This window comes from Ascaphus truei, chromosome 3 (assembly GCF_040206685.1).
Source record: "Ascaphus truei isolate aAscTru1 chromosome 3, aAscTru1.hap1, whole genome shotgun sequence".
In the NCBI taxonomy this organism is placed as follows: Eukaryota; Metazoa; Chordata; class Amphibia; order Anura; family Ascaphidae; genus Ascaphus; species Ascaphus truei.
The window spans coordinates 344,648,082-344,720,170 of record NC_134485.1 but is presented as its reverse complement, the minus strand read 5'-3'; the positions used below and the strand labels follow the sequence as shown (position 1 = coordinate 344,720,170).

General features: G+C 44.5%; 2 protein-coding genes across 9 annotated transcripts; both read right to left on the bottom strand.

Annotated features, from left to right (window-relative positions):
* Window positions 1-36,927: 36,927 nt before the first annotated feature.
* Window positions 36,928-47,679, bottom strand: GPR84 (G protein-coupled receptor 84). Of its 5 annotated transcripts, none has more exons than XM_075591745.1 (2): window positions 47,615-47,679; window positions 36,928-39,044 (listed from the first exon to the last, which is right to left on the bottom strand). In XM_075591745.1, exon 2 carries the CDS (start codon window positions 39,009-39,011, stop codon window positions 37,896-37,898), a length of 1,116 nt encoding a protein of 371 aa, XP_075447860.1. In that variant the 5' UTR covers window positions 39,012-39,044; window positions 47,615-47,679; the 3' UTR covers window positions 36,928-37,895. The 5 variants fall into 5 exon arrangements, with proteins under 5 accessions (XP_075447860.1, XP_075447858.1, XP_075447862.1 ...); XM_075591743.1 differs by lacking the exon at window positions 47,615-47,679 and adding an exon at window positions 46,869-47,028; XM_075591747.1 differs by lacking the exon at window positions 47,615-47,679 and adding an exon at window positions 45,037-45,229.
* Window positions 47,680-51,390: 3,711 nt separating this feature from the next.
* On the bottom strand, window positions 51,391-62,894 carry LOC142489999 (G-protein coupled receptor 84-like). 4 transcript variants are annotated; one of them, XM_075591742.1, is made up of 4 exons: window positions 62,831-62,893; window positions 61,627-61,780; window positions 54,634-54,703; window positions 51,391-52,657 (listed from the first exon to the last, which is right to left on the bottom strand). In XM_075591742.1, the coding sequence occupies exon 4, from the start codon at window positions 52,634-52,636 to the stop codon at window positions 51,509-51,511; it is 1,128 nt and encodes a 375-aa protein (XP_075447857.1). In that variant the 5' UTR covers window positions 52,637-52,657; window positions 54,634-54,703; window positions 61,627-61,780; window positions 62,831-62,893; the 3' UTR covers window positions 51,391-51,508. The 4 variants fall into 4 exon arrangements, with proteins under 4 accessions (XP_075447857.1, XP_075447854.1, XP_075447856.1 ...); XM_075591739.1 differs by lacking the exon at window positions 54,634-54,703; XM_075591741.1 differs by lacking the exon at window positions 61,627-61,780 and having other exon boundaries at window positions 62,831-62,883.
* Window positions 62,895-72,089: the final 9,195 nt, after the last annotated feature.

The window sequence follows — 72,089 nt, the reverse complement described above, 5'->3', positions numbered from 1 at the left end:
AAGAGACTATCTCCATGGTGGGACACTCCAGTGGGAGTCCACCACACGTAGAGGTGAATGCTGACGGTGACGGCGTAGGACCAGGCGGACCCCATTCTTCAGTTGGCGATACCAGGTGCTGGAGCGCCCAGCAGGTACCACAGACAACAAGTGCACCAACGGTTAACACTCTTACTGTGGGTAGCGCTGTCACACACACCTGAGGTTGGTTGTTGCTCCTGTGGACACCGGGTGTTTAGGTGCCCAGGGCACCTCAGTACATTGGGGGAAATCTCACCAGGGTGTAGACTAGGTGGTTGGACAGTGGGATACTGTGTAGGGGTAAGGCTGGGCAAGGCCTACTTGTTATGCATACTGTGTGGGTATTAGATCTGAATTCAGTAAACCTGTTATATTATACCCGTATGTGTGCTCATTGTATTGGGTCCTCTGAAGGGGCTACCTGGCCCTGCCAGGATATTTCACGGGTGGAGGCGCTGTCACCGGAATGAACCAGATACACCCCAGGCTCCCAGCAGCGGAGGTTCAGGATTCCTGTGGGCCAACAAGTAAAACGCACCCCATTACACTCAGTAACAGTCTCATCTCCCAGAGGGTGGGGGAAACACCATTACATACAGAACATACCAATCAAACCATGGGGAATTAAAGTGATCAAAATTGTCTTTATTCAGAATTCGGAAGAAGTATTTCCTCAATTGATTCACCAATTCCTTAACTCTTTTCTCAAGTAATTCTTTTTCAGATTTTTTTTAAAAATGGAATCCATTCACCATTTGTACCAGTGCCTCTTCTGCCTCTGAACTCATTCTGATGCTGAGATTTACTTCCTTCAACTCTCACCTACTATTCCTATTACAATTTCTGCGATCATTCCATATTCTACACCTTTTCTAATGTATCTCAGACACAGGTTTAATCATTTGTTCTTTATCACACCCCAACTCTAAAAGTCGTAGCCATCTCTCATATTCCTCATTCGATCCTGCCATTAAACCCATATATTACTGTGGGAAGTACTATCATTCCCCCAGTAGCCCAAGCACGCTGCCTAGGGGTCACACTCAACTCTTCTCTCACATTCAAAATGTATCTAAAAGCTGTTGCTTTTTCCTCCATAATATAACAAAGATACGCCCTTTCCTCTGTTGCTCGACTGCTAAAACCCTGACAGGCCCTCATTCTCTCCCGTCTCGATTACTGTAACCTCCTGCTGTCCGGCCTTCCTGTCTCTCCCCTACAATCTTTCCTAAATGCTGCTTCCAGAATCACTGTACTCTTTCCGAAATCTGTTTCAGCGTCTCCCTTGCTGAAATCCCTCTCCTGGCTTCCTATCAATTCCTGCATCTCACACTCAATTCTCCTTCTCACTTTTAAAGTTTTACACTCCTCTGCTCCTCCTTACATCTCAGCCCTAATTTCTCGCTATGCACCATCCTGACTCTTGCATTCTGCTCAAGGATGTCTTCTTTCTACCCTCTTTGTATCTAAAGTCTTCTCCCACCTTAAACCTTTCTCACTGACTATGGAAAAACATATAAACCGGCGCCTTAGAAACAAAGTCCAAATAGATGTCCAAATAGGCTGATAAATGAACAGCGTGAAATCCTTGTAGGGAGATAAGATCTTGTAGATATAGACCAGCTTGGAAATTCCGTGGACGGCGTCATGTGACGTGAAATCAAACACAAAAAACAACACAAAAATAATTCATAGTGTATACTGCTAATAATATATTACATAGACATATACAACAGACCACAAACGTACACACTTAAAACTGGAACAACACTTAACATACACCACACAAACAAACACAGGCTAATGGAAACAATTAAACTTATTTAATAAAATATAATATCAATAAAAATCAATAGATCAAAGGAGAAAACTTATTGTAGGCGGTCCGTTGTTAAAACCAGAATCCTACTTACAGCACAGCAGTAATAATAAGCGTGGTAGTCCAACAGTGGCAAAACAGCTCCTTCCGCCGGGGCGGGGAAGTTCTGCAGCACGTCCCACTGAGTGGTACACTCTTTGGGGAGGAACGGTTGTTTGCTTATTAGTTGGAGATATCCTCACGCATAGAACGCTGCGCATATGTTTCTCCAAAGTCGCCACGATCTCTGACCCTTTCTCACTGACTGCCCCACACCTCTGGAATGCCCTTTCCCTCAATACCCGACTAGCACCCTTCAATCCACCTTTAAGATCCACCTTAAAACACACCTGCTTAAGGAAGCATATGAGTAGCATTGTGGCTAATACTATACACATGATACATAAGGCTTGGCCCCCTGCAGACACACTTACCAGAGTGCCCTCCTACTGTATCTGTATGTTCTTCCTACCTACCAATTTGGCTGCGCTTATAGTGCCGGCGACGCGACGGTGACGTCAGGCTGCGGTCGCTGGAAAAATCAAATAGAGATGACTTCCAGCGATCGCGACCAAGCCGTCGCTCTGTCGCGTCGCGCTTACTATAAGCACACGCGACGGCGGCAATGCATTTGTTTTGACGTGATGTCGCCGTCGACGGCACTATAAGCGCAACCTTAGATTGTAAGCTCTTCGGAGCAGGAACTCCTCTTCCGAAATGTTACTTTTATGCCTGAAGCACTTATTCCCATGATCTGTTATTTGTATTATTTGTTAGTTATATTATTGTCACGTGTATTACTGCTGTGAAGGCGCTGTGTACATTAATGGCTCTATATAAATAAAGACATACATACATACATATTCAGCCATTCGCGCTGGAAGTAACGACAGAATTAGACCCCTGACACGCTTTCTGCTTTCCATAGTGCATCTCATGTTCTCTCTTAGCAGCATCCATCTTTATCTGATGCAGCAAGAAAAGTAATGATTTTCCTAGCACAGCTGGCAATGTTTTCATTCGCCATTAAAGTCATAAATACAGTAGCCCTTTGTGCCTGCACAGAGCTTTGTACTTTCAATATTTTGCCTCTGCACCTTTGTAGAACAATTAAGAAGATCGACGTGAATCCTTCAATATCAGTTCTTTTGACTCCCAAATCTTTTACAATGATATTCAGCAGTTCTTGTTCACTAACGTTACTAACCTTTCCCCACTGTAAAATGCAGTCAATCCCTCCCATGTATTCAAATGTGATATACAATATGTTCAAGTCCCACATCTGACAACACCATATTGGTGTCAGTTACTCTTAGTGATGATGTTGGGACTATGGGGGCTATGCACTAAGCTCCGTGCTTTCGCACCGACCTGAAAAAAATTATTACGTCCGATAAAAAATGAAGCCGGCGGCGCGATTCACTAAGGCCCTCAGCCCATTTTATATCGGATGTGCCCAAAACGGGCTTATCGTGCGTGCAATGTTTTTTCCCCTCTGCTAGCGCACTGAACCTTCCCGTACGCTAGCTGATAGAAAAAATAAGCCGCCTGTGACATTTGCATGGAGATTCTGCATCTCCATGCAAGGCTTTTACAGGCGATCGTACACTAAAAAAATATATTTTAATAATAGTGTACATGAGCAGGGGGTCTCCGGAGTTGAACAGCATTGGTTTCAGGTCCGAGGACCCCCTACTTCAGGTGATACAGGCCCCGTTATGGGGTGCCGGTATCCCCTGCAGAATTTCAATGTCCCGGTCACGTGAACGCGGACGCTTGAAAGTGCAATACAGAAAGAAAAAAGAAGATTTGGGTACCTGATCCGGATCTTCATGGCGGATGGCATCGGATGCTGTTGGAGGCCTTCAAGGTACGTGAGCTTACTGTTACCCCGGGAGTCGGAGGGCCACCGCTTCTAATGGTAAGTAATATATTGGATGTTTGTAAATGTCTCTTTTTACAGGTTTCTTCATTGGATGTGTTATTTGATTTTTTGGGGAGGCACATTGACTGATAATATATTAATCTGTACCACTTTAGGGTACAGATGAATACATTATTATGACAATATTTAGGGGGCATTTGTGGCTTGGTATTGCTGTTGGTTTTTTTAATTTCAATTTCTTATGTGGATGTGATTGTTTGTTTTTTTCCTGTTTAATGGTAATAAAATGTTTGCGATTGGTGTTCGTTTGTAGTTAATGTTGTATTATGTTAGCTAATGCGTTTTATGGTTATTTCAGATATTGTTTGAATTTATTTCTTTATCTTTTAATGTTTACATTCATTAATGTTGTAGTAATTCATTGGTTTGATTGGTTAGTGTTACTATTCATTTTGAGTTGGTTTAGGAATTAATTGGTTTCATTGGTGTAGTCCTGTGTAATTTTGGCCTTACATGCCTCTCTTCTTCTGTGCAGTAATCCCTGTTAAGAGGGCAGATTTGCCAGAAGTTATCACGAGGATTGGCCTCATCTCCCTGTGAGGTGTAATATGTAGCAAAGGAAGTGACAGCATGCTCTGTGTCCACTAACAGTGACACAGGGGTGGGTCTTCTGGAAGCTATATATTACGCATCACTTCCTAAAGTTAGCAGTTCAAGTGTCTGCTGCAGTACAAGTGCAGTGTGCAGTGAGTCAAGATTAAGTCTGTCAAGTAGTGGCAGAGTGACAATCAGACCCCCTGGCACAGATTGTGGCCCTCCCTTAGGGGAGAGGTGGCAGAGATATCCCTGTCTCTATTACAGAGTCAGGAGGGATTTTCCTTGAGGTGGGCAACTATGTTGATGTGCGGCTAAGTACTGGCCGCTATGATGGGCAGTCTGCCTATGAGGATGTTAATAAAGTTGCCCTTGATTCAAAGAACCTTCTTGCCTGAGACTGGAGTTAATCAGGGAGAAGCTGCATCCAGGGGTTCTCTTCCAGAGACTCCTCCCTGCTGTCGTGGGGATCTGGAAGGGATGGAGGCGCTGTACCAACTGTGAGTACGATCTCAGCACTATCTCACGAGCCAGTCCTGGTGAAATCCCCAATACCATCAAGCGGGAGACTCAGGAGTCCTGTAAGCCAGCAGGTGCACCACACAACATGACATGTAACTGGGGGCAGATTCCTCACATTGGGTAGGGGTCTGACTGTTACATTTTTGGAGGCGCTGCTGACATCATCAGGACAGGCTTTAGCTAGGCGAGCTAGGAAACAGGGAATGTATGCTGCCAGGAAGTGCTGTGGGATGGAAGGGAGCCTAGGGGTAGTCAGGAGTGTCGTGATTACTCGTAAAGCACACCCTAGGGCCCTGAATAGAGTTAAGTAGATCTGGAGACAGGGCTATTGCTGTTCTAGTCACCTTGATGCAGCTAGTCGTAGGATGCCTTAGGGTGTAGCCTGGTTAACGCGGGTCAGGAACTCCTGGGAGTGTCTGCGCTAGGTGTAGCCAACAGTAGGTGACGCCCTAAGTACTGCATGGAGAAGCCAGAGTACACTAGCCAGTAATCAGACTACTAACCACAGAGCACATACTGGAAGATTGTGTATAGCATACAGCAAGAGAGTTAGCCTAGCCTGAGGTAGTGCATACATCTGAGAGATACACACATGACATACATGTAGAGGTGCACTGGCATACTTTATTGCATCGGAATGGCGACTGCCCAGCAGAAGAGTACCATGTGCGATTGCAACAGAAGTGTAAAGATGGTGACCAGCAATGATATCCCGCGCGGTGCGGAGAGTCCAAGATGGCAGCTCGCGCCTGATGGAGAAAGCGCACGTGGTGTGAGTACCACGGAGGTACAAACTACAGAAGTGACTTTTGCTAGTTTGCTATGGAGTGGCGCGAAAGCTGTGGCCGCCCTTGAGGATAGCTGTGAGGACATTGTGATTACGTGCGAAACTAATGAAAGAGTATCTGATTGCCAGGCGATGATCACTACCCAAGTTACCACTGCTGCTAATGTGGATTGCAGCGTGATCCAAAATGGTGGCTCCCGCTTCCCTGGGAGACCGCGTGGGCTGTATGCAGAAGAGACTTTTGCAAACACTTGGCCAGGAGAGGCGCGAAAGAGAGAACCCCACCCTGATGGGGGAAGTGGCGCGAAAGCCGTGGCCGTGTCCTCTTGGACTGTGACGGGCTCAGAGCCAATTCTGGGTCATGAGGTGCAGCTGTGGGACCCTCCTTTAATATCCACCAGAGGGAGGAATCCTTGCATCTGCCAATGAAAAACGGAGCTGATTGAGGGAGGAGCTGGATGTGCGCTTCCTGTCCCTCAGTTGCGAGGAGCTGGTGAACAAGAGAGACTGCTGTGCTGTGTGTCTCCCTTGCCAAGCACCATTACCAATTGTGTCATGGACATTGCTATACACCCTTATCAACTGCCAGGAGGCTTCCTGGTGGTGAAGACGGGTGGGAGAGAAACACTGCGGTGCCTGTGTATGCAGTGCAGGCTACCGGGTGGAGAAGCCAGCACCAAGGCGCGATGCCCGCAATGTGGTATCCATTACTTGTGGGCTGTGGAGCCGTTTGTGCCTGAGCACGCCGCGGAGGCGGGAGGAGATACAGCCACGCTGACGGCTGGAGCCTTGTCCAGAGAAAAGCAAGAGGAGGTCGATCCCGGAGAATGGGGATCGCTACTAATGACGGTACCTGAAAAGAATGGAACTGGGGCCTGCAACCGCAGCGAGAACCTGGAACCTCGTTGTCGGTCCCCTGTGGAGATACCCTTACCGTCCTCGGCGTCCACCTCATCGGACGATGAGCAGGGAAGCCCGACATCGGTGGTGATGCGCCTACCGGCGGGCCACTACAGTGGTGCTGAAAGCCAAGACAAGATACTCACCGGTGGTCTTGAAGAACTGAGCATCGAGATTCCCCGACAGCATGCGCTGGTGCGGCCGGAGCAGCGGAAGAGTCCCACGGCCGTGGCGACTCCCAGCGCGTCGGGAGAAGAGGACCTTATCGCAAGCCAGCAGAGTGGTGAGATACCCTCTTTCCTCCCACAGGCTCTGATGGAGGCGGCCGAGGAGAAAGGCCCAACCAAGGCCCAAGCGGAGCTGAGGAGTGTATCCGGCGTTGAACGTCGAAATGGAGGAGGAAGTTCAGGTGGGGAACCCCACCCAAGATGGCGCCTCATCCCGCGAGAACGATGACGTCACTTCCGGTGGACACAGCGGAGCCGACCATCACCGCCGCTGTTCAGCACCAGTCTGTCCAAGGAAGATATGGACAGATACCGGCAAGCCGTGAAGAGTCGGGGGAGCAAGAAGACGGGTGAGCCTGATCTGCCCAACATTGCCACGGGCCGTGGCATCGCCAAATTACGGATCATGATCCCGCAGCGTAAGGACACTTCCCCCTTCCCTTTGCCCAAGGCCACTGCCCAAACCCCTGTCACGTCTTCCTCAGGGTCCCAATCGAGCCAAGGGTGGTCTGGGGAGTCACGGGACACGTCGGAAGAGAGGCCTGGGTCGGCCATGACTGGGGTGAATGTTTTACATCTGATGAGGGGTCGGAGAGGGAAATGATTCCTGCTAGGACATCCCCGAAAATTAACCCCGTTATCTATAATCCTATTGTGCGAGGAAGGCCTAAGCGATATGGGTCGGCCTCTAGGCCAACTAATACTTCAGGTGTCTCTTCTGGGGGAGAGACTGAGGAGAGTGAGACTGCATTGTCAGTGAAGGAGCAGTCCGTGGAGCAGAGCACCAAATGGTGGGCTCCCATGTATGAGGGATATTCGGCATGGTTAGACCGCACCCAATTTGTACTAATGAGGGGAGATGTGGTTGACCACTGGTGGGATGTGGGCGAGTACTCAGCTGAGGAACGCCGGAAGAACTAGTTAGACGGTGGCATGATATACAGCAGGGAATAGTCATTCCCAGGGGATCCTCTATCCAGTATGATGTAATTGCCCCTGAAGAGCCCCTGTCTTGGGTCCTGCCAGGCAAAGCAGGAAATAAGAAATTGATAAGGATCAGCAGGACTGAGAGGGCCATAGTAGCGCGCTTTAAGCAGTCGCATGGGCTAGAATACCCCTATGTTCCTGAACCTCTGATGCAAGAGGTAGAGGACAATAGAGATTCATGGTTGAGGGAGGCAGTGGAGGACTACCTCAAGGGCAAGTCTAGCCATTCTGAGCATAGAACCGAGTCTAGGATATGCTACTTAATGAGAATTTGGAGTGTTGGGAGAAACATCTATATGAATAAAATGGAATACAGACCAGAGAATGGGCCACCTAGATCCTACAGTATCACTGTACTTGATGCTAATGGGAGGGAGGTAAAGAAGCCTGACCCCAGACATTAGTACTGATGTTTAGATTCTCCTAGGGAGTAATCTATAAAGTATAAGTTCTGGGTACAGTGATTATGTATAGTGTGTGTAATGTATTCCTGTAATGACAATGTTATTTTTGTGTATTTTGCCCGTTTGAAGGAAGGTTCCGCAAATTTAGGCCCAAGCGGGGATGTTGGATTCCACCAGAGGGAGATTGTAGCCCTGTGTAATTTTGGGCTTACATGCCTCTCTCTTTCTGTGCAGTAATGCCTGTTAAGGGGGCAGGTTTGCCAGAAGTTATCATGAGGATTGGCCTCAACCCCCTGTGAGGTGTAATATGTAGCAAAGGAAGAGACAGCATGCTCTGTGTCCACTAACAGTGACACAGGGGTGGGCCTTCTGGAAGCTATATATTACGCATCACTTCCTAAAGTTAGCAGTTCAAGTGTCTGCTGCAGTACAAGTGCAGTGTGCAGTGAGTCAAGATTAAGTCTGTCAAGTAGTGGCAGAATGACAAGCAGACCCCACACTGTGCCAGAGCTCTGGCACAGATTGTGGCCCTCCCTTAGGGGAGAGGTGGCAGAGATATCCCTGTCTCTATTACAGAGTCAGGAGGGAACTTCCTTGAGGTGGGCAACTATGCTGATGTGCGGCTAAGTACTGGCCGCTACGATGGGCAGTCTGCCTATGAAGATGCTAATAAAGATGCCCTTGATTGAAAGAACCTTCTTGCCTGAGACTGGAGTTAATCAGGGAGAAGCTGCATCCAGGGGTTCTCTTCCAGAGACTCCTCCCTGCTGTCGTGGGGATCTGGAAGGGATGGAGGCGCTGTACCAACTGTGAGTACGATCTCAGCACAATCTCACGAGCCAGTCCTGGTGAAATCCCCAATACCATCAAGCGGGAGACTCAGGTGTCCTGTAAGCCAGCAGGTGCACCACACAACATGACATGTAACTGGGGGCAGATTCCTCACTTAGGGGCCCATATGAGATTGGGTAGGGGTCTGACTGTTACATTGGTTAATGGTTTTATTAATTCATTGTTGATGTTGTTACTGCTTGTATTCATTGGATTAGCTGGCTACTGTTTTTATTTACTTTATTTAGGTATGCTAATGCAGTGTTTAATAATGGGCAAATAATCTATTATCCATATCTGGATAATAGTTATTTTGCACATTATTGTACTGTATGTGTTAGGGGGGTGTATTTAGTTAGAAATATTGTTTAGTATTTTTGTTGGCACAACATTGGTACCGCATGCCCGCGGGTACCCCAGGACTCCCGTGGGGACCCCAGGACAGCCGCGGGGTCAGCCAGGGACACCCACACGACCCCCAGCCTCCCTCGGGGACCCCTGTGGGGTCAGCCGGGGACACCCGCCGGCTTGTTGTATTGGGTTTTGCGCCTGCAAAAAGGTAAACAAAGAATTTTTTCTAATAACCTGCTTTTTTTATTACCTGCCTTTAGCTGGTGTGCTTTATTAAGCGCAACTTTCACGTATGATAAGTTTGCGTTGCTTAGTGAATCCCGCAGAAGGGCAGGATTCAGCGCAAACAGCTCATCGTACGAGCAAAGTTGACTTTGAAAAAATTCCTGGAAAAAGTTTCAGAGCGCAAAGTGCCTGTTTGTACGGCTTAGTGAATAGCGCTCGGCGGAACTTCAAACAACTTATCACTGCTTAGTGCATAGCCCCCTATGTCTTAATTGCCACAGGTTCTGTTATTTTTATTTTACTGGCACCTCCACCAGTTGAGAAGGAAGGAGCACTCACGCTGAAATTATTGGTAGTGCAATGGGTGCTTGCAGGACCGTGGTTAAAGGTGGTGAGAAAGGTTCACATTTTAGGGCGCCAAGGTCGTTGATTAAATTATCCCTTGTATGGAAACCATGACAGTGCTGCATTTTTCTTCTCCTCAGCCTCCTCCAGTGGGGAATTATTTTTTAACCTCTTTGTACCCCTGCTGACAATCACCTTTTTCTTTCAGGGCTTAAGCACACTCCTTTTTCACATCTTACCCATCTGTCTACCCCATCTATGAATTCCACATCGTGGGCTATTCCACCTGTTTTAACAGCTCTTGCTGGGGGTTCTTGCTGTCGGCACAGGGTAGTTACAGTACAATCATTAATCAACTTGTTTGTAAACTGCACAGCTGTGTTGATATAATTCAAAGGGGGAGGGGGGAAAGGTGCCATGGGCACAGTAACACCTGGACAGAAAGCTATACAACGTGATGTATTATTATCTCTTTGCAGAGCGGCATCTGCCAACAATTTATGCCACTCATCATCACTGTCTACAGTACATCATCCAGAAATGTAAATCTGAGGCAGAGTGGCAATCTGTACCCATATACTTCGCAATTTGTTACCAGCTATAAAACTGCATCAGCTCATTTAGAACCTCCCAATTTTATACAAGGGATTTTATTCCTAGTCACTTGGTGAAGTTTCTCCACTGCCTTTTCTAACCTGTGAATCTTTAATTCACTCTCATCAAGTTTGTCTTGTAAAGAAGAAGCTATGTGGGTGGCATTTTCATCATCATCAAGACTTCTCTCCTTTTTAGCTAAATCGTCTGTAAAGTCTGCGGTTGTCGCTGTCATTTCCTCAAAACTCCAGCATGAAATAAAAGCTGAATTACTCTTCCTTTCTTAAGTTTCTTATATTTCCTTAAGGGGTTTCCATTCAACATAGCAGATTTCAGATGCTCAATTGTATTCTCATCAATATCTTTCCATGCAAATGGACCCCTATAACCCATGTATTATATCTGCTAAATCATTATGTAACCATCCCTGCCTGGCTCCTAGGGAGTTTTCATCAATATCTCTAGCTTGACTTCCTCAGATGTGGTTACCTTATTAGGGTGCTGGATTTGTGCAGCGATGCGATGATATAGCAGTGAAGGGCTCCAGGAACTTTATTCATTCAACAGCAGCTTTATTAGTTACATTCATATACACTGGGAAACTTGATGAAGACACAACGGCATTCTTCCTGATGCTGTCTGACCCTACTTCCCCTATCTTGGCCCGCTAGGGAGGTGCTGAAGCTTGATTCCCTTGGCTATCTACCGAAGCCCTATTCAGGGTGACTTCAGTAGAACTCAATTCCATATGGGCCCCTGTCAGGCCCGGTGCCAATCTCCCTGGGGGAAGAGGTCCCTCTCTCAGGCACTGCGTACCACAGCTCGGTGTATGGCCAGTTATGAATCCTCTGAATGGGGCTGGTCTGACTGTGCATCTGAACTACTGTCTCTTGAGTCCCATCTGGGCATAGGCCGCCTCTCCATGAACCTCCAATGGTGAAAGGAGTCTTCTCTATGGGATGCTACTTAACCAAGGCACTGCACCTCTCTTCAAAACAATAATAGGGGTCTTAACCCTATACAGGCAAACCCCGCATTAACGTACGCAATGGGACCGGAGCATGTATGTAAAGCGAAAATTTACTTAAAGTGAAGCACTAACTTTTTCCCACTTATCGATGCATGTACTGTACTGCAATCGTCATATACGTGCATAACTGATGTAAATAATGCATTTGTAACAGGCTCTATAGTCTCCCCGCTTGCGCACAGCTTCGGTACAGGTAGGGAGCTGGTATTGCTGTTCAGGACGTGCTGACAGGTGCATGCGTGAGCTGCTGTTTGCCTATTGGGCGATATGTCCTTACTTGCGAGTGTACTTAAAGTGAGTGTCCTTAAACAGTACAGTATGTCTGTACTATCATTTGCATGTATTTACACTATTCACAGTGAGATCCCTCCCTTCACCTCCTCATGGGATCTGGCTTCCAGAATCTTCCCCCTGTCTATCTATATCGAGAGAGAAAGTCTCCAGACAGAGGGAGGGGAGGGAAGGGCTTAACATCTGACTAGTCACACCAGCACCATGTGATGGGAGAGGGGCCTTGTTCTGTGTAAGCCCACACAATTAACCCCTTACGACCATCATAATACCAAAGGGGGTCACAAATATGACACCCTCCATCTCTTCTATCTTGATTAACAGGATCTCTAATTTGCGATCCTTGGTTAGTTGAACTTAGAAGATATTTTAAAAACATTCACATTTACTAATTCCTTGTGATCCAGAGATTCATACAGAAATACAGTATGTTGTTTTCAAGAGATTCTTCACTACTTACATCAGTTACCATGCCGAAGGCACCTTATAGTAGCCACACAGCAACTGGACTTCTCTTCAAAGCTGTATTCACAATGTAATGATGAATCCACAGTAGACTGGAATCTGGCAGCTGTGTTGAATCTCTTCTCCTAATCCAACACTCTGAATTTAAAACAAATTGCAGATCCAGAAACAGCCAACAGCACAAGCCCCCAATAATGTTGGAGATGAATGCTTACCTATTAGCAATAGTCAATCAATTTCTAATCTCGATGCTGGCACATCTAGTCCACTAGGGGTTTAGTATAAGAAATTGAATGCTAAAGGCTCAACAATAAAAAATCAAAGTCTTTTTTCCCCAGTTTACAGTAATTAAAAATACCACTTGTGGTGCATTTGCATGTCTCAGACAGGTCTACAACCCCGTCTTTCCCCATTATTGCTTAGCATACAGTGCTTCCACTGCAGCAAGGGATTCTGGGTAATGACATGCAAATGGTCACAGTGTGTCACTCTTTATTTCCATCCATTTTAACATAGCCTCTATGAGCTTATGCCTGCCACATTACATGGCTTTTCAGCATAGCCAGTAAACCTACTCACAGACTGCTGTTTCAAACTTTCAGGTCTCATCACCGTGAGGTTGGTTACTGGCTATGCAACATGAAGCTGGTACATGGGTTAAATCATACATTTAAAAAAGTTATGGTGGGTAAAATTAAAGTGTCAAAACCCTCCACTGTACAGTGTAATCAAACCCCAGAAACGGGAGGGGGGAGGGGGGAACAACCATTTTGTATCAAAATTCTTTACAAGCATCAACAATCACATTACATATTATACAAAATCTTAAAAACAGTACATTCCGCATAGAACACTCCCAAGGCTGACCCAATAACAGCACGATGCAAAGTCTGTTACAAAGAAATGTATGAAAACAATCAAACATGTAATTTGCTACTATGCAATCTAATTCATATTAGTCATGCATATAGGTCACACGCACTAATTAATATTTCCAGTTGTTTATTCAAGTTAATTCCTGGTACCTTCTATCAAACTTTTTTTTGCGGTTCCAAAATAATTGCTCTGTTATTGTACCATGTCTCTCTATCAGGCAAGCCAAAATGTATTTCGCAATAAATATTTATTTTTTCATAGTTTGTCTACTTAGTGCATAATATTTCAGAAGGCTTTTGTACTGCAACTCTTGTGCATTACTCTTTGTTGATATCCTATATCGGGTTCTGTTTGGTGCACCTCTGATTATAGTTTTGGTCAGATTAGTGTGCAACCAGTAGCAGTTAGTACTGCTCTGTTTTTTCTAACCATCCAAAATATATGACCTTGGGGTGGGGCTGCCAGGCGGGTATGTCCATGGCCCGATGGCTGTGGAGGGACTGGCGGGCCTCTCCCCATACTCTACTCTGCTGTGATGGGCCCGGGTCCCCTTGCGCCCTGCGCACACCAGATGTCGGGACCATCTTCTGCATCTGCCCGCCGCACATGGGATTGGCATGGCACCGGAGAGCTCCCCACAACAGGGAAGGTAAGGATGTGTATTGGGGAATGGGGTTATTCTTGTGTATTGGGTGAAAGGAGATTATTTTATGTATTGGGAAAAGCAGTTATTGTACATATTGGGAGAAGGGGTATGTAATTGGGGTAGGGGGTGTTATTGTATGTAATGGAAGAAAATGGAAGAAAAGAGAGTTGTATGTATTGGGGGATGGGGTTATTGTATGTAATTGGGGGAAGGAGGGGGGTTATTGTATTTAATTGGTCGAATGAAGGGTTATCGTATGTATTGGGGAGGTGGATTATTATATGTATTGGTGGAAGGGGAGTTCTTATATGTATTGGGGACGGGGGGTTATTGTGTGTATTGGGGAAGGGTGTTGTTATTGTGCATGTGGGGGTGACCGTTATTTTGGGTGTGAGGGGTTATTGAGTGTGGGGAGCGGGGTTATTGAGTGTTGGAGGTGGGGCTGTAAAGAGAGTGAAAGGTGGGGGTGTGAGGAGCAGAGAGAGAGAGGTGGGGTGGAAAGGGGAAAGAGAGGTGAAGATGTGAGAGAGGGAAGAGGTAGGAGTGGGAGAAAGGGAGGTAGGAGTGTTGGGTATGTGTGTGTGTCTAAGAGAGAGGAGTGTCTCTTACCTTCTCCAGAGTGACCATACCTCCTCTTGCAGCAATGCAGCAATGCGTTATCATGGCGACCCAAAGTCAAATGATGCCGCAACGTAATACGGCTACAAGTTGCCATAACAATGCGACATCACATGACGCCGCAAAGTCATGATGCCGCGACACTGCAGGAAGCGGGCCACCTCGAGGAAAGGCTCCCAAAGTCTTGATGGCTGTAGGTCCCAGAGTGTCTTAATCTGCCACTGCTAGCTTACAATATCTAATCAATCCTTATCTCTTTTGCTTTTGCATTCCAATTTTCTACTGAAATGTATTGACACAAACCAAGTAAAGGGCCCACTAGAATAAAAATGTTAAATGAATAGTTAGTGTGAGCTCGTTTGCAACTAGAAAAACAGATAACGATCTACTAAGTAATCATTACAATAATCAAGACAAATATATGGAGATATATATATACAATATGCTGCGTTTCCTTATTTACCTCTCCTATCCATATTTTAGAGGATATTTGATCTGTCGGGTGATATTGCTTAATGAATGACCAAACAACCCAAGGACCAATACAAATTATGTATGTTGATTCAGTAGAACTTCATTAGCTTGGTACCTTAATCATATCATAATGAATGTCCTGCTCAATGACTTGTAAGTCATTTTGATATTCCTATCATATAATGAAGCTTGATAGATTTGCATTATCTAGTCAATTACTTTCCTTTTGTTTCAAATCTAAATAGGTTATATTCTCTTAAAATGTGCACAAGGGAGAGCATGGGAAATACAATCATTTAGAATGAGCTTACAGGGTTTTCCATCACCCAGAAACAATATAATTCTGAACGTATTTGTCAGTGGTAGTGCTAATGGATAAATTCTCTGTCTAAAGCCGTCAAAGGGCTAATGGAGCAATGCTCTGCATTTACTGTATCTGTGGCAGGAAAACACTTAATTGAGCAACGCTCCACAAGTATCAAAGGCAGTGACTGTATTACACAACGTACCAACAATGTAATAAGCAGGAGGCAGTTTTCCTTGTCTAAAAACAATAACCGCATCTTGTCTATCTGTGCTCAATAGGATTTCCTAATTAACTTTGATTTAATAATAATAATTTGTTCTTGTATAGCGCTGCTAGTTTTACAGAGACATTTTGCAGGCACAAGTCCCTGCCCCGTGGAGAATCCATGTTTTTGGTGCCTGAGGCAGAGGGAGATAAAGTGAATTGCCCAAGGTCGCAAGGAGCCAACACTGGGAATCGAACCATGTTCCCCTGCTTCAAACTCAGGGCCAGTCAGTGTCTTTACTCAGTGAACCACTCCTTCTGTATTGTATTGTATTGTATGTCTTTATTTATATAGCGCCATTAATGTACATAGCGCTTCACAGTAGTAATACATGTGGTAATCAAATAAATAACAGATAATATAAATAACAGATCATGGGAATAAATGCTTTAGACATAAAAGTAACATTAAGGAAGAGGAGTCCCTGCCCCGAGGAGCTTACAGTCTAATTGGTAGGTAGGGAGAACGTACAGAGACAGTAGGAGGGAGTTCTGGTAAGTGCGTCTGCAGGGGGCCAAGCTTTATGTATCATGTGTTCAGAATATCTACAGTGCTATTCATATGCTTCTTTAAGCAAGTGTGTCTTAAGGTGGGTCTTAAAGGTGGATAGATAGGGTGCTAGTCGGGTACTGAGGGGAAGGGCATTCCAGAGGTGTTGGGGCAGTCAGTGAAAAAGGTTTAAGGCGGGAGAGGGCTTTAGATACAAAGGGGGTAGAAAGAAGACATCATTGAGCAGAACGCAAGAGTCGGGATGGTGCATAGCGAGAAATTAGGGCTGAGATGTAAGGAGGGACAGAAGAGTGTAAAGCTTTAAAAGTGAGGAGAAGAATGGAGTGTGAGATGCAGGATTTGATCGGAAGCCAGGAGAGGGATTTCATGAGGGGAGATGCTGAAACAGATCTAGGAAAGAGTAGAGTGATTCTGGCAGCAGCATTTAGGATAGATTGTAGGGGAGACAGATGAGAGGTAGGAAGGCCGGACAGCAGGAGGTTACAGTAATCAAGACGGGAGAGAATGAGGGCCCTCTCCTCTAGTTAGTTTGACTCTGCCTCACCCATATACCTGAATATCTCTTACCTTCACAAAAAGCAGAGGGCAGCTGAAGTGTGAGAGTATCGTAAGAAGACATATTGTATTTGTATATTTCTTATATATTTAAATATACATCCTTTACATATACCTATTTATTTTGTCCTCACAGATCTCAGTGAATATTGTGAGTCCTCTTAATTATGGCAACATTAAACATTTTTAATGTTTGTTCATCTCTTGCTGGCAAACCATTTATTAATGATGCGGTCATCAGAACATGTTGGTTCTTGCAACTCTGTTCCAGGACACATTCTCGTGGCATTGTCCGCCTTTCTTTCTATCCCAATCATGGGTCACATTAAAAAGGTATATCATAAGTACGGGAGGGCTCTGTCGGGTTCTGGTGTTATAAGAAAGTTGAAACAAAAAATAAATATCAAACAACTAGCAGATTACATATTCAAATTTCAGGCGTGCGAAACTTTCACCCGAGTTGACCAACCATGTGAAATTGTCCCTTTTTGTTTTTTTTTTTGCAAATAAAAGTTGAGAATCAGTTAGAGGTGGATCATGGCACGATCAAAGTTCACAAAGCATTTCAGTTAATGATGCTAACTCCCACCCAGAGACGTCAATATGGGTTTTGCTGTGGAGGTGAAAATACAATACTTGGGGAATCACATTCGAATTATGACTAAGCTCCGATTTATTGGCGAAACAGAAAATTGATTTTGGAAATGTGTGATTTCTGAGAAACTTTTAGCCCTTAAACATTTCGCGAACAAGTTCACCATGAATTAATTTTGTGAAAAAGTTAGCAAATGCATTTTGGAAAGTTTTTCACATCTCTATTAAACTTGAGAAGACGGGAAAAAAACCTATATACATGTATAATCTGAAAAAGGAGTGTAGAAGGACATAGCTATACATATCAAAATGACAGTTTTATGTATTATGCTCTGCAAGGTTTCATGTTAAAATGACACTAACAAAGCACTTATTTTTCTTTGCTTATTACACACCGTTTACATAACACCACTCTTTAAAGACTACCACGGTAATATTATCTAAAAGTAACTTGTTAACACCTTGAGAGGTTATTTGATCTCTCAGACAATGCTTAATGAAATCCCAACTCTTTGGTGCCTTGTCAGCCCAAGGGCCAATACAAATCATGTGTGTTGATTCAGTAGAACTTCATTAACTTGGTATCATATCATAATACAGGTTCTGTTCAATGACAATGAAAAGTAATTGTATTATTTCTATCATATACTGAAACTTCATCGTTTTGCATAATCTCGTCAATTACTGACTACTTTGATTTTTCTCCAAATGTGAATAGGTTAAATTCTCTTAAAAAGTGCACATGGGACGGCGGCTAGATGTGCGGTGGCTGCTGCCTGGAAGAAAGTGTCTCCCCCCTCAAAACAAACAATAATAAAAAGGGTGCAAGAAGTGATGGACATGGAGAGACTATCCGCCTTCCTGAAAAGGTCTACTACCTCATACAATAATACTTGGGACCCCTGGCAAACCCATATGGCGCTTCTTCGTCGAAATGCCCCTTAACAGGTTAGAGGAACATAGGATACCAAAACCCAAACCAGAGTTGTCAAGGAGAGGGGGAACAAGACCTCCCCCCACTACACCCCCCTCCCCCCCTTTCCCCCCCTCCCTCCCCTCCCAGCTCCTTCTCTGTTTCTATACTCACGTAGCCCCGGCAGACCAGATAAGGTCAGGGGGACGTTGAGTCTCTTCTCTCCTCTTCCCAGTTAAAAAAAAATGGAAAAATGTGTATTAGGTTTATATACTGCTCGTACTACCAATACCCTGTAATGAGATATCTGCCTAATAAAAAAAATTGAAACAAAAAAAAAAAGTGCACATGGGGAACCAGCTAATGTAGAATGATCTTGCAGGGTTTTCCCTTCACCCAGAAACCACACTGTATCATTCTGCATGTATCTGTCTGTGTGTATTTATAGCCAAAGGGTTAATAGAGCAATGCTCTGCATATATCTCTAGCAGTAAAACACCCAATTGAGCAATGCTCCACAAGTATCAAAGGAAGTGACTGTGTTACACAACGTACCAAAAATATAATGGGCGGGAGGCAGTTTTGTTTTTGTCTAAAAACAATAACTGCCTTGTGTGTAGCTAAGCTTCTTTAGTTTTGTGTATTGAGTTTCACTTGGACACGCCCATACATCTGAATATATATTACTTTAAAAAAGCAGAGGGCAGCTGAAGGGTGAGAGAGGATTTGAAAGCTGCAGTTCAAGCTGTCGTTTAAAAAAATAAATCCTTTAATATATGCATCAATACAATCTACACACTGACAAGTGATTAGCTAAGTTGCCGATCGATCCATTCTCATGTGATCGATCGGTGAAGATTCGGCTCGGGGTTCACTAAATGCATCTTGTGTCCTATTCTGCTGCACTGACAGCCAAAGTTCTGTGAGCAAGATCATGTGACCAGGCAGGTACTAGATTCAATTGGTTCACTGCTAGAGAGAGGGCAGGGCTCAAAAAAGATGATGCTGTTTCAGAAGGGGAAGGGGATGTGACTTTGTAAATGGTTGCTATAGGCACAAAAATGCTTGTTACTGTCCCGGCCAGCTTTATTCTAAAGCTTGCCGGGATGAAAACGGGGCTTTTTCTCCGATTTAAACGGAGTTTCCCCGCAGTTTCCCACGCGGCGGCCGCTTCAAAAGATAAGCGCTAATGGCGCTTATCATTTGAAAGCGCCCGACGCGCGGGAAACCGGACGAAAAGAGCCACGCGCCGTCCGCGGGTTTAAAAATTCCCGCGGTGGCTCCCGGCTTAGAATAGCGCTGGCCGCCAATGTACATTAGAATACATTAAAAATGTCTTTAAAATTGTTTATTTTTTATTTTTTAAATGCCACTAGTATTTTCTCATAGTATAGAACTGATTTATTATAAAAAAAAATAAAAAACACACTCAATAAGGATTTTGCTTGAACTGCAACTTGAAGAAGAAATATTGTAGTTGTATATTTCTTACATATTTACATATAGATATATATTTTCTCTTCACACATCTTGGTCAATATTGTGGGAGTCTCCCCCCACCACCCTCTAATTATGGCAGCATTCAATTTTTTTAATGGTTTCACTTCTTGAATTAACAAAAATGGCTGCCGGCACCTCTCTTGATGATGTTATCAGAAGATGTTGGTTCTTGCAACTACATGCAGTCTAATGACATTGTCAGCCCTTCTGTCTGTCCCAAGTAATGGACACAATAAAAATGTTACAAAGAAACAACTATCACAGATGACATATTAAAATTGAGAGGATGAGAAAAGAACATACTGTACCTATATAATCTGAAAGAGGAGCGGAGCATGGCATTGGTATAGAATATCGAAATCAGAGCATTTTCTGTATTAAGTTCTGAAAGGTTTACTGTTAAAATGACACCAATAAAGCACGTGTTTGCTCTGCTTTTATCAAACAGTAATTTGGTAAATGGTTTTATGATGCAATAGAAAGTGTTAGGAAAAATATATGAAGAAGATAGAAGAGCGTTATTGTGACTAGTAGGATGTTGAGTCACTCTCTAGGGGAAATGACGACGCATCACAAAATGAGTCACTGAAGACCATCCTTTCAGCATTGGAATAGTTTTTTTATGCTATCTTATAATAGTTAAAATAATGTTATAGTCTCTATTCCATTTGGAGGAGCCACAATAGACTTAAATGGAACTTTAATACTTAAGAAAAGGTTTGGTCAGTATTAGGCTGAAAAGTTTGATGGTTCAGTTCTAGCCTCTGTTACTATACTCTTAATCTGCAACCTTAGGCCAATGAATTCTATTTCTCAGTGTTTCTGTCACCAAACATAGGGGCCTATTCTAGTAGGTTTGATAACCAACTCATCGAGGATTTTGAGCGGTTATCACAAAATCTTGCTAGATAGCTATTCAGAAAGCCTATACACCTATGTACTGTAGCCCAGTGTCCCTGGCTATGTGTTCTCTGGCCCTGACATTATAAATCCTGGTAAGAGCAGGCAGTTTTGGGGTTAAGTTCCTCTCACATGGGCCACAACGTGAGTGTCCCCTCTGGACTGATAATTTGTATCGGTTTCCATGTGCAGTCTGGAAACCTTTGGAGCATGTGCCAGTAGGGGTGGGCTCACTGGAGGAGTGCTGCCCAGTTACCGGAGCTTAGGAGTGAGACCCTCCCCTGGTATAAAACATTGCTCCCTTCCAAATTGTGTGAGTTGTGTTCCAGTTCAGCCTGCTCCTTAGGGAGTAGGCATGGTTCTACCTTGCCCCATCAGGAGTTAAGGGGGTAAAGACTAGCCCAGGGGCCTCAAGCTCCTGGGGGCCTAGTCCAGGCAATGCAACCTGTCCTGAGTGGGAGGAATGTGGAGATGAATATGAAGTGTGAGCTGGCCTGCCAATAAAAGATGTTATACTATTTCTGGCCTGGGACTACAGTCATTTTATTGTGTTCCTGTGGGGAAGAATCCATGCCCCTATCAGAACCCTGCAGGATAGAGGGGCTGCACCCAAGCTAAAAGCCTGTCCTGTTACCCTATTCCCCATACCATCGCAGAGACTGAGTCCTCCTGAGAGCCTACAGGTGAGCTACACAGCACCACAATAACATCATGTAACTACAAGTACCATCAGATCTGTGTAATATTGCGGAGGAAAAAGCAACAGGTTTTAGATACGTTTTGAATGTGAGAGGATAATTTGAGAGAGGAGTCGAGTGTGACCCCTAGGCAGCGTGCTTGCGCTACTGGGTGTATGACAGAACTTCCAACAGTAATGTGGAAGGAGGTAGTGGGGCCAGGTTTGGGATGAAATGGGAGGAGCTCTGTTTTTGACATGCTGAGTTTAAGTCGGCGGTGGGCCATCCAGGATGATTTCGCAGAGAGACATTCTGAAACTTTGGTCTGTACAGCAGGCGTGAGGTCAGGGGTTGAAAAGTAAATTTGTGTGTCGTCAGCATAGAGGTGATATTTGAACCCAAGAGATGTGATTAGGTCAGAGCCCTGGGGTAACCCCACAGAAATATTGATAGAGGAGGAGTTGTTAGCAGAAGAGACACTGAAAGTACGAGAGAAGAGGTAAGAGGAGATCCAGGAGAGAGCTTTGTTCCGAATACCAAAAGTAGGGATAATGTGAAATTTGAGACGGTGGTCCAGAGTATCAAATTCTGCAGAGAAATCGAGTATTATGAGCAAGAGTGTAATGACCTCTGTCTTTGGCAGCATGGAGGTCATTGGTTATTTTAGTGAGGGTTGTTTCAGTGATGTGAGCAGTGCGGAAGCCAGATTGCAGAGTGTCTAGGAGAGAATAGGTGGTGAGAAAATGGAGCAGGCGAGAGAATACAAGACGTTCAAGGAGCTTAGAGGCAAAAGGCAGGAGGGAGACAGGTCGATAGTTAGAAAGACAGGTAGAGTCAAGCTTGCTGTTTTTGAGTAATGGTATGACTGTTGTATGTTTGAATGAGGAGGGAAAGGTACCAGAGTTGTATTTATTTTCTTTATAAAATGTTTTACCAGGAAGTAATACATTGTATTGTATTGTATTGTATGTCTTTATTTATATAGCGCCATTAATGTACATAGCGCTTCACAGTAGTAATACATGTGGTAATCGAATAAATAACAGATAATATAAATAACAGATCATGGGAATAAGTGCTTTAGACATAAACATAACATTAAGGAAGAGGAGTCCCTGCCCCGAGGAGCTTAAAATCTAATTGGTAGGTAGGGAGAACGTACAGAGACAGTAGCAGGGAGTTCTGGTAAGTGCGTCTGCAGGGGGCCAAGCTTTATGTATCATGTGTTCAGAATGTTCACAGTGCTATTCGTATGCTTCTTTAAGCAAGTGTATCTTAAGATGGGTCTTAAAGGTGGATAGAGAGGGTGCTAGTCGGGTACTGAGGGGAAGGGCATTCCAGAGGTGTGGGGCAGTCAGTGAAAAAGGTTTAAGGCAGGAGAGGGCTTTAGATAAAAAGGGGGTAGAAAGAAGACATCCTTGAGCAGAACGCAAGAGTCGGGATGGTGCATAGCGAGAAATTAGGGCTGAGATGTAAGGAGGGGCAGAAGAGTGTAAAGCTTTAAAAGTGAGGAGAAGAATGGAGTGTGAGATGCGGGATTTGATTGGAAGCCAGGAGAGGGATTTCAGGAGGGGAGATGCTGAGACAGATCTAGGAAAGAGTAGAGTGATTCTGGCAGCAGCATTTAGGATAGATTGTAGGGGAGATAGGTGAGAGGCAGGAAGGCCGGACAGCAGGAGGTTACAATAATCAAGACGGGAGAGAATGAGGGCCTGAGTCAGAGTTTTAGCAGTCGAGCAACAGAGGAAAGGGCGTATCTTTGTTATATTGCGAAGGAAAAAGCGACAAGTTTTAGAAATGTTTTGAATGTGAGGGGCGAATGTGAGAGAGGAGTCGAGTGTGACCCCTAGGCAGCGTGCTTGGGCTACTGGGTGAATGATCGTAGTTCCAACAGTAATGTGGAAGGTGGTAGTAGGGCCAGGTTTGGGAGGAAATATGAGGAGCTCTGTTTTAGCCATGTTGAGTTTAAGGCGACGGAGGGCCATCCAGGATGATATAGCAGAGAGACATTCAGAAACTTTGGTCTGTATAGCAGGTGTAAGGTCGGGTGTTGAAAAGTATATTTGTGTGTCGTCAGCATAGAGGTGATATTTAAACCCAAAAGATGTTATTAGGTCACCTAGAGAGAGTGTACAGAGAAAAGAGAAGAGGTCCCAGGACAGAGCCCTGGGGTACCCCCACAGAGAGATCAATAGAGGAGGAGGAGGTGTTAGCAGAAGAGACACTGAAAGTACGATGGGAGAGGTAGGATGAGATCCAGGATAGAGCTTTGTTCCGAATACCAAGAGTATGGAGAATATGAAGGAGAAGACGGTGATCCACAGTATCAAATGCTGCAGAGAGGTCGAGTAATATGAGCAGAGTGTAATGACCTCTGTCTTTGGCAGCATGGAGGTCGTCAGTTATTTTAGTGAGGGCTGTTTCCGTGGAGTGAGCAGTGCGGAAGCCAGATTGTAGAGGGTCTAGGAGAGAATAGGTGTTGAGAAAATGGAGCAAGCGAGAGAATACAAGATGTTCAAGGAGTTTAGCGGCAAAAGGCAGGAGGGAGACAGGTCGATAGTTAGAAAGACAGGTAGGGTCAAGCTTGCTGTTTTTGAGTAATGGTATGACTGTTGCATGTTTGAAGGAGGATGGAAAGGTTCCAGAGCAGAGGGAGGAGTTAAAAATATGTGTGAGCGTAGGGATTATAGTAGGAGCAAGAGGTTTTAGGAGATGGGAGGGAATGGGGTCAAGAGGGCAAGTGGTAGAGGGAGAAGAGGCGATCAACAGCGACACATCCTCTGAGACAGTGGAAAAAGAGTCAAGGAAGGCAGGAGGAGAGTTAGGAAGAGGTGTAGGATGGGAAGAAGAAACAGAGGGGATGTTCTGATGTATGGATTCCACCTTTTCCTTAAAATAGTCAGCAAAGTCCTGAGCGGAGATGGAGGAAGGAGAGGCAGCTGAGGGTGGTTTGAGTAGAGTATCAAAGACAGAGAACAGTCGGCGTGGGTTAGACTTGTGCATGTTGATTAGTGCAGAAAAGTAGGCTTGTTTAGCTTGCGAGAGGGCAGAGTTGAAACAGGATAGCATAAATTTGTAGTGAAGGAAGTCTGCGAGAGTGTGAGACTTCCTCCAGAGGCGTTCAGAGGAACGAGTGGAGAAACGCAGCATGCGTGTGTGGGAATTTAGCCAGGGTCTAGGGTTAGAAGGGCGAGTGCGGCAGAGAGAAAGTGGGGCATGTAGATCAAGAGAGCAGGACAAGACAGAGTTGTAGTTCCTGACCAGGTTGTCGGGGTCTGTAGCAGAGCTGAGAGAGGAGAGGGAGGAGCGTAAAGTGGACTCAAAGTCAGATAAGTGAATAGAGCGCAGGTTTCTGCAGAACTGGGGGGTAGATGGAGGTGGAGAAGGGGAGAAGCGAGATAGAGAGAATGAGATGAGATGATGGTCAGAGAGAGGAAAAGGGGAAATGGAGAAATCGGAGAGAGAGAAGTTCTTAGTGAAAACCAGGTCTAAGTAGTGGCCATCCTTGTGTGTGCTGGCTGCAGTCCACTGTTGAAGGCCAAAAGAAGAGGTTAGAGAAAGAAAGTGGGAAGCCCAAGGGAGAGAGGGGTCATCAATGTGGCAATTTAAGTCCCCAAGGAGAAGAACAGGGGAGTCTGAGGAGAGGAAGAAAGAGAGCCAGGATTCAAAGTGAGAGAGAAAGGCAGAAGGAGTAGAGGTTGCAGTTGGCAGGCGAGGACGAGCGCATGTAGGAATAAGACAGGGACCAGGATTGGGAGAGATATCCCCAGAAGCAAGGAGGAGAAGCATGGATAGAAAAAGGATGTGTGAAGATGATTTGTAGGGGTGTTTTTTAGTGCAGGGGATATAGCTGTGTGGTGTCAGAGGACGCAGGTAAGAAAGGAGTTCATGTGAAAAGAGAAGTGGTGAAGGAAGGAGAGATGGAGATATATGAATAGAGTTAGAGACATACTGAGGCTGGTAAAAAGAAGTGCATAATTTGACAAGAAGTGAAGTCACAGCAAATATAAATGGTAAAGGCAGCATCACAGCCAGATGGGGCCAGATGGGGTGTCCACTTCTTCCTCACTTCTTTTGAACTCCCTTTTAAACTTCAGTTGTTCAGTAGTCCTGCCACTTATAATGGGCCACTTGGATATGGGCTGCAGGCAGACTAGCTGTTCTGACTGGGTTTATATAGGCCTAAAAAGTCACCTGACAGTGTGGTTCTGTCTGCTTAATTAGCACATCTGAGGCACATTCAAACAAATGGTTTTCTACACAGGGTGATCCCTGCCTAGGTGGCAACACTTAATTTGATTAGGGGTAGACAGAAAACAGCATTCAAATATGGTTTTTACCTAGCATTGGATCACTTGCATATACTATATAATACACACAGCAAAGGCTTCAATGAGGATTTAGAGATGGTTTTTACCTAGCATTGGATCACTTGCATATACTATATAATACACACAGCAAAGGCTTCAATGAAGATTTAGAGATGGTTTTTACCTAACATTGGATCACTTACATATACTATATAATACACACAGCAAAGGCTTCAATGAGGATTTAGAGATGGTTTTTACCTAGCATTGGATCACTTGCATATACTATATAATACACACAGCAAAGGCTTCAATGAGGATTTAGAGATGGTTTTTACCTAGCATTGGATCACTTGCATATACTATATAATACACACAGCAAAGGCTTCAATGAGGATTTAGAGATGGTTTTTACCTAGCATTGGATCACTTGCATATACTATATAATACACACAGCAAAGGCTTCAATGAGGATTTAGAGATAGTTTTTACCTGAGGAGAGAAGAAGGATAAGATCCATTAGGGTAAGAGTGCCTTCCTTTTAAACTTCAGTTGTTCAGTAGTCATGCCACTTATAATGGGCCACTTGGATATGGGCTGCAGAGTTACCTCTCTTTTTCAAGTATGTCCTGGGCATAGAAGAGTAGAGGGAGGTGTTAAAAATCTGTGTGAGCATAGGGGTTATAGTAGGAGCAAGAGGTTTTAGGAGATGGGAGAGAATGGGGTCAAGAGGGCAAGTGGTAGAGGGAGAAGAGGAGCTCAACAGTGACACATCCTCCTCTGTGAAAGCGGAAAAAGAGTCAAGGATGGCAGGAGGAGAGTTAGGAAGTGGCGTAGGGTGGGAGGAGGAAACAGAGTGGATGTTCTGACGTATGGATTCCACCTTTTCCTTGAAATAGTCAGCAAAGTTCTGAGATGAGATGGAGGAAGAAGAAGAGGCAGCCGAGGGTGGTTTGAGTAGGAAGTCAAAGACAGAGAAGAGTCGGCGTGGATTAGACTGGTGCGTGTTAGTTAATGAAAAAAAGTAGGTTTGTTTAGCCTGAGAGAGGGCAGAATTGAAACAGGATAGCAAACATTTGTACTGTAGTGAAGGAAGTCTGCGAGAGTGTGAGGAATGAGTGCAGGAACACAGTATGCGCGTGTGGGAATTTAGCCAGGGTCTGGTGTTAGAAGGGCGAGAACAGTAGAAAGAAAGTGGGGCATGTTGATCAAGAGATGGGGACAGGGCAGAGTTGTAGTTTCTGACCAGGTTGTCAGGGTCTGGAGCAGGGCTTAGAGAGGAGAGGGAGGAGCATAAAGTGGAATCAAAAGCTGGTAGGTTAATAGAGCGCAGGTCTCTGCAGAAACAGTAGATGGAGATGGAGAAGGGGTGAAGTGAGAGAGAGAAAATGAGATGAGGTGTTGGTCAGAAAGAGAAAAGGGGGAAATGGAAAAATCAGAGAGAGAAAAGTTTTTAGTGAAAACCAGATCAGGGTAGTGGCAATCCTTGTGGGTGCTGGCTGCAGTCCACTGTTGAAGGCCAAATGAAGAGGTTAGAGAGAGAAAGCGGGAAACCCAAGGGAGAGGGGGGTCATAAATGTGGCAGTTGAAGACCCCAAGGAGAAGAACAGGGAAGTCTGAGGAGAGAAAGAAAGAGAGCCAGGATTCAAAGTGAGAGAAAGGCAGAAGGGGGATGAGTAGAGATAGGTTGGCGATAGATGGCCGCCACCTGGACATGGAGAGGAGAGAAGATCTGGACAGTGTGAGCCTCAAAGGAGGGAAAAGTAAGAGAGGAGGAATAGGAAGGTACAGTAATGGCAGAGAGGAGAGAGGAGGAGCCCCACGCTTCACCCCTGCCATCAGGGCACAGAGAGTGGGACAAAGAAAGGCCAGCATAAGAGAGGGCAGCTTCCAGAGCAGAGTCAGACTGAGTGAGCCAGGTCTCAGTTATAGCAAATAGGAGCAGAGAGTGAGAGAAAATGATATCATGCACAGAGAGAAACTTGTTAGAGAGGGAGTGAGCTTTCCAAAGGGCACAGGAGAAAAGGAGAGAGGAGGGAGGATGACAGGGGATGGGTATGAGGTTAGAGGGGTTGGCACCAGGAGTAGAAGTTGTATTTGGAAGGCAAGGATGAGAGAATGTAGAAAGAAGACAGAGTCCATGATTGGGAGATATATTCCCAGAAGCAAGGAGGAGAAGCATGGAAAGAAGTAGAATGTGTGAGGAGGATTTGTAGGGGTGTGTTTTAGTGCAGGGTGTATTGCTGTGTAGTGTCAGAGGGCGCAGGTAAGAAAGGAGTTAATGTGAACTGAGGAGTGGCGAAGGAAGGAGAGATGGAGATATATGAATAGAGTTAGAGTTATAATGAGGCTGGTAGAAAGAAGTGCGTAATTTGAGAAGAAGTGAGGTCATAGCAAATAAAAACAGTAGTGGTGGCATGGCAGCAATAGTTTAGTGCTGAGAGGTGCAGTCTGGGATAGATAATATCCTCCTTTCCAGCGTAGTTCAAATGCACGAATAAAGACCAGTAAGTGTTGTGTTGTCCACCTGTTCACTCCTTTTGAGCTCCCTTTTAAGTGACTTTATAAAGCACATTCAAAAGAGCAAAATATGAGAGTGTGATGATTCTTGACATTGAATTCCATAGTGAGCCCGGGAAAAATCTAGGAAGTAGGAAAGTAAAAAGTTTATGAGATAGGATACTCGCAGGGAAGGAATAACATGTCAAGGGGTATTGAAAAGCACTGTTAGCTCTGATACGTATGAAGGGACCTTGTTATGGTGTACCTCTTAAATTTGAATCTGGAGGGTCGAGGAAAGTCATTGTAAGGAATTATTTGGTGGCTCAAAAGGGTAGAAGGCTGGTGTAAAGGAATAGCAGTGTGTGAAAGTAATATGTTTACAAATTGTAGATCATATGGAAAGGAAACAGGCAAAAGAAAGCAAGAAAAGCTAGGAGCAGATATCAATAGTCAAGATGGGACTGTACGAGGAAAGGGATGTTCAAAATGATTCCCTAAGCCTCAACTTTTCACCAAAGACCAGGGGTCCCCAACGCGGTGCACGCACCATGGAGCCAACCGAGGCTTTTGTGGGTGCCTGTGACTGACTAGCCAAACAGTTGATAATATGGCATAGATCAGGGGTCTCCAACACATCGATCACGATGTTTGCTGTAGTAATTAAGGGGTTAACCCTTAAGTAGAGAGAATCCTTGCAAAACTCATTACATGCTGCTTGAAGAAATGCCATAATTAACCTCACCCTCAATAAACGATACAAAGCAGACCTCAAGTGCTACAGACCAATCAGTTTACTCTACTCTAGTACTAGTAGACTCGTCCCCCGCTACCCATCCGGGCTGCCTAATCACCTTCCCAAGGGCAACTACTCCCACCCTCTACGATCTTACAGGCTTATAGGTGTAACACCCTTATCCCCCCCATCCCCTATGGGAGATCTGATGGTACTAAACGCTGCTGCCACAATCACTCTACTCTTTCCTAGATCTGTCTCAGCGTCTCCCCTGCTGAAATCCCTCTCCTGGCTTCCTATCAAATCCCGCATCTCACACTCAATTCTCCTCCTCACTTTTAAATCTTTACACTCTTCTGCCCCTCTAAACATCTCAGCCCTAATTTCTCGCTATGCAACATCCTGACTTGCGTTCCGCTCAAGGATGTCTTCTCTCTACCCCCTTTATATATAAAGCCCTCTCCCGCCTTAAACATTTCTCACTCTGCCCCACACCTCTGGAATGCCCTTCCCCTAAATACCCGACTGGGACCCTCTCTATCCACTTTTTTCCTCGTTGTTTTTTATTGATTTTCTAACATTGCTGGTAAAGATGACAGATTTCAACACATCTTTACAATTTTCCATGTTTAAATTATACTTAAAAGAAAAAAAATATATAAGTGTAGCCCTGCTTCCTATCACTAGCAAGCTGCTACTATGTGCAGTGTTACCTGCTGGCTCACAGGGCCTAAGTCTCTGCCACGGAGAGCCTGGGATGCGCGCAATATCTCTAACGGGTGCAGCGCCTCCACCTGCGACAGATCCCGCCAAAGGGGGAGTGAGTCTTCACAGGACGTATATGCAAGAATTACACTTACACAGTCAAGTTCTAAACCAATCTCGTTTACTGGCAGGTTAAACTCACGGTACATTACATGCCATGACATTCCGGTATACGGGTACACAGTATATAACACGCCACGGCGGACGTCACCATCTCCTGGCGCCACGGCGGACACACCACAACTTGCGCCTCGGCGGACGCCAACAATAATCCCCACACCCGCCACCGGGTGATCCCACCCCGTGTCCAATCCTTAGTGCTTAGTCCTCCCGCTCACAGCAGGCCCTATGTTGTGTATGGGTGACTGCGCAGTCACTATGTCTCGGGTGAATGAAAGATACAGTTGGTGCACTTGATGAAATACCTTCCGAGCACTCCGGTGCTCGGAACTGCCACGATCTTCAAAAAGGGTCTCTGTGCGTCGACACCGCTCTATCCCTCTCTCGCTAGGGTCCGGGGCGCTTCCACCCGGACTCTGGCAACTCCAAAGGGATCTGATCCCAGACCTCCCTCTCGATAGAATAGTCCCGGTCAAAACCAACAGTACTTATGGGGGCAGTAACCTGGCTAAGACGATCCCTAGCGCAGCTTGTCTCTAAGGTGACTCAGGGCTAGCTGGGCCTGGGGCACCCGGCCTGCCCCGGGGTGGTTCAACCTCCCCTCACAGTCTCTCCGTCTCCTCTCCAATCAGCTCTGACTGCACGTGCGCGCAACCACTGCCTATATCCCTGGCAACTCCTCAACTCATAGGCTAGACTCGCTCACCTGACCCTCCCCGCAGGGCTGCTGGGTCAAGGGACTGCTCTCTCTCCCGCCAAATGCACTGTCCTCCTTCGCTGGCTTTTCCAACTACTCTTTGCAAGCGCAACCTCCCGTTCTTTGGGGTGAATCAGGGGTCACGGCTACATAAGTAAAAAGGTATAAATCAGATGCTCAAACTTAACACAAAAATACACAATTCTTAAATTAAATAATTTACTCACAGAATGTACAAAACATAACTTTAGTCAGACACATATTACAGACGTTAGGTTCGGATATACTGTTCTCCTGTCTTGATACCTGTTTAACCTGAATCTTTTCTCCCTCTGTTAACCTTATTCACCTTTTTTGAGACCCACCTTAAAACCCACCTACTTAACAAAGCATACGACTAGCTCTGTGGCTGATACTATACACTTCATACATCGACCGTGGCCCCTTGCAGACAAACTTAGCAGAAAACCCTCCTACTATCTCTGTATGTTGTTCCTAAGTACCAATTAGATTGTGAGCTCTTCGGAGCAGGGACTCCTCTTCCTAAATGTTAATTTTTATGTCTCAAGCACTTATTCCCATGTCCTGATTTGTATTATTTGTTATTTATATGATTGTCACGTGTACTACTACTGTGAAGCGCTATGTACAGTACTGCCACTATATAAATAAAGACATACATACATACATACATACATACATACATACTTCTTAATGGAAACATTCTAGGCATCTTTTTAATCTTCCCTTCTCCTGCCTTTTCCACAATACCTTTAACATTATGATGCCAAAAAAGAGCAATTCAACTGCAGGTTCATTGTAAGCAGCGAAAAAACAAGCGAAAGATTCCTCCTTGAATGCACTCAGAAAGGCTAGTGAGAGTGATATGGTTGATACATTAAAAAACCTTTTAATCACATATGTGATTAAAAGGTTTTTTAATGTATCAACCATATCACTCTCACTAGCCTTTCTGAGTGCATTCAAGGAGGAATCTTTCGCTTGTTTTTTCACTATTATCCTTATCCTCTTTTGCACCAGTATTTGGCTTTACTCATCTACTTATTATTCACTACTTTTGCTGATGCGGGAGCTCCCCCTTACCTTTTCCCTTCCCCTTTTCCCCATTCCTGGATTTGTCATTATAAGCAGCCTTAGAAACTCCACCACACCGACCTCCCTATCCAAGCACAACTTGTGCTTTCCCTCCTCCCATCCTTTTGGATTGTAGGCTGATTCAATCAGAAACCTCCTCAACTATTGTAACAACTTAGTTTATGGTTGAATACTTTTTGTTGGTTATGTTGTTATTGTCACTCCTCTTGTGCTGTACAATATGTTTGTGCATTATAAATAAATAAAAAATGTGTCTACAAAGGCGATATATTTTCTCCCTATTTTGTTCACTGTTACAGCATGTCAGCTTGTGATGTGGTTATTGGATACGACAGGCCCTGACTAACAGCCTGTGTTACATGGATACCAAGACTTTTACATCTGATGCAGATGGAAGAAAAAAATGTGTTTTATTATTTTGCCGTACGATATGATAAAGGGTTGAATATTACACCAATGCTAATGCTACATAAGAATTAACTATTACATTTTATGCACATATTACAGAAGGATGTATTACATTTGACACCTTGTCATTTTGTCTTCTGTTTTTATAAAAACCTAAAATGTCAAAAGCAAAAAATAACTTTTTGCAAAGACGTAAATTCAAAAAGTCTCACCCACAAAAATGGTGCTCATAGTAGATACCCAGATGGAAAACCATATGAAGTATTTATAGAGCTGTAACGGAGAGGTTCTCTTTACAGGTAGTCCTCGTTACCCAACGTTTCACTTTACAACGAATTGGCATATCCAACGCTTTACAATGCAACCCTAAGGGCCGTTTTCCGACACCTGAATGCGTTATCCAACGCTCACCGCCCCTGATTAACATGGGACTCACTTTACAACGGTTTCATTATCCAACGCTACTTCCAGAACGGATTCCGTTGGATAACCGAGGACTGCCTGTATTCTAAACCTCCTCAGGTAAACGATTTCTGCAGAAAACCTGAGTCAAAATGTTATTGCATTTGTGCATCTAACCCCTTGTGCTTGTGCCAGCAGTGAATTTAATGCATTACAAGCCCCACTGACAGAAAATTGCTTAGAGATCAGCGTTGGCTAAATAAGAAATTGTTTTGGTTATTTTAATGTCTGTTGTCATCACAATGAAACTTTCTTCTTAAATGTGTCATTTTACAATAACATATTTGACCGATAATAGGGCGGTTTTGATAAAGCGCCAGCTACGGCGGGAAACGCGTCAGAGCTTTCCTGTTTTTGGTCCGTTTGCACAATGCTTTAATACATTTTGATTTGTTACCTTTTGATCCAGCCTCCAGTTCTGATTTATTTTTGCTGTGCTCCTTCAAATTTTTTGTTTGATGCTACTGTACCAATTTTCCGGCTGGATGCACGCCAGGACGATCAGATCTTCAGCAATTTGGGTCCGTGAGTACTTATAACTCTATTTGTTGACAGCCGAAGGTTGTAATGGACATTGTCTAGTGCCTGGATCTAGCGCTGCTGGCGAAAATAACCTTACAGGTCGTGCTGCTTGATTGCGGGGCTTCAGCTATTGGTTTGTTCCCTGCAGGCTCAATATTTAGTTCAGACTCTCACCGGTTTCAATGGCTTAAGAGTTAACCTAGTAAGTCCGATCAGTCCACTTTGTTCTATAAAGTTAAGTTGTTTCTCTCCCGCTTCCGACACAATTTGGATTTTTGTAGCACCATCTTGGAGATTTATTTCTCATAATTTACACGATTATAGGGCGAAGATACTTTGATTGCAACAGACGCGGAACTTTCCCCAATCTAGAGAAAAAGCATGATAATGCAGCGGATATAACACAATGGACCAGGTCCAGGTTGTACAAAAAGTAATTTCCCAAAGTAATGAATATGATCTACCACCCAGTTTGGGATTTGTAGAATATGAAGGAAAAAAAACAACTTGATTCTGTCTACACCTCCGCAGTTTTAAATGCAATAAGAATACAAAAGTACGATGGGACGATGAAATCCGAATATCAGCAACGTGGAGAAGAGAGGATTGCAAACGCTGTACCTGGACGATCATTGGGTAGGCCTTCATCCAGCAGCGGATTGACAAGGGCTGAAGATGATGATATATATATATATATGTATATATTATTATATTATTATATTATATTATATTTCAGTGTTTTTGCCTACATATGTATATGTACATATATATGTTTTATAGAAATAAGGCATATTTACAATATAATATTTATAGACTACTTTCATGCCAAAAGACAATTTCCATTCCTTTGACTTGAATGGGCCATAAGGTGCCTTCTATCCCGAGATGGTATCTTGTGAAACAGCACTGTTATTTAATACTGCCCTTAATGTTTCTCTAATGGCCAGATGGAAAAAAAATGTTTTTGGACAATCTTTAATCATTTTTGAGAAAAGAGTCCCCCATAGTTATCCCGCCTCTTCTCCCTGGGCACAGGAAGTAATAAGGCCATCATGAGCCCAACAGTTAATGGTGCGGGACAATAATGAATTGATAACATGGAGAATTACAGTGTCCCCAAAGCACAGGATACAATTAAATTTTTGCTTTAAAGGCTGATTTATTCTTGTTTGGGAAGCCAATTACATTGATAAACTCTTTGCAAATACTGTATATTTGATTGCTTGCTGAGTATGAATACATCTTCAAGATACAGTACAACAGTGAGAGAAATGGCAGAGGGAACTCTAGTCTGTGTGTGTGGTATTAGAGAAGAGCTATGTCCCTACTAACTCTGTATTTGTTCAGAGGGTAGCCGAAAGATTTGGCTTTGCAATATGCTTAGAGGGCAGGGTAGGCTGCACAGGTGGCATTCAAGCTTTACTAAACAGAACCATGTACATAATTACCTCTTTTCTTCTCTGCCAAGGGTAACATACACAGGGAGGATTCACGGCAACACTGCTCAATTGTAACAAGAACAAGACATCTGTCAGCACATCAGGAACTTGGCACGGATATTAATGTTTATTGACATTTCTTGAACTGAGAGACTTCGTTCTCTCACAAAGATGAAGCAGTGTGTCTGAGATTGCTGAGCCCTTCCGGGTCCTATGGAAGAGTTCTCCATCTTTTGAACTACCCTTATATCAGTGAGCTCCAGGTGTGATCAAAGTGTTCTAGCTTCAAAACTGGAGTAATAAAAGGGCAACAAATACAAGATTTATATCAAAATATATATACATTGAAAGTAATTATTTAAAGAAATATATATATATATATTAAATGTATTTTGTTTTTGCAGAAGTGTTGCAGTCAAGAGAGTCATATTCTGAGCCATCCATTAACTTACCCCTTGAACTGCTTAGCATGGCAGACCTCTCTGGCAACGTACGTGTTAAAGTGAAGCAGGAAACAGCCCTATCCAATGCATGTGAATCATTCGCATGTCTAGCTTGTAAATCTGCCGCGTTGTAAAACAAACGACAATAATAATGCTAGAAACTTTGACCTACAGTATGCCGCGCATGATACAGTAGCCAAGGGAACAACGTCTATATGAATCGTATACAACGTACATTCTCAAGTTTTTATTCTAACTCTATGATGAAGTCTGGCTTTCTGTGCCTCACACACATGACTTATTTAGATTAACAATCATTCCAGGTCTATTATTTATTTGTTCATGTAATAATGTTACAAAAAACAAAACACATTACTAAAACAGTTCATGATTTTTTGTGACGGTTCCCACAGTGACCCTCATTTTATTAATACTGCAATTGTGATAGAAGACAACCATTTACAACACTTTTTGCAGTTTTTTCTGCATTTTGTGATTTTTATTGCAAGGACCATCTGGCAGCAAAAGGGTTACATTATGTTTGACAGTTTTACAGTTTAATAGGTGCAAAAGACTAAGTGGCAGATTCAATAGTCGGAAGTGGCCCAAGACAGTTGGAGTTCTCAGCCCATGGTGGTCAGATTAGCCACTTTGGACAATATAGTATGAGCCCTCAACTCTAAATGGCATCAGACCAAATAGCAAGGTATGTACAACCTGTGCAATCAGGCTTTTGCAATTACTTAATGAAGTCAGGAATGAGGATGAAAAAGGAACAGTTAAGGTCATTTTGAGGACTTATTTTTACTTCTTGAGGCAACTTAAAGATATTGGTGCTTTTAAATGATTTAAAACAATTTCTGACTAAAGGAACATTCACCCCCAGCACCAAATGAACCAATAGCAAAGAATATTAGTTAAGTTTTAAGGAAAAAGCTCAGGTAACGTCTTTTTTAAAGACAGACATTATTTTAATTTTTAACCAGACACAAAACATGTTACGGCGAGTGTCAAAAACCCTCCACCCTTCAGTGTATAACAAACACAAACACCACTTGTGGGAACAAGTCGCAGCTCTGCAGACCTGTCGGAGACATGCAAATGTACTCACCTGTGGTATTTTAAAGAAATGTTTCAGTTATTTTATAAACATAGGTAAAATTTGAGAAGGGACTGACTTCATCGGGTACCTACCTTTTGTGGGATGTTACTGTGCTGAGCAGGGCCTCTTCTCCCTTTTCACGAGCTAAGGGCCCACCACTTTCTTCTCGTCTTCTAACTGTGAGTGAGCAGAGGAAACGCTTGACTAGACTTCCCTTCTTCACTGGGAAATTCTCTACTACTTTTAGTTTCCGAGACATATTGACATAAAATTGAATTTTTCAAGGACCCCTGAAAATGCTTTAGAAGTTTTTGGGAATTGCTGAATCATTCGTCCCTCAATTCGAAATAAACCTCTAAGTAGCTATAAATTTGTTATAAATGTAGCCCCCATTCTCCTGGCCAATGGGCCACACTCGGTGTAAGTGGTGGTACCAAGCAGCCACTCATACAAGTGTATCTCAGGGGTGATGTTTTCACTCCACCGCAGGTTCTGAGGGCCATGGACTTGTGAAAGCAGAAAAGACAAAAATATATGTTCTGCGGGGCGGGGACTTGTTAAATCAAAGAATATTGCATGTCAGGGATTATTTTAATTAATTGTATAGTCTTTTACAAGCATAATGTTTAACACAGTAACCTTTCCCTCTGTAACCCATCTGGTCTTTATCAAAGTGTGTTATCTTTAACATGGTAAGAGGGCAATACTCCTATGAACTGGTATCTGCTCCTGTGTACACCTTCAGGGTATTCACTTTCTGCCCCAAAACTCCCTGCCAGGGTGTTCTATATCTAAACATATACATATATTTATTATATATATATATATATATAGATTACACGCATGCTTATGAATATTTATATATAGACAGAGATGATGTATAAATGTTAATTATTTGATATAGATTATAGGCTCTATTTATAGAATTCTGAGTCAGTATAGATAGGGTGTCTGTGTGGAGCCCCAAGTGTTCACTTATAGAGGAGGGGAGAGACTGTATTAGCTGGACATCTGCAACTGGATTTTGGTCACTAGCTATAAGTGTAGTTTGTGGTGGCTTCTTCTACAGTAGAAGATGTATGTCCATACAGTATTTCATGATTTATGAGCTGCTTTACCCTCTTATCAACATAAGGATGCAATGATTCAACAGAGAAATAAAAAATATAAACTTTTATTATTATATATATTACAATTGCATTATTATTTACTTTACAGTATATACACTAGAACATCTCCCCTCATGAATTCCCTCTCTTGGCTTCCGATCAAATCCTGCATCTCACACTCCATTCTTCTCCTCACTTTTAAGTCTTTACACTCTTCTGCCCCTCCTTACATCTCAGCTCTAATTTCTCGCTATGCACCATCCCGACTCTTGCGTTCTGCTCAAGGATGTCTTCTTTCTACCCCCTTTGTATCTAAAGCCCTCTCCCGCCTTAAACCTTTTTCACTAACTGCCCCACACCTCTGGAATGCCCTTCCCCTCAGTACCCAACTAGCACCCTCTCTATCCACCTTTAAGACCCACCTTAAGACACACTTGCTTAAAGAAGCATATGAATATTACTGTGGATATTCTGAACACATGATACATAAAGCTTGGCCCCCTGCAGACGCACTTACCAGAACTCCCTCCTACTGTCTCTGTACGTTCTCCCTACCTACCAATTAGACTGTAAGCTCCTCGGGGCAGGGACTCCTCTTCCTTAATGTTACTTTAATGTCTAAAGCACTTATTCCCTTGATCTGTTATTTATATTATCTGTTATTTATTTGATTACCACATGTATTACTACTGTAAAGCGCTATGTACATTAATGGCGCTATATAAATAAAGACATACAATACAATACAATACTGTAGTTGCAATAGCAGAGTAGATTAATGCAGGCATAATGTTCTAAATGCATGACATTAGTACCCTGAAATATCCCAGAAGAACTGTCTATTTTACAATGATTTTTTTCAAGGTAACAAAAGTGCTGAATGGACTGGTCTATGTTGTCTTTGGTCACTATGTCGCCCTATTGTGGAAGAGATTTGATGTGCTCCGAATACAAATTTGCATAACCTGTTTGTGTAAACCAGAAGGGCTTTTTTTTTCTTCCTTTAGGACTTCCCTCAGACAACCATCCTCACTTTTCTCATGGTTAGGAGGAGGACTCTCCTGTAGGCATCACGGAATTGCCGGTTCATGGCTGCATAAAGGATGGGATTAATGCAGCTGTTCAGCCAGGTAAGATTGGCAGCTATCATGTGAAGCATCTGGGGTGCCCGGTTTTTAGCATCGAAGATGTTGAGGAGCAGGAAGGGGATGTAGCTGAGGACAAAGAAGAGAAAGACCACGAAACACATGCGGGTGACTTTTTTAAATTCTGAGCCTGAGTCCTTGGGTTGAGAGAGCGGGTTTGGCCCAGGTTTTTCAAAATCAGTGGACTGTGAGCTGATTGCACTCTTGGAATTGGAAAGTTGCTCCGAAATGACCTCACTGGAAGCAGCAGTGTCGACTCCACTGTCTACCTCATGGAATGCACCTGGGGTAGCAGAGTTGATACCAGCAACATGGCCCTTCGCTGTCTTGGTGGTCTTCAATTTGTATTGGTCCATGGCCTTGCTAGCCGATTTCACTTTACGGTGGATTAGGAAGTAGAAGATTCCAACGCAGCTAAGGCCCACTACAAAGTAAAATCCCATCAGGATGGTTGTGTACGGTCTACCTTTTATGCGATGGAAGCTGCAGGTACACACTTTGGGGACTAAAACAAAGACAGGCCAGAGCGGGGCAAAGCTAGAAAACCCCACCACCCAGGTCCCCAGCAGGATGAGTGATGCTCCCACCCTGGAGAAGACTCGGTCAAAGAGTTTGGTGTTGGTAATGAGGATATAACGGCTGACTGCAATAATGCACAGGTTCAGAATGGATACAGAGTTGGAGACAAAGAGCAACATTCCAAAGACTCGACAGAAGGTAGCGCCACTTCTCCAGTACAGATGGAGGTATGCATCTACTGAGAAGGGCTGCAGGAATGTACAGTAGAGGATGTCTGCCAAAGTCAAATTTATGATGAGAAGGTTGAAACGAGTCTGAAGCTTCTTGTCCAGGGCATATGCAAGCACTGTCAGCACATTCCCCACTGTCCCCACTAGAGAGACGATGATTCCCCACGTCACACCCACATAACGATACTCGACAATAGAAGGGTCATAGCAGGAGAAGTTGGCATCTGTGTCATTCATGATGGCAGGCAGGTCACTCAACAGCACCAGTCACTGGAATAAGATAACGGAGACTGAATTTATTAAACTACACATAATCCCTTTAGTCCCGTCTAGTCTTCTCTGAGTAATAAAGATAATAGCATGCATTGCATCCATGTGCCCAACCCCTAAAAGCATTAGTTGAGTTAACTAGCCTTCTGAGAGTTCAATAATGATTATGTCAGTGTCTGATAATAGAATGAAGGTGCATGCAAGGCATTGAATGTGGGTTAGTATCTGGTTATGACAACTAACAGAACACAGACAACAGGTTATAGGCTCAGTGGTCATGTTCTGAGCCCTGAATTTTATTGATGCTTCAATGGTCTAGAGGAGGCAAACCTTTATTCAGCCTCTTAACCAAATATCACCCTCAGCGTATTGGCAATGGTAGGCTATTTTTCTCTTCTCTTTCTGCCCTGTGTCATTCAGTTTTTTAGTTTATACACTCTGATGATATCTATGATATAGTTACATAGTATATGAGGTTGAAAAAGACATATACATCCATCAAGTTCAACCTATGCTAAATTTAGACAGATACTTTATCCTAGATTTTAACTTGCAGTATAGTGATACAGAGGAAGGCACGCAAAAACCCCCAGTGACATGTCATCTAAAGATCTCATGAGGTAAATAAATTCACATTGATGATATCATATCTTCGTATACCAAAACCCCTATACTGTCTTAAGAGTGGTAGAGAAACCGAGCTGTGCAATATATTCTATCAATGAAGCAGAAAAGTTATTAGTCAAACAAATGGTGTGGTAAGGTTGGTATTCTAAAATTAACTTACTACACAAGCGAGTACATAGCATAGTATGTGATGTCACAATGTATCCTCCACCTATACGTGTGCTGGACACCAAAAGAAGGATCAGAAGTGATGGTTGATCCAGTGCTCTGCCAAATGCCCAAATTTGGAAACGTCCAACATTTCCATGGAAAATACATTTGACCAAATCCTATGTAGCCCCTTTGGCACCATATGTGTTAAAGCAATAAGCCATCCATGGTGCAAAGCTGCTTGCCAGTGCTGGAGAAGATTTTGGTCCCATTCATATGAATGGAGCTTTGCACTTCACAGCATATTTAGTAGGGGCATTAGATTCTGAGTTACCAAATAAATCACAATATGCTTAGATTGACATATTTAGCAGTCTTCCCCCTGCTTGGGACGATTTCAGCTTCATTCGGAATAAATGCAGCAGGGTAAATACGGCACAGTTAACGATGCAGCATCTTCTCTTCACGTCAATGCATTGCTCTCCGCATAACTACATTGAGAAATATATAGTGCAACTCACCAGCAACCCGTGCACTGGAAGGCTAAGCATTTAACTCTTTACTGTTAGACAGGCCAGTAGATAGAGAGATTTGCACAAAATTGTTCTATGAATCCCCTTGCCAAAGACCAAAGACCTGCAAGGTGTTACTCCTTTCCCCGTTTCCATTCAAAGTGCAGAGTCGCAATACAGTGAAAACACTCATATCACATAACACATCCTCTACTATGTGTAACCGCCGGTTATTTTTTCCCTTTACATCTGTTGTACCGGAAATAAAAAAAAGGCACAACCTGAAAAATCACGAAATATCCGCTGCATTGGGGTATTGTTGGGGGCCAGCTGATAAAATAACTATAAAATCAATTTTTACATTTAGAAAAATCACACTGGAAATTGTCAGCAAGATTATTTTCACACACAAAAAAATTAATTCCAGGAGGATTTCACAGTGATGCCTGGGACCAGAATAAAAAGAAAAGGTCGCTTGTACCGTACTACTTTGTGGGAACCAGCCAAGCGGGTCTGCACTTTCCAATGTGTTTCATTACGGCATTTAGGAGAGCTTTTTAGATTAGCTTGGTTAAAAAAGTGATTGCAATGAGACAGAAGTTTCCTTACTTACCCAGGACAGCGTCAGTGACAGATGCCGGAGCTGAGGAACTGTAAACTTTTAGGAAACCGCTCTGTGGATTTATACTGTATATACACTATCTTCCCCCACAGCAGGCTATGAAAATCCCACCTTGCGCAACTTTTTTGACATAACTTCCTCCACTGTTTGTCAGTTCTCCTTTTCACTTGTACTTTTTTTTTTTTTAATGGGAGATTTGTTAGTTGTTGACTCTACTATTAACTCACACACTGCTGGAATGGTCTGCAAAGTACTGATTTATCCAAACCATTCAGAGTTGTCATTCACTTTTATTGCAGTACTGGCCCACCAAACAAACACAAACTCTAATTGCTTTCAATGAGAGTCATTTTCTTTGCCTCAGTTTTGCAGCCGGAGACCTTTGTAACAGCCCCATAGTTCTGCCACTTCCCTTTGCTATTTCAGTAATTGATTCCTCAAAGTATCCTGTAGATCAGTGTTCTTTAAGTTAAGAAACCCCAAGTATATTGTGAAATTCTGCAGAACCCCAACCCTCTCTAATAGTGTGTCTGGGATCAGATGCATTGTAAGGAACCCCAACCCTCTCTAATAGCACGTATGGGATCAGATGCATTGTAAGGGACCCCAACCCTCTCTAATAGCGCGTCTAAGATCAGATGCATTGTAAGGAACCTCAACTCTCTCTAGGTTTGCCAGGTGGCTTCTCCAAAAATACTGGGCTCAATGGTGAATGGTGCGTCAAGTCACTATGTCCAGGGAGGAAAATACTGGACACATACATGTCCAGTATTACAGTACCTCTCATTTTTTACTGGACAGAGTATCCAAATACAGGACAGTCCAGTTCAATACTGGACACCTGGCAACCCTAACCCTCTCAAATAGCGCGCCTGAGATCAGATGCATTGTAAGGAACCCCATGTCCGCCAGTGTGTATGTGTGTCTCTGTCTCTCTGTTTGTTTCTCTGTCTGTCTCTGTGTGTATCTCTGTCTCTCTGTCTGTGTGTGTGTCTCTGTCTCTCTGTCTGTGTGTCTGTGTGTGTGTGTGTGTGTGTGTGTCTCTGTCTCTGTCTGTGTGTGTGTCTTGTCTCTGTCTTTTTGTCTGTCTGTGTCTCTGTGTGTCTGTCTGTGTGTCTGTCTGTGTCTGTCTGTGTGTGTCTGTGTCTGATCCCAGTACCTCCTTGGGTTTGTGCTCTTTCCTCCCCCACCCGGCTTCTCATTTTTATGCGCATGCGAGAGCTCATGAGTGTGTGCAGGCAGCTCCTGCCGCTCCTGCACATACGCAGGTGGCACCGACCGAGCAACGGTCGCTTCTGCGCATACCAATGGACAATTCTGCGCATGCGCGCGCTGACTGCCTCTTCTGCCAATACTGACGTTACTTCCATCACAAATTCCGTCACCATGAAGGCAATTTGTGTAAGCAAAATTTTTGTAGGTGCCAGCAAAGACGTTTCAGATCAAAAACCCCACACCCCAAATACAAAAAACCTTCCCACTCCCCAAATACATATGTAACCCCCCTGTTGAGCTTACTATTTTCCTGTAAGGCCGCGATTATACTCCACGTGATGGTGCACGCATGTGCGCAACAAGAATGACTTGCCCAATCCGTATGAGGGCGCCCCTAGTGCACGCTTGGCGCAAGTATGTTTTGAAAAGACAAAAATGTTAGTATTTTCAAGCGACGGCCGCGTCACATGAGCGGTTCAGCCAATAATGACGAACCAGCCTCGTGATGCGTCCGCCATGCCTCCCACGCCTCCCCAATCGCTTTCATCTGAATTCACACATCGCTCGGGTGAGAGGCGGCCATGCTGCGATGAGCGCACGCGGACTATAATCTTAGCCTAAGAAGTTACAGTTGTTGGGTTGTTGAAATAAGCAATCACCTTTAGATTATTGTTGCTAATAGAGCAACTACCATTTAGGCTCCACCCACATTGTAGACGGTGCCCACTCTGTCATCCAGACTGGGAGTATGTCTAATGATTCAAAACCCTCCCCTGTAACTATGGTGACCATTTAGGTAATCATATGATATAAATACTGGGTGTGGGGGTTGCTGGCCTTAGACCCCAGGAGGATCCCCATACCATCAGGGATCCCTGTATAGAGGAAGAGATGGGGGGTTCATGTGCAACTGGGTGTATGTAAGTGTGGTCATCTTTATTATTTTCTCTAGAATAGGGAAAGTGCCCCTTAGTTTACAAGGCGCACTACCAAGCGGACAGACCTGTGATATTGGGGGACAGTGCGTGTGTACTCACCATCTGGGAACCCCCGAACTACGACTCACCAGTGGCATGTAAAACATTGGATTTGCCTGTACCATACTTCCACACCAAGGCACTGAGGGCACCATTAGTAGGGGCTTGAAGAGAACATGCGCAGGATGACAGGGAATGGGAACCCTGATAGAAGGTGCCTTTAAAACATGTCCTGGTAGGAGCCTGTACAAAACTTCTAATATCTGGTATAGGAGGGGTATGTTCCTGCCACTACGGAGGTGCCCTAAAAGATGACATAAGCCATGTGAACCTCTCCGGAAAAATTGTGTCTGATCCAGGGAAGCAACAGTGTGAAAGCCTGTTTTGGTGGTAATAAACATGTCCCGTTGTATCATTAATACGGTCCCTGGCGCCCTTTATTATTATCTGAAATTTACATCAAGCTTACAGTAACGAGCCTGCCGGACACCAGCCCCTGAGATCAAGCTAACCAGAGTCTGTGCAGCAACATCTGCACTCCTACACTCATCTTGTGCAACAACTCCTTTTGAGCTGGGTAAGGAGGGGTAACATTGTCGCCCACCAACGTGGGGCTGGGTAAGCTAATGACTGTCTTTATGTTTTGCTCGTTTTGGGACTTTTGAAGATGTATGTTTTTGTAATTTTCTGTAATGTTATGGACTGTTGCTGCTGCTTTATTGGAAAAACTGCTGCTGCAAGAACCAAGTGGTATCCTGGACATGTTATTCCCGCTCTTGCAATGTTTTCCCGGCCAATGCACCACAATGTAACCGCTCCTTACCCGGCTCAAAAGGAGTTGCACACATGTAACTTCTTACATGAAAATAGTAAGCCCAACAGGGGGTTACACATATATTAAAAAAAAAAAAAAAAAAACCTATCCCCCAAATACATATTCAAAAGAAAACCCTACCTCCTAAATACATACAAAATAAAACCCCAAAAAAGCCTCTGACGCCGGCATGCGCTGGGCCACTCTCTCATGCCGGTGCACGCCAGAAACGGAGCCCAGCTTGCTTCCGGCCCGTGCTGATGTCAGCGAGGCCTGCCGCGCACCCACATCTGAGGCTTGGCATGGGACAGTCAGTGAGGGAGGCCCGCAGCTGCGGGAGAGCCAGACCCGGTGGCAACTAGGGGACCGGCAGTCAGGCCAGACCAGAGGTCGGGCCCAACTTGCAAGGCCGTCTGGGCAACCCACAGCCACCGGGCCTGGGACACTTGTCCCAGGTCTCCCTCCCTGTCGGCGGTCCTGGTACTGATAAACTCCAATCTATCAACCAAACAAAGCTGCCACCGAAGTAATGATACACAGTTACTACTCTGCTTCTAATCCCTACACACAGATTTTATCTCCTCCTATTCACCCCTGAAAACAGTGGACTACTAGCGTAACAATCACTGTCCATGGACCATAATGAGTCAAATGTAGCAAGTTGAAATTTTAATAGAAAAGACTCAAAGCGCTAATGCTAATGATGAGTGATAATAATTTCTAGTAACGGATACGAATCAAATGAAACTTGACAAACATGCGCCAAAACATGTTATATTTTATGTAACCTTACCAAAATCGCACAATTGTATCTCACCCTTGCCTTGTTGCACCCAACAACGTCCAAGTGCGAATTTATCACGCCACTGCAACCTAATTCCACCCTGCAGCACTCACTGCTCATCAAACACTGACCCGCAAACTCAGCTCTGACATTCAATTCAAGTTCTTCTGTAAAGCAATACCTGCTGTTCTGGTCATGCGCCTTATCAAATGCCAACAACATGAACACAGTTATACTACTGCACAACAAACGCTATTCAAACACAGACAACCCCCTGATGTTTTACCTTACAATAAAAGCAGGAAGATAGGGGGAGATGTCCAATATGCATCTATGTCGGAAGGATCATATGTAGCAGGAAATGTGTGACTTTGTCCGATAAAAGTTCACACATTCTAACGCAAGTCAATCGAATATTAGGCGACTCCTCATCTCCTCCATAAGTCTTTCATAGCCAGCCATTGACACGTGTGCCCCAAACCTTCAGGGAACACAAAATATGGGTATGCCATGGAATCTTGTGACAGGCAGAATGTTATGGGGAGGGCATGATGTCGTGGTGTTTAGTGGCTTTCAAAGGAAATGTCTGATTTTTTAATATAGAAGCAGAGGATACTGGGTCGATCTGAAGTCAGCCCAAATAGAAACTTTCATATAATATATGCAAGTGTCCATAAAGGAATGAAAGCAGGTGATAACGTGTGTGACGGAAGGCAGAGGAGATAAAGGCAGAGATAGGGGGATTGTGGGCATGTAGAGGAGGAATAGAAAAATGTAGAAGTACTATTATTAACCCCTTAGCTGGCAAAGAGGATCGTCACGAGGGAGGCTGGGTAAGTCCACGATGTACAGAGGTAAGGGTCCTCAGTTTGTTGGTTTTGTGATTTTTTTTTGTCATGTATTTTCAACTGAAATACAGTTAATCCTATAGTGATTGTGTTTTTACAACAAGCTGAGAAGGGATACATGGTGGGTGTCTCAAAAGGTATTTCTCTCTCAAGTCCTTCAATGAGACCAGAAATGATCAAGAAATTATTCACTTATTCTTAAATAGCACTGATGCTTTATGTAGCCCTGTACATAGAATTTACAGGCACAACGACACCCTGCCCAGAAGAGCTTGACTAGCCAAGATCACAAGAACATGGCCATGGGTCTGCCTATAGAATCCCTTTGTTCCTGGAGAGACGTACAATGCAAGACCCTCCAACATTGGACACGTAAAAATAGGTACACTTTAGTTCCTCTGTCAATGTGGGATAAAGGAGCTTCCAAGCAAGCAGCTCCACTAAAGCCCCATAACACATGCAATTTGTTATATGCAATAAGATCCTTTTTACAATAAACCACTTGGATGTTTGGATCGATTTGTATACTGTATACATATATATTCATGAAATAGAAGTACAGTAGTTAGAACGTCCTTATTACCAGCTGATCATTTATCAAATCAGTCAACAATCTTCAGTGGCAGTGGAGTTGTCCTCAGTGCGATGACAGAAATAGGTACAATAAGTACAGTGCACCTAGCTTTAATAGGTACAAGACATAAGAAATAGGTACAGTATCTGCTAAATAGGTACATTGTGGAGGGTATGCAATGCATTTCAAAGCAAGTGGCTGTTTGGAATGGATGGAGAGAGAAATAAAGACAGGAAAGAAGAGAGGTACATTGTTACAGCCTCTCCAGTAAAAGAAACTCTCTGCACTGGCCAACTTGACTTATTTCTAAGAGAGACATCCCCATAATTCTCTGAAAAAATGTATGATATTTCTACTACCTCCCTGTGCCACCAGCCCCATGCAAGTTAATATGAGTTTAAGACGTTTTTTCTGCCTTATCTCCCTGAAAATACTTTTTACCTTAGCCATAGGGTTCTCAACTCCTCAAAACCCCCCAACAGGTCAGGGGTTCAGGATATTCCTGCTTCAGCATAGATGGCTCATTCAGTGGCTAAGTCTTCAACTGAATCACTGATTGAGCCAGCTGGGCTGAAGCAGGGTCTTCATCTGAGTCACGGATTAAGCCATCTGTGCTGAAGCAAGGATATCCTTACCTATTGAGAACTGGAGTTGAGAACCCCTTCAAATATGCCCCTTCCCATGTTACCCGCTGGACTCACCTCACACTGTCATGTACAGATCATGTTGTTGGGGGTTATAGTTTTACCAGATCCAGTCACTGTCCATCCCTAAAGTGGAAGAGTCCACCAGATGAAAAACTTCCTGCTGTCGGTGATGCGGCATTCCACATACTGAGAGGGAATGTTTCCAATACCACAGAGTGGGTTGGGCAGGTACAGGACATGCAGATAGGCAGGTTATGTTGCAACAGGATTTAACTCATTCAGCCACAGAAAGCACTTCTTGTCTCTGATCTTTTTTGATATCTCTGTACTCCAGACATGTTGCTGTATTTGAAATATAGCACATTGCGGGTTATGTTATCTAATGGATTTAAACCCCTTGAAGTGCATTAGAGCCATTTAATGAAAAGATTGAAGCTTTAGAGCAGGGGTGCTCAACTCCAGTCCTCAAGACCCCCCAACAGGTTAGGTTTTAAGGATATCCCAGCTTCAGCACAGGTGTCTTAATCAGTGGCTCAGTTGACAGATTGATTGATTCTGGGTAGAGTATAGGAGAATTAGTACCAATCCCCTAACTGGTGCTACAAAATATCACAGTGTGGTATAACAAAGCCTCAAGCAAATCCAGGATGCATATAAGCTATAACACAAGTCCATCCGAGTGCATAATACAGTGTGTGTATTATATGAAATCTCAGTCCTAAATAGCCCCATAAAGTAAGACCAATGAGTGGGAACCTGACTGTGCTAACAAGGGTAGGTGAAGGAGACACAAAACTCACCCTGTGTGAAAGCACATATCTCTGCCCGACGGTCTGGACGGCTGGAGGGATGTAGAAACACACTGGCTACCGGAGGAAGGTCCGTAGAAATAAATAATAAATTGAACTCACGATGAGAGAGTCAGCTGGGTCCCGATGCAGCATGCTTCAGTCCAAGGTAAGTATAGCAAAAATGGTGTGTAGGGCTGATCACAGCAAAGGATAGGGCTGGAGGCTGAGATCCAATAAAAAATATTTATTAATCAAATAAACATGAAAGCAGACAGATGCAGGGTCCTCTGACGCGTTTCTCGCCCGACGCGCGCTTTATCAAAGAGTGGTTTTTGATAAAGCTCCTGTCGGGCGAGAAACGCGTCAGAAGACCCTGCATCTGTCTGCTTTCATGTTTATTTGATTAATAAATATTTTTTATTGGATCTCAGCCTCCAGCCCTATCCTTTGCTGCGATCAGCCCTACACACCATTTTTGATTCTGGGTAGTGACAGACAAATGAGCACTCACAGTTTATCACTTTCTACTACTTATTCACTTTAACATGGATCCCTATAATCTCGTGCCTACAGTTATTTGAAGTCTATCATAACAGGAGAGGATGTGTTATGTGTGATATTCATACATTGATCATTTTGAATGGGGAAAAAAAGTTGCATGTCTGCAGACTTGTCTAAGACACACAAATGTACACAGAAGTGGTATTTTTAAGTAATTTTTCAGTTTTCAGTTATTTGATAGTAAGCAGATGAACCAGGGCACTTTGGATTTTTAAATAAATTTAAGCTTTATTGTGTCATAAGTACACACAACATTTCGGCATTTATTGGCCTTTCTCAAGTGAAGTGGCATTAAACATAAACATACAAATGTCCTTTAAATAGTCGCTAAAACAAATACAGTAAATCCCAGGTGTTGATGGTTCACAACTGATCCTGTGTCCGCGCTGTTTACCCAACGTCTCCTCCGGCATCTGCCGGCATCATGGACGTGTTCCACAGCTGTCTGTTTCCCTGACACTTCCTCTGGTGTCTGTCGTCATTGTGGGCATGTCCCACATCCGTCAAATCAGGTCCTGCCTGGGGGCGTGTCAGGGACATATGCAGTCGCGTCGACTCCTCCGTCTGATGTCATCGCGTCTGCATCACTCAATCCAGGTCCCGCGACGTCTGCCATCATTTGCATGTTAATCCAAGTTGCTAGGTGATGCAGATGCGCACGCGCCCTCCACCTCCAAGAATCTTCCTCCGTATTAACATATTTGATTTGTTTTGTCGGGGAAACAGCACGGACACAGGATCAGCTGTGAACCATCTACACCTGGGATTGGTTTGTTTTGTGGACTATTTAAAGCTGCAGTTCAGTCTTTTTTTTTTTTTTTAGTTTTTTTTTTTTACTTCAATAGTTTCATGTGGGCAATCTCTACTTACCTAAAGAACTGCATAGCTGCCGGTCAATACGTTTTCGTGTATTGATCGGCAAAGTTTGGCGACATTTTTAAATATGGGGAATGTAAATGGTTGCTATAGCAACAAGCATGCTTTTAAAAATAGAATACAAGAAAATTGGTCTTTCAAAATTGTTTTTTTTAAAACAGAAAATGCTAAAAGTATTTTTTCTTACTACAGAACTGATTTATTAAAAAAAAAACACATGCAGGATATTGCCTGAACTACAGCTTTAAAGGACATTTGTATGTTTATGTTTAATGCCACTTCACTTGAGAAAAGTCAATAGAGGCCGAAACGTTGTGTGTACTTTTGGCACCATAAAGCTTACATTTGTTTAAAAATCTGAACTGCCCTGGTTCATCTGTTTACTGGATATACTGGATTTTTCACAGGTCTTTCCTGTGACCAGGACCACCGGTAACTGTATCTTCTTTCTCTATGCTTTGTTGGTGTGCAGCATATATCCTCAATTTTTTGTGACTGTTCAGTTATTTTATAAACATAGGTAAAATTTGAGAAGGGACTGACATCATCGGGTGCCTACCTTTTGTGGGATGTTACTGTGCTGAGCAGGACCTATTCTCCCTTTTCACGAGCTAAGGGCCCACCACTTTCTTCTCGTCTTCTGACTGTGAGTGAGCAGAGGAAATGCTTGACTCCTCTTTCCTTCTTCACTGGGAAATTCTCTACTACTTTTAGTTTCCGAGACATATTGACATCAAATTTAATTTTTCAAGGACCCCTGAAAATGCTTTAGTAGCTTTTGGGAATTGCTGAATCATTCGTCCCTCAATTCGCCATAAACCTCTAAGTAGCTACAAAGCCTTGTTATAAATGTAACCCCCATTCTCCTGGCCAATGGGCCACACTTGGTGTAAGTGGTGGTACCAATCAGCCACTCATACAAGTGTATCTCAGGGGTGATGTTTTCACTCCACCGCAGGTTCTGTGGGCCATGGACTTATGAAAGCAGAAAAGACAAAAATACATTTTCTGCGGGGCGGGGACTTGTTAAATCAAAGAATATTGCATGTCAGGGATTATTTTAATTAATTGTATAGTCTTTTACAAGCGTAATGTTTAACACAGTAACCTTTCCCTCTGTAACCCATCTGGTCTTTATCAAAGTGTGTTATCTTTAACATGGTATGAGGGCAATACTCCTATGAACTGGTTGTGTGGTATATTGGTGCATCACCTCAACAGACTCCAATAGTGTAATCTCACAATAAATGAATCCAATGTCCAGGAACAATATATGTAGAAGTGAATAAGTTGACCTCCCAGGGTGATAACAGGGACTAGTTGGTGCCCACACGGCTACCCCAAACTACGTCTCCAGTAGGCATAAACTCACCCCTGGGGCAATAATAAAAACAGTCCAGCAATGGAAGGCAGAAAACGATGGGCTATGCCCTTTACCTTCCTTTAGTGGTATCCAGGTGAGAGGATTCTCCGGCGTGCAGCCCTCAGAGGGTAGATCCAGAACAGCAGAGGAGAAGAGAGACACAGATCACAGCGGAAGCGGCAGCAAGCGCTGGTAATAAGGGCAACTCCAGACAGGGGTAAAAATATACATAAATCTTTAATGGTCAGTACAAAAATAGGACCACGCACCAACGCATTTCGTCCGTTAGGACTTTCTCAAGGTGTGAGAAAGTCCTAACGGACGAAACGCCTTGGTGCGTGGTCCTATTTTTGTACTGACCATTAAAGATTTATGTATATTTTTACCCCTGTCTGGAGTTGCCCTTATTACCAGCGCTTGCTGCAGCTTCCGCTGTGTGCTGTGCCTCTCTTCTCCTCTGCTGTCCTATGAACTGGTATCTGCTCCTGTGTACACCTTCAGGGTATTCTCTTTCTGCCTCAAAACTCCCTGCCAGGGTGTTCCTCAGGACTGCGAGGGCAATATGTTTCCCAGACTTTAAAGTTCATATAAGGCTTATTCCTAAGTCTGTAACTGTGTCAGTTTCTAACATAAAACTCTGCAGCAGCAGTATTTTAACAGGAACATTAACATGCATACATATGAATATTTATATAGACGGAGAGATGATGTATTAATGGTAATTATTTGATATATATTATAGGCTCTATTTATAGAATTATGAGTCAGTATAGATAGGATGTCTGTGTGGAGCCCCAATGGTTCCATTATAGAGGAGGGGAGAGGCTGTGGTGGCTGAACATCTGCAACTGGATTTTGGTCACTAGCTATAATTGTAGTTTGTGGTGGTGGTTTCTTCTACAGTAGAAGATGTACGTCCATATTTCATGATTTGTGGGCTGCTTTACCCTCTTATCAACATAAGGATGAAATTATTCTACAGAGAAATAATATAAACATTTATTAGTATTATATACTGTATTGCAACTGAATTATTTATTTTACAGTATATACACTAGTTGTTGCAAAAGCAGAGTAGATTTTTTTTTCCTTTAGGACTTCTCTCAGACACCCATCCTCACTTTTCTCATGGTTAGGTGGAAGACTCTCCTGTAGGCATCACGGAATTGCTGGCTCATGGCTGCGTAAATTATGGGATTACTGCAGCTGTTCAGCCAGGTAAGATTGGCAGTTATCATGTGAAGTATTTGGGGTGCCCGGTTTCTAATATCGAAAGTGTTGAGCAGCAGGAAGGGGATGTAGCTGAGTACAAAGAAGAGAAAGACAACGAAGCACATGCGGGTGACTTTTTTAAATTCTATGTTGGAGTCCTTGGTTCGAGAGTGCAGACTTGACCCAGGTCTTTCTGAATCAGTGGACTGTGAGCTGATTGTACTCTTGTAAGAGGAAACCCGCTCCGAATTGACCTCACTGAAGGCTGCAGTGTCGACAACACTGTCTACCTCTTGGAATGTACCTGGGATAGCAGAGTTGATACCAGCAACATGGCCCTTCGCTGTCTTGGTGGTCTTCAGTTTGTATTGGTCCATGACCTTGCTAGCCGATTTCACTTTAAGGTAGATTAGTAAGTAGAAGATCCCAACGCAGCTAAGGCCCACTACAAAGTAAAATCCCATCAGGATGGTGGCGTACGGTCTACCTTTTAAGCGATGGAAGCTGCAGGTACACACTTTGGGGACTAAAACCAAGACTGGCCAGAGCGGGACATAGCTAGAAATCACCACCACCCAAATTCCCAGCAGGATGAGCCATACTCCCATCCTGGAGAAGACTCGGTCAAAGAGTTTGCTGTTGGTAATGAGGATATAACGGCTGACTGCAATTACGCACATGTTCAGGATGGCTACACAGTTGGAGACCATGAGCAACATTCCAAAGACTTGACAGAAGGTAGCGCCACTTCTCCAGTACAGATGGAGGTATGCATCTACTGAGAAGGGCTGCAGGAATGTACAGTAGATGATATCTGCCAAAGTCAAATTTATGATGAGAAGGTTGAAACGAGTCTGAAGCTTCTTGTCCAGGGCATATGCAAGCACTGTCAGCACATTCCCCACTGTCCCCACTAGACAGACGATGATTCCCCACGTCACACCCACATAACGGTACTCGACAATAGAAGGGTTATAGCAGGAGAAGTTGGCAACTGTGTCATTCATGATGGCAGGCATGTCACTCAACAGCACCAGTCTCTGAAAAAAGATAATGGAGACTGAATATACTAAACTACACATAATCCCCTTAGTCCCATCCAGCATTGTATCCATGTGCCCAACCCCTAAAAGCATTGGTTGAGTCAACTAGCCTTCTGAGAGTCCATTAATAATTTTTTCAGTGTCTGATAATAGAATGAAGGTATATGCAAGTACTGTAGCAAAGGCCATTGCACAATTTAGGTTAGTATCTGGTTATGACAACTAACTGTACACAGACAACAGGTGATAGGTTCAGTGGCCATGTTCTGAGCCCTGAACGTTCTTGATCCTTCAAAGGTCTAGATGACACAACCCTTTATTCAGCCTCTTAACCAAATATCACCCACAGAGTCTTGACAATGGTAGGCTGTTTTTCTCTTCTCTTTATGCCCTGTGCCATTCGGTTTAAGTTTATACACTCTGATGATATCGCATTGAGGATATATCTGCATATATCAAAACCCCTGTACTGTCCTAAGAGTGGTAGAATATATTGCACAGCTCTGTTTCTCTATCAATGAAGCAGAAAAGTTATTAAGCATATAAATGTGGTGGTATTCTAAAATTAACATCATAGATAAGCGAGTACATAGCATAGTATGTGATATCACAATGTATCCTCCACCTATACGTGTGCTGGACACTAAGGCTGAGTCCAGGGTGGCGCTGAGCTGGTGCGGGTGCTCACGCTCGCCACGATGAGACACAGTGAGACAATGTGTGTGGCCTGCATGAGCTCCCTCCTGCATGTGCCCGTGAGCTGTAGTCGGAGCTCAGTTTCAAGAGTTTCAAAATTTTGAATCTGCAGCGCCGACTTCAGATCACATGACCTACTTTACCCAATCAGAGGACAGCAAGGCAAAACCAATGCAATACAAGAATTGGGATCTTGTATTGTATTGCATTGGATTGCTTGCTGTACTCTGACACGAAATGAGGGGAGGGGGCACGAAACGGGGGGGGGGGCACGAAACAGGGGGGGATACGAAACGGGGGGACACGAAACGGGGGGGACACAAAACTGAAAACGGAGAGATGTGAATGGGGGGGGGGGGGTAAAAACGAAGTGGTGGTGTGAGGGGGGGTAAAACGAGGTGGTGGTGTGAGGGGGGGGGGGGGTAAAACGAAGTGGTGGTGTGAGGGGGGTTAAAACAAAGTGGTGGTGTGGGGGGGGGGGTGGTAAACAAAGTGGTGGTGTTAGGGAGGGTAAAACGAAGTGGTGGTGTGAGGGGGGGTAAAACGAAGTGGTGGTGTGAGGGGGGAGAGAGAGGGAGGTCGGGGGGTGAGAGAGGGTCAAGGGGGAGAGAGAGGGGGGGTCGGGGGAGAGAGAGAGGGGAGGGACGGGGGGAGAGAGGGGAGGGATGGGGAGAGAGAGAGGGGAGGGATGGGGGAGAGAGGGGGAGGGTCGGGGGGAGAGAGGGGAGGGTCGGGGAGGGTGGGGAGGGTTGGGGAGGGAGAGAGCGCAGGGGGGGACGGGAGGGAGAAAGCGCAGGGGGGATGGGAGAGAGAGAGCGCAGGGGGGAGAGAGAGAGATGGGGGGAGAGAGGGGGGTGGGAGAGAGAGAGGGAGGGGGGGTGAGAGAGGGAGGGGAGAGAGAGAGGGAGGGGGGAGAGAGGGACAGGGCAGGGAGAAAGCAGGGGGGGAGAGAGAGGCAGGGGGAGAGAAAGAGAGGGGGAGAGGTGAGGGAAGGGAGGGGGAGTTAGAGGGGATATATCTATATATATATCTATATATATATATATATATATATATATATATATATATATATAGATATATATATATATCTATATATATATATAGATATATATATATAGATATATATATATCTATATGGATATATATGTTACTGCAATAGATTCCCCCCCTGTCCCACTGACACGCCCCCCGTCCCATTGACACGCCCCCCGTCCCATTGACACGCCCCCCGCGCTTGCAAATTTCCTATAGCAGGACAAGATTGGTCTCCTGCTTACATGCAGGTGACGTCACTGCTCATGAGCGCCAGCCCGCTCGCTCCGCTCTTCACTTCACCCTGGACGAGGCCTAAGAGAAGGATCAGAAGTGATGGTTGATCCAGTGCTCTGCCAAAAGCCCAAATTAGGAAACGTCCAACATTTCCACTGAAAATACATTTCACCACATCCTATGTAGCCCCTTTGGCACCAAAGTGGTTAAAGCAATAAGCCATTCATGGCGTAAAGCTGCTTGCCAGTGCTGGAGAAGATTTTAGTCCCATTCATATGAATAGAGCTTTTAACTTCTCCTGCATTGGGAAGCAGCTTCACAGTATATTTAATAGGGACATTAGATTCTGAGTTACCAAATAACATCACACTATGCTTAGATTTATATATTTAGCAGTCTACCCCCTGCTTGGGACCTACCTGCTACCCACCTGGTTGGTATAAACACCCACCAAGGGCCAAATAAAACCTTCACCCATCCCCCACAATAAACATTCAAAAACACAACAACCCTACTACCCTACTACCCACCTCCTCTACCCCCAACATCCCCCACCCCCCCCCCCCCCCCAACACATACAGTTCAGTAATGGGCAAAATTACTATTAGCCAGATATGGAAAATAGCTCATTTGCCAATTCTAAATCAAACATTAGCCAGCCAGCATAAATAAAGTAAATAAAACTTTCTACTTACCCCTGCCATCATGAATGGTGTCCTCGTCAGCATACTCCAGGTCCATGTCCTCCATTGGCAGCAAGAGTACAATAAAAAATACAATCTACTGGCCCCTAACCCCTTAATCACCTTAGCGTTAATAACCGCTATAGTAATTAAGGGTTAACCCCCCTCCCCGCTACACACCCGGGAGACGTAACCACCCACCCTGGGGCTACTACCCCCTTCATCCACCCCCTCTGCCCCAAATAAACGGGGTTTTGAAGTTGAACCCCTTCATTGCCTTAGCGGCTAGCTGCTAAGGTAATGAAGCTGTTTTAATAAAAAATTTAATACTAGTGTGCGTGAGCAGGGGGTCTCAAGAGCAGAACTGCATTGATTTCAGGTCCGGTGACCCCCTGCTTCCTGAAATACAGGCCCCGTTATGGGGTGCCAGTATCCAATGTAGTTAAATGTCCCGCGTCCCGTGACCGGGACATTTAAATGCATACAGTAGGAGATACAGGCACACCATAACGGGTCCTGTATCTCAGAAGCAGGGGGCCCCGGACCTTAAATCAACACGGTTCTGCTCCGGAGACCCCCTGCTCACGCACACTAGTATTAACATTTTTATTAAAACCCTGCGATCGCGGGCGGGATATGCGCAGGGAGAAGCGGCTCTCTCTGTGCAGCTCTCTATGCAGCTGGGCCAGATCACAGCAGATCGCACGGGTGAGAACTTTTGAGAGAGCCGAGATCACATCGCTGCTCATCGTAAGTTTTGGCATTTTCCTATCGCATGGCTTCAAAGCCTTTCTGAATACCGTGATAACTAAACTGACAAAACCTCTAGCGGTAACATGCCAAACTTGCGATTTAGCAGCGATTTCATCAAGGCTACTACTAGAATAGGTCCCTAAGCATTTAACTCTTTACTGTTAGACAGGCCTGTATATAGAGCGATTTGCACAGAATTGTGTTCTATGAATCCCCTTACTGAAGACCAAAGACCTGCAAGGTGTTACTCCTTTCCCCGCTTCCATTCAAAGTGCAGAGTTGCAATACAGATCCTGTTTGTGGGGGCTGGGGGGGGGACAGATCCTATTTTGTAGGGGCAGGCCAGGACAGATCTTGTTTTGTGGGGGTAGGGGGCAGGACAGATCCTGTTTTGGGAGGGGCAGGACAGATCCTGTTTGGGGGGGGGGGCAGGAGAGATCCTGTTTTTGGGGGGGGGGGACAGGACCTGTTTTGGGGGGGGGCGACAGGATCTGTTTTGGGGGGGCAGGACAGATCCTGGTTTGTGAGGGGATGGGGACAGATTCTGTTTGGGTGGGGCAGATTCTGTTTTGTGAGGGGAGAGAATGCCATTGTGTGTGTACTGCGGGGTTGGAGTGCCATGTTGTGTGTGTGTATGTGTGTGCTTCGGGGTGGTGCCATGTTGTGTGTGCGCACTGGGGTTGCCATGTGTGCGCATGTGCTGCGCTGGGTGTCCCATGTCATATGTGTTGCTCAGGGGGTGCCATGGTGTGTGTGTGTGTGTGTGTGTGTGTGTGTGTGTGTGTGTGTGTGTGTGTGTGTGTGTGTGTGTGTGTGTGTGTGTACTGCGGGAGGCGGGGGGGGGTGTAAGTTAGTGACCTGATTTACAAAAGTAAAACCGGGACACATTAAAAAAAATTTTATAAAACAAATGACATAACCAACTGCACCCCTTCTCCAATATGTCTCTCCGCCCCTCTCTGTCCCCCTTCTCTCACACATACACATACCCCATTCTATCTCCCCCCATCCCTCCGTTCTCTCTCCCCCCATCCTCCATTCTCTCTTTCCCCCATCCCTCCATTCTTTCTCCCCCCCATCCTACATTTCTCGTTCCACCCTTCCCATTCTGTCTCTCCCCCATTCTCTGTGTCTCTCTCCCACATTCTCTGTGTCTCTCTCCCCCCATTCTCTGTGTCTCTCTCCCCCATTCTCTGTGTCTCTCTCCCCCATTCTCGGTGTCTCTCTCCCCCATTCTCGGTGTCTCTCTCCCCCATTCTAGGTGTCTCTCTCCCCCATTATCTGTGTCTCTCCCCCCCATTGTCTGTGTCTCTCTCCCCCATTCTCTGTCGTTCTCCCCCATTCTCTGTCATTCTCTCTCTCCCATTCTCTATCTCTCTCTCTCCCATTCTCTGTGTCTCTCTCTCCCCCATTCTCTGTCTCTCTCCCCCATTCTCTGTGTCTCTCTCCCCCATTCTCTGTCTCTCTCCCCCATTCTCTGTGTCTCTCTCCCCCCCATTCTGTGTGTCTCTCTCTCCCCCCCATTGTCTGTCTCTCCTCAACCATTCTCTGTCTCTCTTTCGCTCCCCCCCATTCTCTGTCTCTCCCCCCCCCCCCCATTCTCTGTCTCTGTCTCTCTCCCCCATTCTCTGTCTCTCCCCCCCCCCCATTCTCTGTCTCTCCCCCCATGCTGTGTCTCTCTCCCCCATTCTCTGTGTCTCTCTCCCCCATTCTGTGTCTCTCTCCCCCATTCTCTGTGTCTCTCTCACCATTCTCTGTCTCTCTCCCCCATTCTTTGTGTGTGTTTATCTCGCTCCCATTCTCTGTGTCCCTCTCTCCCCCATTCTCTGTGTCTCTCTCCCCCATTCTCTGTGTCTCTCTCTCTCTCTCCCATTTTCTGTGTGTCTCTCTCTCTCTCCCACATTCTGTCTCTCTCCCTCATTCTTTGTGTCTCTCTCTCCCCCAATTCTCTGTGCCCCCCATTCTCTGTGTCTCTCTCCCCATTCTCTGTCTCTCTCCCCATTCTCTGTGTCTCTCTCCCCATTCTCTGTGTCTCTCTCCCATTCTCTGTGTCTCTCCCCATTCTATGTGTCTCTCTCCCCCATTCTCTGCGTCTCTCTCCCCCATTTTCTGTCTCTCTCCCAAATGTTGTGTCTCTCCCCCATTCTCTGTCTCTTTCTCCCCATTCTCTGTGTCTCTCTCTCTCTCCCATTCTCTGTGTCTCTGTCCCAATTCTCTGTGTCTCTTTCCCCATTCTATGTGTCTCTCTCCCCATTCTCTGTGTCTCTCTCCCCATTCTCTGTCTCTCTCCCACATTTTGTGTCTCTCCCCCATTCTCTGTGTCTCTCTCTCCCCCATTCTCTGTGTCTTTCTCCCCTATTCTCTGTGTCTCTCTCCCCATTCTCTGTGTCTCTCTCCCCCATTATGTCTCTCTCCCCCATTCTATGTGTGTCTCTCTCCCCCATTCTTTGTCTCTCTCCCACATTTTGTGTCTCTCCCCCATTCTCTGTCTCTCTCTCTCTCCCTCATTCTCTGCGTCTCTCTCTCGTACATTCGGTGTCTCTCTCTCCCCTATTCCTGTGTCTCTCTCCCCCCAATCTGTGTGTGCCTCTCTCCCCCCATTCTCTGTGTCTTTCCCCCCCCCCCATTATCTTTGTCTCTCCCCCCTACCCATGCTGTCTCTTTCTCTCTCTATGCTGTGTCTTTCTATCTCTCTCCATGCTGTGTCTCTCCCCCCCATTCTCTATGTGTCTCTCTCTCCCCCCCCATTCTCTGTGTCTCTCTCCCTATTCTCCGAGTCTCTCTCCCCATTCTCTGTGTCTCTCTCCCCCATTCTTTCTCTCTCTCCATTCTATGTGTGTCTCTCCCCCCCATTCTCTCTCTCTCCCCCCCATTCTCTGTGTCTCAACCCCCCCCCATTCTCTGCATGTCTACCGCTCTCCCTATTCTGTCTGTCTCCCTCCCATGCTGTGTCTTTCTCCCCATGCTGTCTCTCTCTGCTGTGTGTGTGTTGTGTCTCTCCCCATGCTGTCTCTCTCTCTCTCTATGCTGTCTCTCCATGATGTCTCTCTCTCTCTCTCTCTCTCTCTCTCTCTCTCTCTCTCTCTCTCTCTCTCTCTCTCTCTCTCTCTCTATGCTGTGTCTCTCTCTCTCCATGCTGTCTCTCTCTCTCTCTCTCTCTCTCTCTCTCCATGCTGTGTCTCTCTCCCTCCCCCCATTTGGTGTGTCTCTCTCCCCCCATTCTGTCTCTCTCTGTGTCTCTCTCCCCATGCTGTCTCTCTCTCTCCCCCCCCCCATTCTGTGTATCTCTCTCTCCCCTCATTCTGTCTGTCTCCCCAGAGAGAGAAAGAGAGAGAGAGAGAGAGAGAGAGAGAGAGAGAGTGTGTGTGTGTGTGTGTGTGTGTCTTTTCTCTCTCCCCATTCTTCACCCTACCTTCCACTGTGGTGGAACATTAATCTATCTTGAGCCCTGGCAGCAGACACTGACTCACTTTCGGGTCTCACTGCTGGGGCTCCGCACTCTCCTCCCTGCCAGAATTCTTGGCTCTCTGTTGCCCCTCCCCCCCCCCCCCCCCAGCTCTGATGGTCAAAACTGGGACACTCAGAAAAAAACGGGACATTTTAAAGAAAGTCGGGCAGCCGGGACAGACATTAAAAAAACAGGAAAAAAATGGGGTAGAGGACCCCAATCACCCGGTGCTACAGAGCTTTATAATAACCCACAAAAAAAATGTAAGTATCTAACTGCTTATGAACCGGGTCACTTAATGTGAAAAATGCGTGCTTGAGGCTGTATGCATAAATCCCCTAGATAGCTCAAGGTGGCAGAGTTATGCAGAGTTGTAGGGGGGAGTCGTGAAACCACCCCCCTGACCTCTCCAGTCTCTCTGTACTAAATCATCCTATAATGCCTGGGGCAGCTCTCATGGGGCAGCAATGTTACTCACTGTGAATCCACCGGTTCTGTGTGCTCCAAGCTGATTGTGGTAAGCAGAGGAAGTATGCCTGTTCCGGTGAGGAGAGGCAATTCAGCGGGCACCATGAGGCAGAAGAAAAAGTTGCTGAAGCTGGACTGTGCTGTATAACAATTCTTTAATAAAGCATGATTAAAAAGAGGGGGGACGCATACCCCTGCACCTCTAACGCGTTTCACCCGCAAAATGGGCTTTTTCAAAGAGAACATTACCCGTGCGCAGGTCATTGATATACCGGGAGTTAACCGGATGTGACGCCATCCAGCCAATGGGCTGTGAGTATGTCGCGAGCGGCATGATGGGATGCCAAGCCCACTGCCTGACGGCGTCCACACGGAATGAACCGGAAGTGACGTCATCCAGCCAATGAGCCAATGGCTTGCCGCAAGCCATCATGCAGCTTGCGGCAAGCCATTGGCTCATTGGCTGGATGACGTCACTTCCGGTTCATTCCGTGTGGACGCCGTCAGGCAGTGGGCTTGGCATCCCATCATGCCGCTCGCGACATACTCACAGCCCATTGGCTGGATGGCGTCACATCCGGTTAACTCCCGGTATATCAATGACCTGCGCACGGGTAATGTTCTCTTTGAAAAAGCCCATTTTGCGGGTGAAACGCGTTAGAGGTGCAGGGGTATGCGTCCCCCCTCTTTTTAATCATGCTTTATTAAAGAATTGTTATACAGCACAGTCCAGCTTCAGCAACTTTTTCTTCTGCCTCGTGGTGCCCGCTGAATTGCCTCTCCTCACCGGAACAGGCATACTTCCTCCATTAAAAAAACAGGACTGTCCCTGCTAAACCGGGACATCTGGTCGCCCTAGGGGAGGTGCCATGTGTTTGTGTACACTGCGTTGGGGGTGCCATTTTGTGTGTGTGTGCACGACATGGGGATGTGCCATTTTGTGTGTGCAGCGCGGGGGGTGCTATTGTGTGTGTGTGCTGCGATGTGGGGGGGTATGTGGTGTGTGTGCTGTAAGGGGGGTGTCATGTTGTGTGTGTATGTGTGTGCTGCAGGGGGTGTGCCATATTGTGTGTTTTTGCACATAGGGTGTGCCATGCTGTGTGTGTTGCGCGGGAGGGGGGTGCCGTATTGTGTGGGCTGCGGGTGGATGATTACATTTGGTGTATTGAAGAGAGGGCGATATTATGTTTATTGAGTAGAGGACGAGACAAAAAATATAGGGGCTGCAAAAAGGTATGGGTCTAAGGCCTGCAAAATTATAAATCCGCCACTGATTGTAACGAACCCCAACACTCTCTGAGATCAGATGCATTGTAAGGAACCTCAACCCTCTCTAATAGCGCGTCTGATATCAGATGCATTGTAAGGAACACCAACCCCTGAAAATTGCAGGGAACCCTTTAGGGATGCCCTAGGAACCCCGGTGGAAAAACACTGCCCTTGCCATTTTAACAACAAAGCTCTCTGGCAAACTCTAGTAACAACTTCTCCCCAAACACTCTGAGATAATCCCGTAATGTCAGCCCCACGGGGCTGTTGTTTTCATTTTATTCCTGTTATAATTGAATGTATTTGTATCACACGATCCAGGGCGAGCATAGGGGAAAAAAACATATCCCCCTTTCCCCCCCCCCCACCCCCACACCTACACCTGTGGGAGCGTTGGAGTGAATTATCTCTATCAACATCACTGCTGAGTGAGGGAGACTCCTGCAGACCAGACCACGTGGGATCCGTGAGACGATCTGAGGAGAAGGGACGTGTGGCACAGATTCTCTCCACTGTACTTTGCGAGCCCTTATCCTGTAAGTAGGATTTCAGGGTTTTAGATAGGGGACAATTGATGAAAAATACTACGCAATTGGCGTGCCCTGCTGTTTTTTCTGTAATTTCAGAAGCAGCAGAACATCATTAAAAGACAACACCCCTGTCTGACAAACCACTATCAAGACCATCAATCTGGCTAAGGAAGCCTGTACTAGAGACTGCCTTGTTGGTTCACGGTATTTTGGTATTTTGGACTTTTTTCACAGCGCCAGGAACGATTAATTTGTATGTTTATTTGTATTTACAGATTTGGAATAGTCTGTTGTTTTTTTGTTCCATTAGGCTGCTTTATTTATTTATATATCAATTTATTGTTAATCACATATTTTGTTATCACTTTTTCACAATTGTTTGTGTGTAGGTCAGCGCTTTTAAGAGGGCTTATAATTGTTTGTTTGCCCACATAATTGAATGTATTTACTGTACATTTGAATTTGAGTTACAATCTCTATAGATACCCTTCTGTTACTGCTCTTTAATTCTGCCATGCAGCATCTCCTGCTATTTCTGTACTGATCAGGGCCCCAGACAGATTTCCCGAGGCCCAGGTTTAGAGTTACGACCGCCCCCCCACCCCCTCGTGCCCATGTCTTTCGAGCCCCCCCATGTCACACCTCACGGGTCCCCTTTACCTCCCCCCCCCCTCTTCCCATGTACTTCTCTCTCCTCCGTCTCACTCACTCTCTTCCTCACTCACCCACTTCAATTACCCCACTCTTACTCAATCCCTCCCCGCCTCGCATGTATTTATCTCCCCGGCATCTCACACTTACTTCCTCTTTTCCTCACTCACTCCCTCACCCCCTCTTTTACACCCCCTCTCTCCTCTCACTCTCCCCCCTCCGTCAATTACCAGACTCTCACTCAATCCCCCCTCCTCACTCCTTCCCCCCCTCATACAATACTCCCCACAAAATACATACCAAAAAATCCCACCCCCCAAATACAAAAAACCTTCCCACCCCCCAAATACATTACAAAAACCCCACCCCCCAAATACATATGTAATCCCCCTGTTGAGCTTACTATTTTCACGTAAGAGGTTGTTGGTTGCAATAAGCAATTACCTTTAAATTAGTGTTACTAATAGAGAAACTGCCATTTAGGCTCCGCCCACATTCTAGACGGTGCCCACTCTGTCATCCAGACTGGGAGTATGTCTTAGGCCGCGCTTATAGTGCCGGCAATGCGACGTCTGGCTGCAGTCACTGGAAAAATCAAATTGAGATGACTTCCAGTGATCGCGACCAAGCCGTCGCTCCGTCGCATCGCACTATAAGCGCATGCGATGGCGGCAATGCATTTGTTTTGACGCAAAGTTGTGTCGCCGTCACTATAAGTGCAGCCTTAGGCCGAGATTATAGTGGCCGCCAAAACAAATACCTGTGTTCGGTTGAGGTGCACATAGTGGGCGCGACCGCATCAAGGCAGAGGCGCGACGGAGCGGCACGTCATGTGAAGCAGTTCAGCCAATCATGGCGAACCGCTCGCATGACTTCACGCGCCATGCCTCCGCCATGCCCCCTATCACCTCCCGCCTGTCACCTGCACACAGGTTATTATTTTCTCTAGAATAGGGAAAGTGCCCCTTAGTTTACAAGACCCACTACCAATCGGACAAACCTTTTATACCTGTGATATTGGGGGACAGTGCGTGTGTACTCACCATCTGGGAGCCCCTGAACTACGACTCACCAGTGGTAGGCACCCCATTGGATTTGCCTGTACCATACTTCCACGCCAAGGCACTGAGGGCACCATTAGTAGGGGCCTGAAGGGAACATGCGCTGGATGACGGGGAATGGGAACCCTGATAGAAGGTGCCCCCTAAAACCAGTCCTGGTAGGAGCCTGTACATAACTTCTGATATCTGGTATAGGAGGGGTATGTTCCTGCCACTACGGAGGTGCTCTAAAAGATGACATAAGCCATGTGAACCTACCTGGACCAAATGTATGGGATCTAGGAAAGCAACAGTGTGAAAGCCTGTTCTGTTTGTAATAAACATGTCATGTTTTATCATCAATAAGGTCCCTGGCGCCCTTTATTATTATCTGAAATTTACATGAAGCTTACAGTAACGAGCCTGCCGGACACCAGCCCCTGAGATCAAGCTAACCAGAGTCTGTGCAGCAACATCTGCACTCCTACACTCATCTTGTGCAACAACTCCTTTTGAGCTGGGTAAGGAGGGGTAACTTTGTCGCCCACCAACGTGGGGCTGGGTAAGCTAATGACTATCTTTATGTTTTGCTCGTTTTGGGACTTTTGAAGATGTATGTTTTTGTAATTTTTTGTAATGTTATGGACTGTTGCTGCTTATTGGAAAAACTGCTGCTGCAAGAACCCAGTGGTATCCTGGACATGTTATTCCCGCTCTTGCAACGTTTTCACGGCCAATGCACCACAATGTAACCGCTCCTTACCCGGATCAAAAGGAGTTGCACAAATGTAACCTCTTACATGAAAATACATGTAACCCAACAGGGGGGTTACACATATACAAAAAAAACCCTACCCCCAAATACATATACAAAAACAATACCCTACACCCCAAATACAAATACAAAAAAACCCTACCCCCAATACATATAAAACACACACCCCCAAATACATATAAAACAAACCCCCCACTCCTCAAATAAATATAAAAAACACCCCCAAATACATATAAAAAAGCGTGTGTGCCAAGCACGCACATTTGACATGAAACTTCTTTGTCTTTTGTCACTGTTTCGTCACAGAAATTGTATTTGTGATGGTGGTGTTTTTAATTAAAAATGAAAACACACAATTTCAGTGCCAAAACGCAAAGAAGTTTTACTTAGAATGCGTGTTTTAGCTATTTGCACTTCTATATTTATAGTAACTGTGAATTCCTGGTGTGTGCGTCACTGTGTGTGTGCGTCACTGTGTGTGTATGCGTCAGTGTGTGTGTGTCTCAGTATGTCAAGGCTGTGTAACATCAAAAGCGTCACATCATAAGTGTACATCAAAAGTGTCAACAATAGTTAATTTTGGAGTTCATATCTCTGGATGTTTTATTTCTATTTTTCTATCTTTAATCATGGATGCATTATGAATATCTGGATTAACATTCTGATTTATCTCTTCAAACAGGTATGTGTCATTGAGCTGCATTCTACCAACCAGAGAAATTAAGATTTAATTGGCTTTTGGGGTATGTTTGTGAGCTGATTCCTCTCAATTGAGAGAGAAATTATAATCTAATTAACTATTTTGTAAGTCTGAGTTGATTAGACAAAACCCTCCCTTAAGTGTTAGTCAAATGCATGTGAATAGGGTACTTAAGTCACTACTGTTTAGCCATAAGGCTGTGTAACATCAAAAGCGTCACATCAAAAGTGTCTACAAGAGTTAATTTTGGAGGTGAAGATTGGAGGAAAATCTGTACTCTGCATTACAACGTTGCCACTGTGAGACATTAACTTTTAACATCTGTGATTTATTTGTACACTTTTATCCTCCAGTACCTTGGAACTCTCTCCTCCTGCATCTCACTATGCCCTCCCTATTTATTTTTCTGGTTACCGTTTCCTCCCTCCTTTGTGAGCATTTCTGTTCTCTACAACATCCTCACTCCCCACTGCACCATTATTTATACACCTCTCTCCCAACAACTTATTTACCCCGCAACAAAAAACACCCACACAAATCCTCTATTCACACCCTCTATCTACTCCTTCCTGCTGCTGGGGTTCTTCGTAAGCCTGAAGCCAGACATACACACTTGATCTCCCTCATGCCTCCCTGCCACCTCTTCCCCTGTAAATGGTGTTAACCTTTTCATTTAACACTGATCTTCCTTAAAATTTACCCCACAAATCAAGCATCCCAATAGCCTGTCCTCATGGCTAGTGTCCCACACTCAGTCACTCCTACCACCCATTGTGACCAAGCACTGCCATCTACAGCACTTATTCCCTCCCCTGCTGTCTCTGTAAGTTTCCCATTAAACCTCTTAGATTGTAAGCTCTTCGGGGCAGGGATTTCGTTTCCTATTGTCTGATTTTGCTGCACTTATTGTATAATTATAATTCCCTGTACTGTATTCTTTGTGAAGCGCTGAGTACACTTTTGCCGCTATATAAATAAAGACATACAATACAATACCAATCAGTGTGCCTCACTGTGTGTGTGTGTGTGTGTGCACGTCCAGTGTGTGTGTGTGTGTGTGTGTGTGTGTGTGTGTGTGTGTGTGTGTGTGTGTGTGTGTGTGTGTGTGTGTGTGTGTGTGTGTGTGTGTGTGTGTGTGTGTGTGTGTGTGTGTGTGTGCTCGTCAGTGTGGTTGTGCATCAGTGTGTGTATGTGCATCAGTGTGTGTGTGTGTGTCACTGTGTGTGAGTTAGTCACGGTGCATGTCACTGCTTGTTTGTGTGTGTGTGTCACTGTGTGTGTCAGTCAGTCAGTGTGTGTGTATCACTGTATGTATGTGTGTGTGTGTGTCAGTGAGTAGAACAAAGATATCAGTTCCTGGTGGTGTGGAGTCTCCTACTCCGCGACACTAACTTTACCTAACAGTACTTATTTTAAGTCCTCAGTCTGTGTGACATTATCTTTAGCTTAAAACCGCGCTGTAGAAGCACTGTGGGGGGGCAATGAACTAAGCAGTGATAACTGCTTTTAAGGCCGATACAGCCTTCTGCGCGATTCACTAAACAGGGATAAGAGCGCTTTACCGGCTATAAAAGGCATTTTTCCAGTCTTGTGAAAAAAACACGTCCGATCAGGCAAAAAAACAGGGTTTACTACAACTGCAGATTGGGGATATAGTTCCCACAATCTGATTGGCTGGAATACCATGTGGCGCCGGCCATCATGGATTTAGTGATGTCATCTTAAAAGGAAATGAAGCATAGCCATTCTGATTAGCTGACTTCATTCCCTTTAAATGACGTCATTGGCTGTTAAAACCATGTGTTTTTTTTTTTCAATCAGATGGCTGTTGAACCATTTCCCGCCCAAATGTGAAGGCCGTGACGCATCATTTGAGCCCAAGGAGCCGATGAGACAACATGGTTGTTGTGGATCTACCATTGGGTTTTTGGATTGACAGATGAAGATAGAAGATTAAGAAAATGAAGAAATAATTACAGAAGAAGATAGAAAAAGCAGATTGAAGAAAAAAGAAAGAAGAATTGGGGTACCTTATCTGTATCTTCATGGCGGATGGCACCGGATGGAGTTTCAGGCCTTTTCGGTACGTGAGCTTCCTGATTCCCCGGAGACGGAGGGCCAACGCTTCTAAAGGTAAGTAAAATATTGAAGGTATGTAAATGTATTTTTTCACAGGTTTTTCGATTGGATAATTTTTTTTTAATGTTTTTCATTGCCCATTAACTGATAATGCATTAATCTATACCCCTTTAGGGTTCAGATCAATACATTATTAGCCAATGTTTTTTTAGTAATTGCTTGCTTTGTATTGAGTGTGATTTTTTTCTATTTCTGTTTGTTATCTGGATGTAATGGTTTGTCATTTTGCTGCTTTATTAGTATATTTTGTGTGATTGATTTTCATATACAATTTATGATGTTTTGTGTTGTGTCTTGGTTTTAATGGTTGGGTCGCCTAGTTGTTTTATTAATTAATAGCTTTGTTGGTTACTGGTTAAATTAATTCACTGTTGTTTTATTAATTAATAGCTTTGTTGGTTACTGTTTCAATTAATTCATTGTTGTGTTGGTTAGTGCTTTTATTAATTGCATTTGTTGGCTAGTGTTTTTATTTATTGAATTGGGGTGTTTTTGTATGTTTTATTATTATGTCTTTTGGGCATTAATGTATTTTGATTAGGGTGCCCATTGTGTGCTATAGTGGCTTATCATGCCCATATTATATGGGTATGATGTACCACTATGTCACTCTATGGGTACATGGTGGGTATAGTGGGTCCGGGGTGGGTGGTTAGGCCTCCTAGGTGGGTAGCGGGGCAGGGTGGGTTAACCCCTTAATTACTATAGTGATTATTAACCACTAAGGTGATTAAGGGGCTAAGGGCCATTAGAATGTATTTTGCTATGTATTTTTTTCTGGTAATGTAGGACATGGACCTGCAGTAAGTTGACGAGGATGCCCTTCACATTGGCAGGGGTAAGTAGAATGTTTTTTCTTGACTTTATTTATGTGGCTATACTCATTACTACATCATAAGTATACTTTTGTGTACCAACGACAGAGTATATGCTGGCACCATCGGTGCTCTGTACACATTGTATTCAGAGCTGCTGTTTTTTGAGTATATGTGGCAGCCATTGCAATAGTAGGCTATAACTACTCTAAGGGGGCCTATTCTCTAAGCCTTCATAAAAAATATCGCCAGTTTTTGGAGCGTTGCTATCACGGTATTCAGAAAGCCTTGATTACCTATGATAGCAAAATTCCCAAAAACGGGCGAGTAGCCACCGATGTGATGATCGCCTCTCTGAAAAGGCCTTACCTGATGATTTGTTTCATCTGCAGAGAGAGCTGCACAGAGAGAGCCGCCTCTCCCTGCGCATATCTCACGAGCGATCAATAGTTTTTAATATACATTTTAATACTGTGTAGATGAGCAGGGGGTCTCCAGAGCAGAACCATGTTGATTTCAGGTCCGGGGACCCCCATGCGTGTGTGAGGGGGGGGGAGAGGGCTGTATGCTGGATTATTAGTTCAAATAAATATTTTCGACAGGTTATCATAATGTTTTGAACCCCACACCCCCAAATAAAAATCACAGTATGCCACGACCTCATAAAGTACATACATACATGACTAATGTAGAATTAAAAAGCTACAGTAGTGATTGATTCTCAGAATAGCAAAAATTGTTATGCAAGCCCATGTCGAGAAACGAAAAAGAAGAGTGTTTTTTTTCAGACTTGAAATTCACATTGAATGAGAAGTCATACACGCATACGCCTAAATGTGATAACACGCATTTGCGTTTCAACAAGGTTCCAATGAGACGTACACGCATGCGCATAGAATAAAAACAGTATGAAAAGAAGAGCTGAATAATAGTTATTTTGCCCATTACAGTACTGTATGTGTTGGGGGGGAGGTGTATTTATTGCAATGTATGCCAAAAAAAACAGGATTGGTACCGCAGGCCAGCGGGCCCATTGGGACAACCCGAGGATCCCCGGACACCCACGGGGACCACCTGAGGACCCACGGAGAAAACCTGAGGACCCCCGTACACCAGTAGGAACCACCCGAGGGCCCCCAGACATCCATCTGGACCACCCAAGGGTCTCCAGACACCCGTTGGACCACCTGAGGACCCCCAGACACCCATGGGGACCACCCAAGGACCCGTGGACACCCATGGGGACCAACTGAGGGCCCACGGACACCCGTGGGAACCACACGAGGGCCCCCAGACAACAATTTGGACCACCAGAGGGCCTCCAGACACCCATGGAAACCACCCATGGGCTCCCAGACACCCGTGAGGACCACCTGGAGGCCCATGGACACCCATGGTGACCACCCAAAGACACCCAAACACCCGCAGGGACCACCTGAGGACCCCCAGACACCTGCGGCCTCTGGTACAATCATGTGGGGTAGAGGAGGTGGGTATTAGTGTTTATTGTGGGCAGCGGGGTGGGTGAAGGGGGTATTTGGCCCTTGGTGGGTAGCGGGAGGGGTTAACCCTTTCATTGCCTTAGCGGTTTGCCACTAAGGTAATGAAGTTGACTATAAATGCATTTTTATTGCATGGGATTGATGCCGGGGGTCTCCGGTGCTGATATTAATGGGTATCAGTTCCGGAGAACCCCAGCATCAATCCGATGCAGAAAAAAAGCATTTTCTTTTCTAAGTTCCGTCTCGCCGTTTCTCAGCAGGTTCTCGCCACCTTCACACCAACTTTTCCTGGCATGAGGATTTTGTGAGAAACTAGCCATTCTAGAGCCACGATTAGCCTAATCGCGGCTACTAGAATTGCACGTGTTTCAGAACCAGCCGATAAGTAGCTTATCGCCGCCCACTCTGCGATTTTTGTTTTTGGAACGCTGACATTTTTGTCGATTCATTATTTTATCGCCCACTTATCGACGCTTACAGAATCGCAGTAGGCATTTTGGAAGATAAGTGCTCGATAAGTGGCTTATGAACGCTTAGTGCATAGGCCCCTTGTCTCTGATCTTTTTTGATATCTCTGTACTCCAGACATGTTGCTGTAATTAAAATATAGCACATTGCAGGTTGTGTTATCTAATCGATTTAAACCCATTGAAGTGCATTAGAGCCATTTAATGAAAAGATGGAAGCTTTAGAGCAGGGGTGCTCAACTCCAGTCCTCAAGACCCCCCAACAGGTTAGGTTTTAAGGATTAACAGAGAATGGAGGGGAAAAATTAAGGATATCCCAGCTTCAGCATATGTGTCTTAATCAGTGGCTCTGTCGACTGATTGATTGATTGATTGCTTCTGGGTAGTGACAGACAAATGAGCACTCACAGTTTATCACTTTCTGCTACTTATTCACTTTAACACGGATCCCTATAATCTCGTGCTTACAGTTATTTGTAGTTTATCATAACAGGAGAGGATGTGTTATGTGTGATATTCATGTGATATTCATACATTGTGCATTTTGAATGGAAAAAAATCTCACATGAAAAATAATGGGGAATATCGGGTTGCCATGACTGTGTGGGACTTGCCAGTGGAAGGTAAAACCATTTCAAGCACAGGCACAAATTCTGACTCTATTCATTCTTGGCTTGCCAGGAACAATTATTTATAACCCTAGGCAATCTTAACATTAAAATGTAATTGAAAGGGTAATATTGAACTATGGGCCAGCTGGTAGATGTGAAAAATGGTAGGTTCTTGATGTTTCACGAACTGAAAGAACAAATTTGTTTCCCTTATGTACAAGTAATGCATTATTGCAAAAGTATGGAAAGCAAAAAATCAGCCCTATTGGGAAAATATGTTTTTGATGTTTTTTTTGAGGTGGCTAATATTACCAAATATTATATCTCAGATGTATGTGATTGGATTAGGGACAGGGACTATGGGAGGAATCTAAGAAGAATATTCACTAGATGGGAAAATTATTTCCCAGAAATTGATGGAGTTGACCTGTTACTCGAAGGATTAACTTGGGTTAGAAAAATTATAATACCTTGGGAGTGGAGAGAGATGCAATATAAGTTACTGCATAGGGCCTATTAGGCTTTTGATATCAATTATAAGGGGATAGAGAAATCTAAAAATAAGTGTCCCAAGTGCTCCCATGGAAGAGCAGATTTAAAACACTGTTTATGGGATTGTTTGGTTATCTGTGATTTCTGGGATAAAGTTCTGCAGTATATGCAAGAATTTATTGGTGTAACTACAATAAAAGCCATTAGCCTTGCTTTTTGGAAATATGGAAAGTTGGAAAGAGGTCAATGTAAGGAACAGTGTCCCAAGGCTACACTGGCGACACACTTTATTCGAGCTCGGCTAGTCCCACGAATTCGGGTATACCCGGGTGTATTGAGGTTTGTGACTGTTTTCTGCCCGAGTACATTGAGTTATTTTCCAAGCAGGGATTGAAGCATTTTATTCCCGCTGGCTGCAATACTGCACAGTATATATATATAAACTGCATTACAATTCATGAATTTATGCCATCTGGTAGACACGCGAAGCATTGCAGCCTATTAAATCCTAATCATTATCATTTAACAGATCAGCCGCCCATCAGCCAGGCATGAACCCAGGCTGGGAAGGCAAACGCAACGGGGCTTGTCAGAGGTGAGGAGCGGCGCATTCCAGGTATCTGCCAGGTACATACCGGGTATTTACTCGAATAAAGTGTGTCGGTGCAGTAGAAGAGATTGTTTTGCTTGCAGCAAGGAGAACAGTGATGGTGAAATGGATAAAGTCTGAGCCCCCCACTCTAGATATTTTAAACGATTATCTGAATAAATTGATGATGATGGACAAATTAGGAGCTGAGACAAATAAGGAATTAGGAACCGAGAATTTTTTTTTCAAAATTGGGAAAAGTTTATTGATACTAAGTCATAACAAGATAGGTATTCAATCATACAGACATGGGAGCATACCTCTCGGGGTCTCCTCAGACTGATTGCGATGGGTCACAGATAATGTCATCCTTGAGGAAATATGAGAGTACAGGGTTGATGGGGAAGATAGTAACTGGGGAATCTTATAGCAGATTCTTATAGTAGGCTGTGTGGTGATAGCTCTGGTGTTAATCTTTGAAAATGCTATTTTCTGTTTTGTTTTTTTTAATTATTTGTGTTAGGGAGTTTAA

What these genes read in the sequence shown, in the direction of transcription:
- GPR84 (XM_075591745.1), bottom strand. Translation starts at nt 39,011, where the DNA reads ATGAATGACACAGATGCCAACTTCTCCTGCTATGACCCTTCTATTGTC.
- LOC142489999 (XM_075591739.1), bottom strand. Translation starts at nt 61,665, where the DNA reads ATGTTGATAGAGATAATTCACTCCAACGCTCCCACAGGT. An exon ending in ACTCCAACGCTCCCACAGGT is followed by an intron (nt 52,658 to 61,626) that starts GTAGGTGTGGGG and finishes ATCTTTTTTCAG; the next exon opens with AGACTGGTGCTGTTGAGTGA.